The 52,886-nt window shown below is 48.3% G+C and overlaps 1 protein-coding gene and 1 non-coding gene across 2 annotated transcripts; one reads left to right on the top strand and one right to left on the bottom strand.

Annotated features, from left to right (window-relative positions):
- Window positions 1-265: 265 nt before the first annotated feature.
- LOC148140608 (U1 spliceosomal RNA) lies at window positions 266-429 on the top strand. Its single transcript, XR_015753197.1, has one exon. It is a non-coding gene; the product is annotated as a U1 spliceosomal RNA (small nuclear RNA).
- Window positions 430-19,248: 18,819 nt separating this feature from the next.
- LOC148140607 (zinc-binding protein A33-like) lies at window positions 19,249-27,315 on the bottom strand. The gene is made up of 6 exons (XM_087978965.1): window positions 26,879-27,315; window positions 24,292-24,387; window positions 23,931-24,164; window positions 22,468-22,490; window positions 22,248-22,357; window positions 19,249-19,574 (listed from the first exon to the last, which is right to left on the bottom strand). The coding sequence occupies exons 1-6, from the start codon at window positions 27,287-27,289 to the stop codon at window positions 19,249-19,251; spliced, it is 1,200 nt and encodes a 399-aa protein (XP_087835091.1). The 5' UTR covers window positions 27,290-27,315.
- Between the last annotated feature and the right edge of the window lie 25,571 nt (window positions 27,316-52,886).

Here is a 52,886-nt window from a genome sequence, read left to right as displayed (position 1 = left end):
TATGAATAAAGTATATTTTTGAAATAAAAAAAAATTCCGTTTCAGGAAGAAATGCAAATTAGCGCAGCTTCTCATGGCGCCCAGTGAGTGCAGTATTCAGTGAAACATGAGCCTTTCCGGGTGTTCTTTGATCCAGGTGAGAAATTGTGCTGTTGTGCAGACAGGGAACCTCAGGCAGGTGAATTTTCGATTTTGGAAAATGCAGTCAGTGTGAGTGTAAGAGCTATGGGCTGCTGTTGGGTTTGAGCGAGTGAGGGTATTAAGCATACTTACCTGGCAGGGGAGATACCATGATCACTAAGGTGGTTCTCTCAGGACGAGGCTATCCCATTGCACTTCGGGTGTGCTGACGGCTGCGATGTCCCCAAATGCGGGATACTCAACTGCAAAATTTGTGGTAGTGGGGGACTGCGTTCGCGCTCTCCCCTGGTTTACAAACAAAAAGCAGATCATTCAACAGAGGGCGCTCACTCTCTGCTTCATACAGCTTCCTATATACCGAGCATCTACCTTCAATTCAGTTTCACCTCAGTCCACAGATAATGCTGCACCTCTTACACCATCCTCTCTTATGTTCAGCTCTGTGCACTTATTCTTCTAATTATACAAGTTTACAGTGTTGGAGGCAGGCTGTTCGGCCCAAACAATTTATCGGAGAGATTATAAAAATTGCCGGCATCAATGTGCGTAGCATCAAATCGGCTACGCCGAGATATATCGGAGGATGGTGGGTTAGGCCGGGGGGGGAGGTAGCTGGGAAGGCAATAGGTGGATGCAGGTTGGGGGAGATGGTGATAAGTCAGACGGGAGAGTGCAGCGGATAGATGGGAAGGAAGATGGACAGGTCGGACAGTTCAAGAGGGCGGTGCTGAGTAAAGGGTACAGTCTGGGTTTAAGAGTCTGAATGACAAATGTGTTGATAGTTATTCACATTTTCCCTCAATTGCACAGCTTCCAAAGATTGGCTAACTGAGAAGTGGTACTTCATTGGGATATAAAAGCTTTGTTTCTCGGTTAGAATTTGCAATTTGGCGTAACTATCAGTCTGCAGTGCCCCCTCCTGGACAATGGTGACTTATTGTCGATGACAGAGACTTTCTGTCTGCCAACAACTATCTGATTGGCTCTCAGACAGCTGAATGGCTGATGGGTGGGAATGATTGGGCAGAAGTTACCAGACCTTGGGTAAGGAAAGAGCAGTATAATAAAACCACCAGCCTGAGGAAAACCAGTTTACTAATCCTCATCAGTTGCTGGAAACTGTGCACTTAAACAATAAGGCAGAGACTTTAAGTCGTAGGGTGGCTTGATGGTTAGCGCTACTGTTTCACAGCACCAGGGACACGGGTTTCATTCCAGCCTCGGGCGACTGCCTGTGTAGAGATGCCACATTCTCCCTGTGTCTGTGTGGGTTTCCCCCGGGTGCTCCGGTTTCCTCTCTCAGCCCAAAGATGTGCAGGTTAGGGTGAATTGGCCGTGCTAAATTGCTGGAAAAGCACAGCAGATCAGGCAGCTTCCTCGGATGCTTGCCTGACCTGCTGTGCTTTTCCAGCACCACACTCTCGACTCTGATCACCAGCATCTGCAGTCCTCACTTTTTCCATGCTAAATTGCTCCATAGTGTCCAGGGATGTGCAGGCTGGGTGGGTCAGCCATGGGACATGCAGGGTTACAGGGATAGGGGTTTTATCTCGTTCAGTTATACATTGGTGGGGCATAATTGTAAGTCTATAGTTAGAATTTAGTTATTTTAATTAGATAGTAACTCTTGTTAAGCACAGACACTAGGTCATGTTTCCTATCGATCTGGTTCTAAAAAACACAGATAATTTGGGGAATTTTACCTGCTTTTATAAAATCTATGACGAGCCGGGGAATAACCGCCCTAATTTCCAGCATGCTACCTCAAAAGACGTCATAATTCCTAAAGGTTGAGCACTTGGCATCGGCTATTTCAGTTAATACAACACTTTTCCAGAAAAGAATTTAAGGTACAGTAGACCTCATGGAGGCAGAGATTCACTGAGCAACTTGTGGGTTTCTGTGTTCGGTTGCACATGTGTAGTGGCCACAGATCACCACTGGCTTTACAAAAGTAATGACATCGAACGCTGACACTTCCTCTGTGGTAACAACACCAGGAAAGCAGCTCTTCAAAATCATAGGGGTGGTGGTACGGTGGCTCAGTGGTTAGCACTACTGCCTCACAGTGCCTGGGACCCAGGTTCGATTCCAGCCTTGGGCAACCGTCTGTGTGGAGTTTGCATGTTCTCCATGTGTCTGTGTGGGTTTCCTCTGGGTGCTCCAGTTTCCTCCCCCAGTCCAAATATGTGCAGGTTTGGTGGCGTGGCCATGCTAAATTGCTCATAGTGTTCAGGGATGTGTAGCTTAGGTGCATTAGTCAGGGGTAAATGTAGAGCAATGGGGAAATGGAATTGAGTGGGATAGTCTTCAGCGGGTCGATGTGGACTTGTTGGGCCAAATGGTCTGCTTCCACACTGCAGAGATTCGATGATTCTTCAATGTGGATGGGAAGCCCGGGAAGAAATTGTGGGGCCATTAGCTGGGATATTTGTATCGTCTACAGCCACGGGTGAGGTACTGGAGGGTGGCTAATGTTGTGCCTTTATTTAAGAAACGCCGCAAGGAGAATCCTGGGAACTATAGATCCGTGAGTTTGCCATCAGTGGTGGGTAAGTTGTTGGAGGGAATTCTGAGGGATAGGATTTATGTGCATTTGGAAAGGCAAGGATTGATTCGGGATAGTCAGCATGGCTTTGCACATCAGAAATTGTGACTCATAAACGTGATTGAGATTTTTGAGAATGTGATCAAGAATATAGATGAGGGCAGAGCAGTCGAGTCTACGTCGACATTAGCAAGGCCTCTGACAAGGGTTCCGTATGGTGGACTAATTAGTAAAGTTCGATCACATGGGATTCAGGGAGAGCTTATCAATTGGATGCCAAATTGGCTTGGGAGTAGGAGACAGGGTGGTGTTGGAAGGTTGTTTTTCAGACTGGAGGCCTGTGACCAGTGGTGCTCTGCAGGGCTCGATGGAGGGACAACTCTTGTTTGTCCTTTATAGAAACCATTTGGATGAGAATTTAGGACACATGGCTAGTAAGTTTGCGGATGACACCAGGAGTGGCAGATGGAGTCTCATTTGGATAAAGGTGAGGTGTTGTATTTCGGTAAAACAAACAAGGACTGATGATGCAGTTAATGGTGGAGCCCTGGGTAGTGTTGTTGAACAGAGTGACCTAGGGGTTCAGGTACATAGTTCTTTGAAAGTTATGTCACAAAAAGCTAAGGTGGTTGAGAAGGAATTCAGCGTGTTTGCCTTCAATGCTCAGGCCACTGAGGAAAGGAGTGATGTCATGTTACAGTTGTACAGGATGTTGGTGAGGCCACTTTTGGAATACTGTGTCTGATTCTGGCACCTTATATCGGAAGCTTGTTATTAAATTGGACAGGGTTTAGAAAATATTTACAAGGATGTTACTGAGACTGGCCGGTTTGAGTTATAAGGAGAGGCTCGATCAGCTGGGACTTTCTTCACTGGAGTGTACGGGTTAAGGGTGACCTTACAGAGATTTATAAAAGCATGAAGGGTATAAATAAGGTGAATAGCGAAGGTCTTTTCCCTCGGGTGGGGGAGTTCAAAACTAGGGGGCATATTTTTAAGGTGAGAGGAGAAAGATTTAAAAGAGAGTTGAGGGGTAACTTTTTAACACTGAGGATGGTTGGTGTGTGGAGTGAACTACCAGAGGCAGCGGTACAATTACAAACTTTCAAAGACATTTGGACAGACACATGAATAGGGAAGGTTTAAAGGGATATGGGCCAAAGACTGACAAATGGGACTAGTGCAGTGTGGAGAAACTTGGTCAGCATGGACGAGTTGGGCCGAAGGGTCTGTTTCTATCTGACTCTATGAAGTAGGTTGAAAGTAAAAGGGGGTGTGAGAGACAACGGTGTTAAGTGCCTGGAATGTGCTGCTAAAGGAAATGGAAGAGACTGACACTGTTGCAATATTTAAGAGGCATCTTGATGGATATACAATCAGGCAGGGAATACAGGGTTATGGACCACCTTGAGGCAAAGATGGTTCGTTTAGAAATGTGTCCTGTGTCGCCTGAACTTGGTGGGGCTGAGGGCCTGTTCCTGTACTGTTCTTTGTTGAGCATAGTATTTATTGCAGGGTGGAACAAAATAAAAGGTGGACTAAGCATCCATGGAGTGGGGGGTAGAATTTAAGCGACGCACAGAGAGCAGCTGCTGGTCATGAAATGCAGTCATATGCACGTTGTGATAACAGGCACCACCTGCTGGATATGTGCAAATACAATCTGTTATTAGTTTGTAAACCAGGGGAGAGCGCGAACGCAGTCCCCCATTATCACAAATTTCACAGGCAAGTATCTCACATTCTGAGACATCTGAGTAGGAATCCGTACACCTGAGGTGCAATGGGATAGCCTCATCCTGGGAGAACCACTGTTTTTTAAATTGTAAAAAATATACTTTATTCACAAAAATTACCCGAATCTACATAAACAGGTACTAAAGCAGTTCTGTACAGGCTTTGCATATCAAATCTTCAATCTGACATTCCCTGCGGTTGTAAGGCCGAAGGTATTTCTTACCTACGCAGGAGACTATTTACACACATTTGCCGCAAAAGTGAACAGATCCCATTTGTACTTCAGTAGGAAGACCCCAGACGGTGGTCTTTCCCCACCGCAGCTGCCCCAAGCTTCAGTGTGTCCCTCAGCACGTAGGCCTGGACCTTGGGATGTGCCAGTCTGCAACACTCGGTCAGGGTCAACTCCTTGCCCTGGAAGACCGACAAGTTTCGGGCAGAACAAAGAGCGTTTTTCACCGAGGTGACGGTCCTCCAGGCACAGGCGACGTTTGTCTCGGTGTGTGTCCCGGGGAACAGCCCGGAGAGCATGGAGTCACGGAGCTGCTCGGGACAAACCTCGACATAAACCACTGCATCTCCCTCCAGACTCCCTTTACAAAGGCACACTCCACAGGGAGATGTGTGACAGCCATATCAGCACATCCTCAAACGGATTCACGTGGACAGCAGCTTCCAAACCCATACCCTCTGCCATCTCGAAGGACAAGAGCAGCAGATACATGGGAACACCACCACCTTCAAGTTCCCTTCCAAGCCACTCAACCATCCCGACTTGGAAAAATACCGCTGTCCATCAAGTGTCACCATGCCCCGCCCTAACCGCACAAAAGGATCCTGGGTAATCCAAGATGGAGGATGGGAAAAATTTGTGGCTGTAAGACCTGCTCCTTTTTTTGAGGCATTTTAGGTGTTGGAGGTGATTTCCTCGAATTCCATGAGCAGTAATTACTGTTTTATAAACTGTTACATTGTTTTGGAACTTTGGGGAGAAAAGATCAAAACAACGGCACTTTTAAAAGGAGGAAGACAGACAAAGGCAGTGACCATGTGTTCAGTGAGGGAGAGAGAGAAAGAAACCTACACTGCTGCCTGACCCAGCAGTGAATCTGCACAGTTACTGTCTTTGCTGGCTGAATTCATGTATCTCTGGACATCAGAGTGCATCTAGGAATAATTAACGTACAGTGAGATTCACAGTTGATCTTGGAGGAACCGGTGTTGGAGAGGTCACAGCACAGGAACAGATAAGTGTGTGGTTTTTACATGTAACCTTGCTGTAGATCTAGAGTAATGACCAGAGTGGGTTATTTCTTGATTCTATGTTTTACTGAGTTCTGTCTCTTAATTACATTTTAAAAATATCAACCATAAGTAAAAAATTAGCCTGGAGATGTATTTTTAAGAGCAATAAGACGGTGTTACTTTCGGTGTCTGTGGATTCTGAAGGAGCAAAGATGGACAAAAGTAGAGTGACGTGCTCTTCCTGTTGGATGTGGGAGTTTCGGGGGAGTTTCCATGTTACTGATGATTATGTCTGCAGGAAGTGTCTTTAGTTGCGAATCCTATCAGATTGCATGGATCAGTTAGAGTTTAGTGGGAGGCAATGAGGAATTTACAAGACCAAGAGGGTGTGATGGATGGCAGTTATAGGAAGGGAGGAAAGCTGCAGATGTAGTTATATATGTGCAAGATAGGGGACTCTGCGACCCCCCATCAGGCACTCTGCTTCCCTTCCCAAGAACAAAGACACGGAGGAGTTCGTCCAAAACTATTTATTCAATTCTGCAGAACCGGGTGTTACCTCGATGGCTTCCCACGAGGCACACACACAGATTGTAATCCCCGCACGTTATATACATGTAGGAGTGGGCTGGGCCTTCTACTGTCTCAGCCAATGAGTGTTAAAGTTCCCCACTGTCCTCCTGATGGATGAGATTATTTGGTTATTCACCCAGCCAATCAGTGTTCGAGTTCCCCGCTTCTCCCTTATATGGATGATGACGTACAGCCGTGGTTGTGGGCGGTCCCTCAGCCACGAGGAAAGCTGTTTCCATTGTTCCATTCATGAAAATCTGGGGGAGTGTCTGCTCGTGCTTACTACAAGGTAGAGAAGACTAAAACGGTGGCTTTGTACTTACTTTGTGCTTACTACAACAGTTAATGATTTAAAAATTACACCACCCCCTACAAATCCCCCGTGTCTTTTCTTACAGTTTGTAATTTTTAAACTGGGAGTTTCTTCTCCAGGGCGTCCAATAGCTCCCGAGCTTGTTTATCAAGCTGCCCGTCTCTAATGCTACCCCCGCCCAAGAGGGATTCAGACTGTTCTATCTCGAGGTTCATCCTTTCGACCTGCCCATAAGGAACATCCCTCTTAGTAAGGGCGGTTTCGATCAGTCGCTGAGTTAACCCCCTGGCGCAGGGAATGATACAACACCCGAGGGCAGTTAGTACCCCTGCCACCACTATACATGAGACGAGAAAGGAAACAACCACCCCCTTCCATTTACCGAACCAAGCTTCCAACCAACCCGTGAGGCCAGAATCAATGCCCGAGTTTTTGGCGAGTTCATCCACCAATGTGGTGAGCCCATCCAGGGCGCGGGTGATGGACCCATCAGGGGCTGTGTTGTTGGGGATGAAAGTGCAGCACTGAGTGCCTATCATGACACAAACACCCCCCTTCTCTGCTAACACCATGTCCAGGGCCAACCTATTTTCCCACGCCATTCTGCTAGTGGCGTCTAGTTGTTCTGTTATTCCCTTCACTGCATCCCGAGTATAATTAATGAACCTCTGCTGATTGTAGTAAATATAATTAATCCAATCCACGTTCTTATTGATGGTCACCCACCAGAACAGTGACGACTCAAAACCTACCGCTATCTGGTTCCTAGCCTTGTATTCATCAGGAACACCCCTGGGGACCCCTATGGCATCTAAATATATGTTATCATCAAAAGAGGTCTCCAAAGCCCTTAGTTCTTCTACTGGAACGGGGTTGCTCTTGTTTTTCGAATGCCACGGTGAATGGGATGGCCAATTGAACGATTGCACAAGTGCCCGCCCATTTTTGGGGCAGGGTCGGTCGCAGAATCCTCCCACCACAGTACCACCAGAGGTCTGCCCTAGGCACATGAATGTGGGAGTAATTCCTGCCCCCGGTAGTTTCGTTGACCCGCCGAATTGATCCGCTGCACTTGTCAAATGTCCCCACATCATTGTCCCATTGCGGTCCCGTCCGAGAGACGCAGGCTTGGTGCGTACCCGTTACCCCTGTGAATGACGGAGGGCGGGGCGCCCCTTTAGACCTGACGGGAGGAAACTTCAAACTTAAGGGTCGACAAGTGGGGTCGTTCCAGGCCTCTCGGTCCTGGTACAGCCTTACCATGCAGTCCAAGGCTTGTGGATGTTTCTCCCATCCCAGCGGGAATGGGACCACCTGAGGGTTAGGACGGGCACCCGTGCACGCGTAGCAATCACTCTTTTTCATGCTCCTTACCGTATATTTGACCCATTCCATCCAGGCATTCGCCTCCCCGTATCCCGTTTCTATTTCAAAGGTCCTTTCCAAGTCCATCACCTCAATTATCCTAACCTTTTCCTGCTCATCGGGGGTGGATGAGGCCCCAGACCCAGCTTCAATGACCGTGATGGTTGTGCAGCACAGCTGCAACCCCTTCTGTCCTGCCTGGCCCCCAACCCTAATACCCAGGATCGTTCCATTTAGGCTCGTCCCGTTGTTCCTCAAGGTCTTTATGGTCAGATAGAGTGGATTGCACTGATTCTGCTCACAATTCCGCCCAGGGGTGATGGGATCACGGACAATTGACACCATAGCCTGGACCCCGGGGGCCGGAGGCCTATTGATGCCTTCTTTGCCATGCAACTGTAATACTAACGTCTGACCTTGGAATCCCCTTTCTCTCTCTAGGTTACGCTTAGTCTGATTCAGTTCACTTTTAGTCGCACAGGGCACCAACCCACATAGGTCTAAACTAAGTGTCTGTGTTGGCTTGTTGGCGGGAACGGAGATGGAGAGCCACCGACGGTCCTCTGCCTGTTTTTTTCCCAGAGGCCGAATTGGGTAACACGCACACTATGACCCAGCCGAAGGATAATGGCAAAGCAAGTTAACAATACGATTGACTGCATTTTGTTGCAACACTCGTGTCCGGCCGGAGGACACAGTCCTTTAAACTCGCCAAAGTCCAATTAGTCTGTTCTCAGGGTCTCTGTTCCTTAGATGCCTCGGTCAGAGAGGTTTGTTTGTCCTCCGTCGGTTGTGGCACCGGTCCCTTGATCCGAGTATAATGTGTCCAGCCCTTTTCGGCCGTGCGGACAGCCGTTTCGGTAGTCAAAAGTACTAGGAAGGGACCATCCCAAGTTGGTTCGAGGGTGCGTTGCTTCCAGCTTTTAATCAGGACCCACTGACCCGGCTTGACGGTGTGCACCGCAAACTCGAGGGGCGGCGTCTGTGCCAAAAGTCCCTGTTGGCGTAAACGAGATAGAGCAGACCCCAGAGCCACCACATATTTTTGCACAAACATGTCCCGAGACTCGAATAAGGGAGGTTCTCCCTTCGGCCCATGGAACGGGAGGCCAAACAGCATTTCGTAAGGGGAGACGCCCAAATCCCGTCTTGGCTGGGTGCGAATTTGCAACAGGGCGAGGGGTAGGCATTTGGTAACTGTCTTCAGGCCCTGCCTCCCTTCCCAAGAGATGGGGTATTGGTGCACTCTGACGTCGGGGCTCTGGGGCTTTAATTTTACCTCCACAGGTCGAATTGCGAGCCCCCCCCCCCGGTTCCCTTTGGCGACCCAAACCCTAGGGTCTATCTCTGTCAATCGGGACTCACTAAGGTATGACATGGTAATGGCTAATTCTTCCTCTTCTCCCACTTCTATTCGTAGTCCGAAACGGACTATTAAATCCCGTCCCAACAACCCATAGGGAAGGTGCGGGAGGTGAAGGAGTTCCACTTGGAGCTCCTCCTCCTCCAGCCGCAAGGGTTGTGGTTCAAATATTCTTGCACTGAAAACCCCACCCTTTACTCCTGAAATGTTTAATGTTTTAGCCTGGAAGCCAACCCCCCTAGGATGGAGGGGGATTGAGGACCTGCCGGCGCCTGTGTCAACTAAGAAAGTAACATCTTGTCTAAATGGGCCCACCCGTAAATTTACCAGGGGTTCTTGATAGGCCCGTGTTCCGATCCTCCCCTGACTTCCCTAATCCATTTGTTCGCGCTCCATTTCATACATCCCTTCTCGCTCCCTTTTAAAATCGGGACAATCCCTCTTGAAGTGTCCCAGTTTCCCGCAATGGTAACATCCGGCCGCCTGAGGCCGTTCGATTCCATAAGATCCTCCTCTCCCACTTCTGCCCCGTCTCGCTCCTCTCCCTCTCCAACTTTCCCTCGACCTTCCTCTTTCCATCCCATAACCTTCTTCCCCCATTCCGGTGGATTTACAAGCTTCCCGTACGGCTGCCACCATCATTTTTGTCTTCTGTTTCTCCCTTATTACATCCCTCTGAACGTACACCTTCTGTGCTTCCCGTAATAATTCTGCAACATCTTTTTCAGCCCAATCCTCCACTTTCTGTAATTTCTTCTGAATGTCAGGCCATGACTTAGTCACAAAGTGCACCTTAAGCATGCCCTTGCCTATTTCCCCATCGGGGTCTAAACCTGAATACTTTCGCATGGACTCCCGCAAACGGTCTAAAAACTCACTCGGGGATTCATCCTTTTTCTGTCCAACTTCGAATGCTTTCGCTAAATTCCGCTGTTTAGGTACGCAGGTTTTGATTCCCCTGATTATAAGGTTTCTGAGGTCTGTCATATTAGCCCGTCCCCCCTCGTCATTATGATCCCACCGGGGGTCCTCTAAGGGGTACTTCTGCTCTCCACGCTGAGGGCCGTCCTGATGCTCCCTATCCCAAATGGCCATTGCACTATTCCGGATCATGACAATTTCATCATAATTAAATAGTATTCTCATCATGGCCTGCAATTCGGCCCATGTGTATATACTGGGCCCCAGAAATTGATCTAATTGTGTTCCCACACTGACGGGGTCGTCCAGTAGACGGGGTAGTTCATTACGGAGTTGTCGGATATCCCCAGAATTTAAAGGTTGTACAACGAATCCGGTCCGTTCGTTCCCAAACGGCACCTCTCGTAAAGGGTTCATCTGTTCAACATTGTTAACCCTCTCAGCACCCAATCTCTCTTCTTGATCTCTCCGCATCTCAATTCGGGCTGATCTCCTAATGCCTGGGGTGGGCTCTTCTTCCCTTCCTGTGTCCCCCCCAGCAGGCTCTCCCTCACTGAGCATGACCTGCCGGGAACCGGGATTATCCGACGCAGGAGGGAGGTCCGCGCTGGACGCCTGGCCGTGCGCGGGTTGTACATACGGGGGCGGGGCAGAAGGGGGCAAACCGTCGGTGAGGACGTCCCAAGACTTCTGGGGCTTTCTCGGGTCTGTTTGGGGAATCAGAGGTAGAGACTTGTGGGGTCCCCGCAGTCACTCGCCAACCAGGCGGCGGCGTATTTGCTCTCTTCTGGGTCAAACGGTTGTTTTCTGTTAACATAAATATTTAGGAGTTGACACACCCAGTCTTCATCAGACCCATACTCGGGCCAAACTACCGAGGGGGCGCGGATAGGTTCTTTGGTCCATATAAAACAACAATATTTTATCATAGTCTCTTTCTTGAAGTCCTTTGTCCTACTGCTTTCCGTCCATAAACTCAATTTCCGACCCAGTGGACTATCGGGGGGTATTTCTTTTCCATTTACAGTCCTCCCTGACTTGTCCTTAGTGGACCTAAAAGTCTGATTTCCCATGGTCTATCTTCGGTCCTGGTCTTAAACGCCTAAAGCATTTTCACAGATAACCGTCAAAACCACAATTTCCCATGGTCTATCTTCGGTCCTGGTCTTAAACGCCTAAAGCATTTTCACAGATAACCGTCAAAACCACAATTTCCCATGGTCTATCTTCGGTCCTGGTCTTAAACGCTTAAAGCGTTCTCACAGATGACCGTCAAAACCACGCGGCCAACAAGGAAGAACAAAAAGAAACTCTCTCACCTTGATTCGTGCACGAAGTTGTCTGGCCTTTTTAAATGTGTGTACCCCCGTGTATAGTCACTAACCGGTCGTCCCAGCACTCGTCCGTGTGTTCCTTTTCTCGGGATCCAAAATTATTTTAATGAGCCGGGTCACTCTCTTGGCCGACGGCTGACGGACCAAGCCGATCCAGTGAGCAGTACAAATATATACCAGACGCGTCTTTTTGTATCAGACTTGATCCACGAGCCGAAGAGAGCCCCGGCAATAATTATTGCATCCCGGAAGAGCCCCCAGTTGTGCAGGATAGGGGACTCTGCGACCCCCCCATCAGGCACTCTGCTTCCCTTCCCAAGAACAAAGACACGGAGGAGTTCGTCCAAAACTATTTATTCAATTCTGCAGAACCGGGTGTTACCTCAATGGCTTCCCACGAGGCACACACACAGATTGTAATCCCCGCACGTTATATACATGTAGGAGTGGGCTGGGCCTTCTACTGTCTCAGCCAATGAGTGTTAAAGTTCCCCACTGTCCTCCTGATGGATGAGATTATTTGGTTATTCACCCAGCCAATCAGTGTTCGAGTTCCCCGCTTCTCCCTTATATGGATGATGACGTACAGCCGTGGTTGTGGGCGGTCCCTCAGCCACGAGGAAAGCTGTTTCCATTGTTCCATTCATGAAAATCTAGGGGAGTGTCTGCTCGTGCTTACTACAAGGTAGAGAAGACTAAAATGGTGGCTTTGTACTTACTTTGTGCTTACTACAACAGTTAATGATTTAAAAATTACACCACCCCCTACATATAGATGGGTTAAAACCAGGAAAGGTAGGAGGGATAGGCAAGTAGTTCAGGACTCTCCTGTGACTATCCCCATCTCAAACAAGTATGGTGTTTTGGAAAATGTAGGGGGTGATGGACTCTCAAGGGAATGTAGCACGAACAGCCAAGTTTCTGGTACTGAGAACAGCTCGAATATAATGTGGGGTATGTCAGGTTCCAAGTGATCGATTGTGGTAGGGGACTCTCTCGCTAGAAACACAGACAGATGTTTGTGCTGCCAGCAGTGAAAACCAGAAGGGTATCTTGCCTCCCTGGTGCCAGGATCAAGGATGTCTCAGAGAGGATGCAGAATGATCTGAAAGGAGAGAGGGACCAGCAGGGGATCATTGCACATATTGGAACTGGTTAGCACTGCTCCCGCAAAGCACCAGGGTCCCAGGTTCGATTCCAGCCTCGGGCGACTGTCTGTGTGAAACTTGCACATTCTCCCCGTGTCTGCGTGGGTTTCCTCCGGGTGCTCCGGTTTCCTCCCACAGTCCAAAGATGTGCAGGTCGGTGAATTGGCCGTAGTGTGAGGTGCATTAGTCAGAGGGAAATGGGTTTGGGTGGGTTGCTCTTCGGAGGGTCAGTGTGGACTGGTTGGGTTGAAGGGCCTGTTTCCACACTGTAGGGAATCTCATCTAATCTAAAACTAACGACACAGGAAGGGAAAAGGATATGATTCTGAAGGGAGAATACAGACGGTTCGGCAGGAATTGAAAAAGTATGTCCTTGAGGATAGTAATATCTGGTTTACTCCCGGTGCTATGAGCTAGTGAGGGTAGGATTAGGAGGATAGAGCAGATGAATGATGGGCTGAGGAGCTGGTGCAGGGGTGAAGAGTTCACATTTTTGGATCGTTGCAATCTCTTCTGGGTTGACGTGAGCTGGACAAGAAGGACGGATTGCACCTAAATTGGAAGGGGACTAATATACTGACAGGGAGATTTGCGAGAGCTGCTCGGGGGGATTTAAACTAGTAAGGTGGGGGAGGGGGGGTGGTGAATGGAACCCAGGGAGATAGTGAGGAAAGAGATCAATCTGAGACTGGTACAGTTGAGAGAAGAAGCAAGTCAAACAGTAAGGGCAGGCAGGGATAAAGTCGAGAACAAGGTAGGACTGATAAACTAAACTGCATTCATTTCAGTGCAAGGGGCCTAACAGGGAAGGCAGATGAACTCAGGGTATGGTTAGGAACATGGGACTGGGATATCATAGCAATTACAGAAACATGGCTCAGGGATGGGACTGGCAGCTTAATGTTCTCGGATACAAATGCTACAGGAAGGACAGAAAGGGAGGGAAAAGAGGAGGGAGAGTGGTGTTTTTAATAAGGGATCCCATAACTACTGGACTAAGGGAGGATATTCCTGGGAATACATCAAAGGAAGTTATTTGGGTGGAACGGAGGAATAAGAAAGGGATGGTCACCTTATTGGGATTGCATTCTAGACCCCCCAATAGTCAGAGGGAAATTGCGAAACAAATTTGTAAGGAGTTCTCAGTTATCTATAAAAATAATAGGGTGGTTATCGTAGGAGATTTTAAATTTCCAAACATAGACTGGGACTGCCATAGTGTTAGGGGTTTAGATGGAGAGGAATTTTTAAAATAGTGATGGAAAAGGATAGACCACATCTAAAAGTTGAATTTCTAAATTGGAGGAAGGCCAATTTTGATGGAATTCGGCAAAAACTTTCAAACGTTGATTGGGAATAGATGTTCGCAAGTAAAAGGGACAGCTGGAAAATGGGAAGCCTTCAAAAATGAGGAAATGAAAGTCCAGAGAAAGTATACTGCATTCCTGTTCAGATGAAAGGGAAGGCTGATAGCTGTAGGGAATGCTGGATGATGAGAGAAATTGAGGTTTTAGTAAAGGGAAAAAAAAGGAAGCATATGCCAGGTATAGACAGCAGAGATCGAGTGAATCCTTGGAAAAGTATAAAGGCAGTAGGAGTATACTTGAGAGAGAAATCAGGAGGGCAAAAAGGGGACATGAGATAGTGTTAGCAAGTAAGGTTAAGAAGAATCCAAAGGGAGTTTATAAATACATTAATAACAAAGGGGTAACTAGGGAGAGAATAGGGCCCCTCAAAGATCAGCAAGACGGTCTATGTATGGAGCCGCAGGAGACTGGGGAGATACTGAACAAGTAGTTTGCATGATGTTTATCATGAAGGAAGACATGGAAGACACAGAAAGTAAGGAAATAGATGGTGACATTTTAAAAAATGTCCACATTACAGAGGAAGAGGTGTTGGATGTCTCGAAACACATAAAAGTGGATAAATCCCCAGGACCTTATCAGGTGTACCCTAGAACGTTGTGGCAAGCTAAGCAAGTGATTGCTGGGCCTTTTCCTGAGATATCTGTATCATCGATAGCCACAGGTGAGGTGCTGGAAGACTGGAGGTTGGCTACCGTGGTGCTACTGTTGAAGAATGGTGGTAAGGAGAAGCCAGGGGACTACAGACCAGTGAGCCTGATGTTGGTGGTGGGCAAGTTGTTGGAGGGAGTCCTGAGGGACAGGCTGTACCTGAATTTGGAAAGGCAAGGACTGATTAAGGACAGTCAGCGTGGCTTTGTGCGTGGGAAATCATGTCTCGTGACTTGATTGAGTTTTTTGAAGAAGTAACATTGATGAGGGATTGATGAGGGCAGAGCGGTGGACGTGATCTATGTGGACTTCAGTAAGGCGTTCGACAATGTTCCTCATGGGAGACCTGCTAGCAAGGTTAGATCTCATGCAATACAGGGAGAACTAGCCATTTGGATACAGAGCTGGCTCGAAGGTAGGAGATAGAAGGTGGTGGTGCAGGGTTGCTTTTCAGACTGGAGGCCTGTGACCAGTGGAGTGCCACAAGGATCGGTGCTGGGTCCACTGTTTTTAGTCATTTATATAAATGATTTGGATGTGAGCATAGGAGGTATTGTTAGTAAGTTTGTAGATAACATCAAAATTGGAGTAAACAGCGAAGATGAGAGGGGAAAGATTTAAAAGGGACCTAAGGGGCAACATTTTCACACAGAGGGTGGTACGTGGAGGGAAGGAGCTGCCAGAGGGAGCGGTTTGCTGCTGCCTAGTCTCCTGAACGGGGAGCGGACTTAACAGAAAACTCTGAGTCCCAGAGGAAAGGCATTGAATCAATTAACCGAATAATCAATTATCTGAACGAAATAGTGCCTGCCCCTCTGTGCTGTATATGAAATCCCAGCATCAAACAGAGCCTCGAACAGCATCTACAATCACGAGAGCATTTGTCGGTTTCCAAGAACACGAGAGAGAGAGACAGTTGCCTCGCCTCGGGCATGCGTTTATTTTCCCTGCCATTTTGTTCATGAACGGCCCGATAAAGTGATAGGAATAAAGCACTTGCATTTGCAAAGGGCTGTGTAACTAACCCTGACGTAAAATCTATCCAGTCACTGATGCTGGAGCTGCTTATGCTTCTCTGGTCTTGCCAGCATTTTCACACGTCCTTCAGTACAGGTAATCCGAATTCACTCACCTCTTGGATATAACGTTTCTGCAGGACCTTGAGATCTTCTTCGGATAATTCAAACTTCGGATAATTGATATCTGGATAATCGAAGTTCCTCTGTATTCTTTAAGGACTTTAAAAAGTTAAACATTACTTTCACAGAATAAGTTGAAAAGTAAAGGCTCGCAAGCATATACTCCATCTCTCACACACTCACACACACACACTCACACACTCACACGCACACACTCACACGCACACACTCACACGCACACACTCACACGCACACTCTCACACGCACACTCTCACGCACACACTCTCACACACACACTCACACACACACACTCACACACACACACACACTCACACACTCACATATATAAGTCTCTCTGAGGTGAAATTGCATTTGCAGAATTATATTTGCAGGTTCATTCTATTTTATTCAAAAAGAACACAATCAGCAGGCAGTTAATCCAGGAGACATTTTATAAATTCCTACTTTGAAAATAGAACAAGTCTGACTCAAGATGGGAATAGATACAGTTTCTAACCCCACATCTTTAATGCATTGTCTGAGCTGTCACCGTTTTTTATAAAACCTGAAGTTATCACAAGAATGTGACTTGAAAGAAGTTCTGGGATTTGCATATCAGTGAATCGAAACCTGAAACCCGTTCTAAAAGATGAATGACTTAACAGCAATCCAGACTTGTTCAATACATCGTTTCAGTTGTTTGACACTATGATTTTTTGCGATAACTTCTGTGTCACATGATCCTGCTCCACAGGTACCAGATGAAGGGGCAGTGGCCGAAAGCTGGCACGACCAAATAAACCTGATGGACTATAACCTGGTGTTGTGGGATTTTTTTTAATTTTGAAAAATAAAGAAATGAGGTAATGATTAAAATTAAAGCCCTTCGGAAAACAAAGGCATTCAGTTAAAGGTTCAGCAGTCTTTGATGAGACCCCCGCTTACCTCGCTCTGGTCGAGACCTCAGCTGCCTGTTATCGATCCCACTGCTGCAGTTACCGGGGACCTCCCTCATCGCTCGCTCTCCATCGTTGTTGGTAATGCTGAAGCTGCCACCTCTGTGATCTCCTTCTGGTCCCTCTGGGACATGGCCCAGCAGGACCCACTCACACACCGAGACACTGCCACACTGGGCTGAGGGACCAGGCCGAGACACTGCCACACTGGGCTGAGGGAGCAGGCCGAGACACTGCCACACTGGGCTGAGGGAGCAGGCCGAGACACTGCCACACTGGGCTGAGGGACCAGGCCGAGACACTGCCACACTGGGCTGAGGGACCAGGCCGAGACACTGCCACACTGGGCTGAGGGAGCAGGCCGAGGCACTGCCAAACTGGGCTGAGAGAGCAGGCCGAGGCACTACCACACTGGGATGAGGGAGCAGGCCGAGACACTGACACACTGGGCTGAGGGAGCAGCCCGAGGCACTTCCAAACTGGGCTGAGAGAGCAGGCCGAGGCACTACCACACTGGGCTGAGGGACCAGGCCGAGACACTGCCACACTGGGCTGAGGGACCAGGCCGAGACACTGCCACACTGGGCTGAGGGACCAGGCCGAGACACTGCCACACTGGGCTGAGGGACCAGGCCGAGACACTGCCACACTGGGCTGAGGGAGCAGGCCGAGGCACTGCCAAACTGGGATGAGGGAGCAGGCCGAGACACTGCCACACTGGGCTGAGAGAGCAGGCCGAGGCACTGCCACACTGGGCTGAGAGAGCAGGCCGAGACACTGCCACACTGGGCTGAGGGAGCAGGCCGAGACACTGCCACACTGGGCTGAGGGACCAGGCCGAGACACTGCCACACTGGGCTGAGGGACCAGGCCGAGACACTGCCACACTGGGCTGAGGGAGCAGGCCGAGGCACTGCCAAACTGGGCTGAGAGAGCAGGCCGAGGCACTACCACACTGGGATGAGGGAGCAGGCCGAGACACTGACACACTGGGCTGAGGGAGCAGCCCGAGGCACTTCCAAACTGGGCTGAGAGAGCAGGCCGAGGCACTACCACACTGGGATGAGGGAGCAGGCCGAGACACTGCCACACTGGGCTGAGAGAGCAGGCCGAGGCACTGCCACACTGGGCTGAGAGAGCAGGCCGAGACACTGCCACACTGGGCTGAGGGAGCAGGCCGAGACACTGCCACACTGGGCTGAGGGACCAGGCCGAGACACTGTCACACTGGGCTGAGGGAGCAGGCCGAGACACTGCCACACTGGGCTGAGGGAGCAGGCCGAGACACTGTCACACTGGGCTGAGGGAGCAGGCCGAGACACTGCCACACTGGGCTGAGGGACCAGGCCGAGACACTACCACACTGGGCTGAGGGATCAGGCTGAGACACTGCCACACTGGGCTGAGGGAGCAGGCTGAGACACTGCCACACTGGGCTGAGGGACCAGGCCGAGATACTGCCACACTGGGCTGAGGGACCAGGCCGAGATACTGCCACACTGGGCTGAGGGACCAGGCCGAGACACTGCCACACTGGGCCGGGGGAGCAGGCCGAGACACTGCCACACTGGGCCGGGGGAGCAGGCCGAGACACTGCCACACTGGGCCGGGGGAGCAGGCCGAGACACTGCCACACTGGGCTGAGGTACCAGGCTGAGACACTGCCACACTGGGCTGAGGGACCAGGCCGAGACACTGCCACACTGGGCCGGGGGAGCAGGCTGAGACACTGCCACACTGGGCTGAGGTACCAGGCTGAGACACTGCCACACTGGGCTGAGGGACCAGGCCGAGATGCTGCCACACTGGGCTGAGGGAGCAGGCCGAGATACTGCCACACTGGGCTGAGTAACCAGGCCACGACACTGCCACACTGGGCTGAGGGACCAGGCCGAGATACTGCCACACTGGGCTGAGTAACCAGGCCGAGACACTGCCACACTGGGCTGAGGGACCAGGCTGAGACACTGCCATACTGGGCTGAGGGACCAGGCCGAGACACTGCCACACTGGGCTGAGGGACCAGGCCGAGGCACTGCCACACTGGGCTGAGGGACCAGGCCGATGCACTGCCACACTGGGCTGAGGGACCAGGCCGGAACACTGCCACACTGGGCTGAGGGATCAGGCCGAGACACTGCCACACTGGGCTGAGGGAGCAGGCCGAGACACTGCCACACTGGGCTGAGGGACCAGGCAGAGACACTGCCACACTGGGCTGAGGGATCAGGCTGAGACACTGCCACACTGGGCTGAGGGACCAGGCCGAGACACTGCCACACTGGGCTGAGGGACCAGGCCGAGAGAAGTAAAAGGTGATGTTCTGTGCTGTCCTGATTGGAACTACATCACTGTCTCTGGGTCGAAATCCGGGAATTCCTTTCCCAAACCGTACAGCTCAGGGACCGCACCGGGTCAAGAGGGCAGCTCATCCCCCGCCTCCTAAATTAGGGGCAATTAGGGAAAGACAATAAATGCTGGGCCCATCCAGGAACGCAGGAGTCCTCGGGGGTCCGTCTGATTCTCCCCTTCCTCTTGCAGGACCTCTTCGCCACTCCCAGGTCCCACTCGGTCTTATCCCCCACCTCCACCTCCCAGTAGTGCCTCCCCGATGTGAATCCCTCCGACCCCAGCACACAGGCGCACCGGTCGAACCTCTGGGGCAGGTCCGGGAGCTCCTGCCTTCGGTCTCCCATCCTCACGGCCGACTGGTCCTCACTCAGGACCAGCCAGGGGTTGGCGGTTTTCGGATTCAGGGTCAGAGCGGCCGGCACTGAGCGGGGGAAGAAAAACAACACAGAAAGAAAAGGCAGAGGGTGAATGAGTTAAATCGAACCCGGGTCCCTGGCGCTGTGAGGCAGCAACACCAACCACTGAGACACCGTGCCACCCCCATTAGCCTGTTATCATCAGGGAACGTGCTCGGGTCCACGGGAAAAGGTATAATGGGAGAGTACTCAGAAAACAGTGATAACATTGGGCAGAGTCAGCATGGATTTCCGAAAGGGAAATCGTGCTCGTCAAAGTGATTGGATGTAACTCGTGAAGTTGCTCAGGGGGAGCCGCTGGATGTGGTTTACTTGGACTTTCAGGAGGCCTTTACTGAGGTCCCGGGTAAGAGATCAACGTGTAAACTGAAAGTGCATGGAATTGCGAGGGCAGGGTGGTACGGGGTATTGACATGGACTGAGGTGGCTGACAGGCAGAAAACAATGAATAGAATAATATAGAACATTACAGCACAGTACAGGCCCTTCGGCCCTCGATGTTGCACTGACCTGCACCAATCTGAAGCCCATCTAACCTACACTATTACATTTTTGTCCATATGTTTATCCAATGACCATTTAAATGCCCTTAAAGTTGGTGCGTCTATGACTGTTGCAGGCAGTACATTCCACACCTGTACTACTCTGAGTAAAGAAACTACGTCAGATATCTGCCCTATAACTATCACCCCTCAATGTAACTCTATGTTCCCTCGAACTAGCTATCACCATCTGAGGAAAAAGGCTCTCACTCTCCACCCTATCTAACCCCCTGATTATCTTATATGTCTCAATTAAGTCACCTCTCAACCTACTTCTCTCTTACAAAAACAGCTTCAAGTCCCTCAGCCTTTCCTCATCAGACCTTCCCTCCATACCAGGCAACATCCTCGTAAATCTCCTCTGAACCCTTTCCAATGTTTCCACATCCTTCCGATAATGTGGTGACCAGAACTGTATGCAATACACCAAGTGAGGCCGCATCAGAATTTTGTACAGCTGCAGCCTGACCTCAATCCCTCCACCAATAAAACCTAACACACCGTATGCCTTCTTAACAACCCTATCAATCTGGGTGGCAACTTTCAGGGATCTAAGCATATGGACACTGAGATCTCTCTGCTCATCTACACGACCAAGAATCTTACTGTTAACCCAGTACTCTGCATTCCTGTTACTCTTTCCAAAGTGAATCACCTCACATTTTTCTGTATTAAACTCCATTTGCCACCTCTCTGCCCAGCTCTGCAGCTTATCTATAACCTGCAACCACCTTTGGCGTTATCCATAACTCTACCAACCTTAGTGTCATCCGCAAATTTACTAACCCATCCTTCTACGCCTCATCCAGGTCATTTATAAAAATGACAAACAGCAGTGGCCCCAAAACAGAGCCTTGTGGTATACCACAAGTAACAAAACTCTGGGATGAACATTTCCCATCAACCACCATGCTCTGTCTTCTTTCAGCGAGCTAATTTCTAATCCAAACCGCTAAACCACCCTCAATCCCATGCCTCCGTATTTTGTGCAATAGCCTACCTTGGGGAACCTTATCAAACACCTTACTGAAACCCCTATACACCACATCGACCGCTTTACCCTCATCCACCTGTTTGGTCACCTTCTCAAAGAACTCAGTAAGGTTTGTGAGACACGACCTACCCTTCACAAAACCTTGTTGAATATCCTTAATCAATTTATTTCTTTATTATAAATCTTATTATAAATCCTGTCTCTTATAACCTCGTCCAACACTTTACCCTCAACCGAAGTAAGGCCCACTGCTCTATAATTCCCAGGGTTGGGTCAGGATAAACAGGTCACTTTCTCAATGGCAGCCCCTGTCCAGCGTCCCCTGTAATTTTCTGACTGCGCGGGCTTCCAACTCGGATACGCGGCAGTGACTTTGGGAACGGTGTACAGTTCTGGTCACCACATTACCAAAAGGATGTGGATGCTTTGGAGAGGGTGCAGAGAAGGTTTACGAGGATGTTGCCTGGGATGGAAGGTGCTAGCTATGAAGAGAGATTGAGTAGGTTCGGTTTCCTTTCATTAGAGAAATGGAGATTGAGGGGGCACCTGATTGAGTTTTACAAAATCATGAAAGGGATAGACAGGGTGGATAGAGATAAGCTTTTTCCCAGGGTGAAGGATTCAATAACGAGAGGTCACACTTTCAAGGTGAGAGGTGAAACGTTTAAGGGGGATACATGCGGCAAGTACTTTACCGCATGTGGGTGGTGGGTATCTGGAACGCGTTGCCAGCAGAGGTGGCAGAGGCAGGCACAGTGGATTCATTTAAGATGCGTCTGGACAGATGTATGAGTAGGTGGGGAGCAGAGGGATCCAGATGCTTAGGAACTGGGCGACAGGTTTAGACAGTAGATTTGGATCGGCTCAGGCTTGGAGGGCCGAAGGGCCTGTTCTTTGTTCTAACCAGGAACCAACACCAGTTGAGCGAGTGGGAAAATATTTGGCAGATGGAGTATAATGTGGATCAATGGGAGGTGAACCTTCCAACAGGTGGCTATTGGCAAGAGTGGGAGAGGTGCTCAAGTTGTGTTTAATTCCCTCCCCCCAACACCGCCTCATATTTTCTTTTCCATTTTCCTCCGCCACGTTCTTTGAAATCACTGCTCTACTAACTGGGACTGAGAACACAGACATCTCTTTACCTGGGCTGATAGTGTCCAGCATTTCTCTCCAGGCAATATACTGCAAGGGACCTCTGAATATCCCCAGAGGATGATCCAGGCCCACCAGTTCCATCGCATTGTGACTAATCCTGCAAGTTCAATGTTCAAAGGTTGAAAAACATATTTCCTTTCTTTTTGCATTAAAAGATTAAGCTGTGTTTGTTAACAATTTGTGTTTGTAAATAAAGGAAAGTCATACTTGGCATTCCAGGAATCTTTCTCCTGAAACAAAACAGAAACACAAGTCAACTTTTGACAGACAGATCAAAACCTGAATACGATGACACGGGACAAGGTCAAAAGTCACATGACACCAGGTTATAGTTGGACAAGTTTATTTGAAAACACTAGCTTTAGGAGCGCTGCTCCTGCATCAAGTGCGAGTGAGAGAGGGAGACCGTAGACGCAGAGTTTATAGGGAAAAGATCAAAGGGTCATACAACACGTGTGAATGGATTGAACACGCTCCCTCGGAACACGGGTCAGGCCATTTCGGACTGAGATAAGGAGGGATTTCTTTGAACCGGAGAGTGGTGATCCTGGTCAATTCTCTGCCCCAGAGGAGTGCAGAGTCTCACTCATTGAGTCATAGTCGCAGAGTCATAAAGCTCAGAAACAGACCCTTCAGTCCAACCAGTCCCGGCTGATCCTAATCCCAAACGAAACCAGTCCCACCTCCCTGGAGAAAGTGAGGACTGCAGATGCTGGAGATCAAAGTCGAAGAGTGCGGTGCTGGAAAAGCACAGCCAGTCAGGCAGCATTCCAGATGAAGAGCTTTTATTCGAAACGTTGACTCTTCTGCTCCTTGGATGCTGCCTGACCGGCTGTGCTTTTCCAGCACCACACTCTTCGACACTAGTCCAACCTACCTGCTCATCCCCAAATCCCTCCAAACCTGTCCTATTCACGGACTTATCCAAATGTCTTTGAAACATTGTAATTGTGCCCACATCCACCACTTCCTCAGGAAGTTCACTTCACACACAAACCACCTTCTGTGGAAAGCATTTGCCCTGTGTCCTTTAAAATCTCTCTCCTCTCACTTTAAACATATACCCCCTCCTCTTGAAATCCCTCATCCCAGGTGCCATTCACCTGATCTATGGCCCTCATGATTATATGAACCTCTATAAGGTCACCCCTCAATCGCCTACGCTCCAATGAGGAAGGCCCCAGCCTCTCCTTCTAACTCAAACCTTTCTATACCCAGGAACATCCTGGGAAATCCCTTGAGATTTCCAGTATCTGACATTAACCCGTCACGATTTTATAAACCTCTCTAAGGTCACGATCCAGTGAGGAGGGTCCCACCCTATCCAGCCTTTCAGGACAACACAGACCTTCCATTCCCAGAAACATCCTGGTAAATCCCTGGAGATTTCCAGATATCAGGGGATACAGAGATATTGCAGGAAAATGGTCTTGGGATAAAAGATGGGCCATGATCTGGTTGCACTGTTTTAAAGCACGTTTGCTGGGCTGAATGGCCCCCGCCTGGTCCTCATTCCCAGTCACCCCTTCACTTCCAATGATAGGGATACAGAACACTGAACCCCCCCTCCCCAGTGGGTACGTAGGGGGCAGCGTTTACTCCCCACTCCAGGTGATTCTTGGCAATACCAAGATGCCGATTACCGAAGACTGCTACGTTTCTCTCCTTACCTTGAGGATGGTCAATACGTCCGGCCGATCGAGCCGCGACTGAAACTCGGTCAGAACCCGCTCGGCGGAGTCCAGGGCACCCTGAATCTCCCTCAGGTTCCCTCGCATAGCCTCCAGGATCATCCCCTCCCGTGCACGGAGATCTCCGTCCAGGCGCCGCTCCATCTCACTCAGAGTCCGGTGCATCTTGGCGAGTTCATACTTGATGTGGACTTGCAGATTGCGTGACTGCTCCTGAACCCATTGGAACACAGGCACACGATCAAAATGTTTCAAACCGGGGAGTTGGGGGTGGTGGGGTGGGGGGGGGGGAGAGGGAAAGAAACTGGGGTTTGGAGAAGTGACCAAACGGGCGTCTCACCTTGACTTGGGAGATCTTCTGCTCCTGGTTGAATTTAGCCTTGAGCAGCTGGGCCTTCCTTTTGGCGGCCAAATCCAAGGACGATTTCAGCTGATCCTGTAAACGAGAGCAGAAATTCCTGAACGGGGGCCTTCAGACGTTCCCAGAAAAGTGGATTGGGCAGGATGAAGTGTTGTGGAATCCACCCCCCTCCAATCTCTCTGCACAACGGGACAGACGTGGTCCCATTCAGCCCCATTGTATGTCTGCTGCCATCTTCCTGGATTCAATTCCCTCTTGGGTGCACACCCCACCCCCAACCCCACTCCCGCCCTCTTGGACCTGCCTCTGTCATGCACCCAGACAGAGCATCCCAAACCCCAAAATCCCACAGGACGGAGAAAGCCTTTCCCTTCCTATCTCCTCGGCTTCTCCGACCAGTACTGTCCCTCATATCTGTACACGCCCTGGTTCTCAATCCTCTAACCAACCAGGACATATTTCTCCCACTCCACTCTGCCCAGACCCATCGTGATTTTCAACACTTGCCCAGCAGTAATTCACCAAGGTGACAAAGATTGGAGAGTTCGAGTCATGAGGAGAGGCTAGGACTGTTTCTCTGGAGCCGAGGAGGCTGCGGGGTGACATTAGAGAGGTTTGGAAAATTATGACAGGCAAAGATACAGTGAATAGCCAAAGTATTTTCCCCTGGGAAGGGTAGTCCAAAACTAGTGGACATAGGTTTAAGGTGAGAGGGGAGAGACTTGAAAGAGATCTGAGGGACAAGTCTTTCACACAGAGGCTGGTGCGTACACGGAACGAGCTGCCAGAGGAAGTAGTGGAACATTTAAGACTTTCAGACAGATACATGGATAGGAAGGGTTTAGAGAGAGATATGGGCCAAATGCAGGCAAGTGGGACGAGTTCAGTATAAGATACTGCGTCGGCATGGACGGGTTGGGCCGAAGGGCCTGTTTTCTTGCTGTGTGACTCTTATCAAATCTAACCTTGGCTTTCTCTTGTCCCAGAAAAGACTGTCACCAGTCTATGTGACTGAAGCTCCTCAGCCCGAGGTCAGTCCTCATCAATCTACACTGAGAGTTCTCTCTCTCTCTCTCTAATTCATACACACGTACGAGCTTACGGGGAAAGGTGTAGGATGAGACTGCTGTGGGATGTTTCTCCTGAAGGTACAGAGGACACCAGTTAGACCAAAGCTGGAATACTGTGAAGACGCCAGTGGAGGCAGCCCAGAAAAGGTTTGTTTGGCTGGTCCTGGATCTGGAGGGATTTTGTTTTGAGGTTCATTAAGAGGTTTGAAGATTCGGAGGTGACTTTATGAAAATGTACATGATCCTTCAGAGATTTGACAGGGTAGCTGTGGAAATGTTGTTTCCACTTGTGGGAGAGTCTGGGACCAAAGGGCATCATCCAAGAATAAGGGGGTGTCTATTTAAGACAGAGATGAGGAGGAATTTCATCTCTTTTAGAGGGGAGTGAATCTGTGCAATTCTCTACCACTGAGAGCTAGAGAGGTTGTGCTGTTAAGGACATCCAAGGCGGACCAGACAGGTTTTTAATGAGTGAGGGAATCAAAGGTTATGGGGAAAAGATCGGAAACTGGAGTCAGGGATTATCAGATCAGCCAGGATCACATTGATGAGAGGAGCTGACTCGATGGGCTGAATGGCCTATTTCTGATCCTCACCCTCCATCAGGGCTTTTGCCCAAAATGTTGACTCTCCTGCTCCTCAGATGCTGCCTGACCTGCTGTGCTTTTCCAACACCACCCAGTTCAACTCTGATTCTCCAGCATCTGCAGTCCTCACTTTCTCCTACTTCAGCTCCTCCCTGTTAGCCTCATACCTCTACAGAGGCTGGAAAATGGTCACCAACTCCCCCTTTGTTTCCACATCAACAGTTCTTGACTGCAGTACTGCCTCGTTCAGATTCAGGTACCAGAGTGTCAATAATTTTTAAATATTCATTCACGGGATGTGGGCATCGCTGGCCAGGCCAGCATTTATTACCCATCCCTAATTGCCCAGAGGGCAGTTAAGTGTCAAACCCCTTTGCTGTGGGTCTGGAGTGACACGTAGGCCAGACCAGGTAAGGATGGCAGTAACAATAATCACCAATGGATTCCTGGTCAGCGTTAGATCCTTAAATCTAGATTTTATTTTAGATTGAATTTAATTTCCACCATCTGTGCAGAGGCGGGATTTGAACCCGGGTCCCCAGAACATTACCTGGGTGCTCCCCTTACACCCCCAGCCCAAGTCCTGAAGAAGGGTTACACCTGAAACATTGACCTCTCCACCTCCTGATGCTGCCTGGCTTGCTGTGCTCTCCCAGCCTCCTGCTTGTCCAACTCTGGGTTAACACAACACCACTCAGTCCATCACCTCCTCATGGGGTATCCCTGAGGGTCACCTCCTGGTGTCAGCCCCCACCCGGGGGAGCTCAGACTCTGTGGCTGACCTGGTTCCGATCCTCTACCCTCAGGGTCTCAGCGAATGTCCCTAAAACTGGAGCTTCCCAGAATTGAGGGACAGAGTCCTGCACCGGTTGAACGCGTGGTCTGCTCCCTCCGGTTGGCCTTGTTCACCTTGTAAAGGCCCACAGCCTCATTGAGGGGGATGAAGGTGTGATATCTGTGCTCCCGGCTGTCCCGGCAGATGCTGCAGAGGAGCTCCTGGTCGGTTTCACACAGCAGCTTCACTCCTTCCTGGTGCAGCTCACAGTGGAGCTGCTGGCTCGCCATCCTCCGGGTCCTGCTCAGCTGCCTCGCCCTCCCGGCCAGGTTGGTGAGAGCCCGGTTCGACCTGAGGGTTAGCCCCGGGAACACCTGCAGACACTCGGGGCAGAAGTTGGTCTCCTGGGCTTGCCAGCAGCCTGTGATACAGGAGCGGCAGTAACTGTGACCACAGTCCAGGGTCACTGGATCCACAAACAGCCCGAGGCACACCGCACAAACCAACTCCTCTCTCCAGCTCCCAGCCCGCTGCCCGGAATCCATCCCGCCGGCAACTCCCAGCGTTTGGCGGTGTCCTGCTCTGAGATTCACTTCCTCGTGTTCTTACAGAGAGCAGTGCAGGCACGGTTCCTGGGTGGGAAGGGACGGAAGAGGTGTGTTTGAACCCGCAGCCAGCCTGCGAGTGTAATTTGATCCACTCACTGAGACCAGAGCCAACCCACTGACAATGCACTAACAGAGCAACCCGCCAGATCACTGAGGGAGAACGGTTCAGAATACCGTGCACACAGCACTGAGACACCTGACAGTTCAGAATATACACAGCACTGAGACACCTGACAGTTCAGAATACACACAGCACTGAGACACCTGACAGTACAGAATATACACAGCACTGAGACACCTGACAGTTCAGAATATACACAGCACTGAGACACCAGACAGTTCAGAATATACACAGCACTAAGACACCTGACAGTTCAGAATATACACAGCACTGAGACACCTGACAGTTCAGAATACACACAGCACTGAGACACCTGACAGTTCAGAATACACACAGCACTGAGACACCAGACAGTTCAGAATATACACAGCACTGAGACACCAGACAGTTCAGAATACACACAGCACTGAGACACCTGACAGTTCAGAATACACACAGCACTGAGACACCTGACAGTTCAGAATACACACAGCACTGAGACACCAGACAGTTCAGAATATACACAGCACTGAGACACCTGACAGTTAAGAATATACACAGCACTGAGACACCTGACAGTTCAGAATATACACAGCACTGAGACACCTGACAGTTCAGAATACACACAGCACTGAGACACCTGACAGTTCAGAATACACACAGCACTGAGACACCTGACAGTTCAGAATACACACAGCACTGAGACACCTGACAGTTCAGAATACACACAGCACTGAGACACCTGACAGTTCAGAATACACACAGCACTGAGACACCAGACAGTTCAGAATATACACAGCACTGAGACACCTGACAGTTAAGAATATACACAGCACTGAGACACCTGACAGTTCAGAATATACACAGCACTGAGACACCTGACAGTTCAGAATACACACAGCACTGAGACACCTGACAGTTCAGAATACACACAGCACTGAGACACCAGACAGTTCAGAATATACACAGCACTGAGACACCTGACAGTTCAGAATACACACAGCACTGAGACACCTGACAGTTCAGAATACACACAGCACTGAGACACCTGACAGTTCAGAATATACACAGCACTGAGACACCTGACAGTTCAGAATATACACAGCACTGAGACACCTGACAGTTCAGAATATACACAGCACTGAGATACCTGACAGTTCAGAATACACACAGCACTGAGACACCTGACAGTTCAGAATACACACAGCACTGAGACACCTGACAGTTCAGAATACACACAGCACTGAGACACCTGACAGTTCAGAATATACACAGCACTGAGACACCTGACAGTTCAGAACACACTTTATGTTTCAAAATAGATGTTATTCTTTAAAAAATTTTTTATATACATAGTCACAAACACAGCTCGCATCTGTACAGTAGTATATCAAGGAAACTAACAGACATTGGAATTTGACTCTATCCAAACGAACCAAAGACTAGACTTACTTGAACCAGATTACATTTATATGCATTTGCGGTACCTGGAGGGTCAGGTGACTGAACGGGTCTCCATTTAATTTCTGCCATCAGGCACCTTGCAGTTCAAAATACACACAGCACTGAGGCACCTCGAAGTTCAGAATATCTAGGCCCTACCTTTACTGCTCTCTCTTCTGCCTGCAACATCTTCCTTCACTGAACCTGTTGGGAAGAAATCAAATTGGAATTCCCTGTCTGGAAACAAACAAAAAATGCTGTCACTTAGAATCAAAATATTAATTTGCTCTCCAAAGATACTAGTTTCTTCCTCTCCCAGTTCCCCACCAATACCCTTCCACTGACAAACTTATTCGTTTGGCTGAACTGCCCCCTCAACCTCAACAATTTCTCCTTTGAATCCTCCCACTTCCTCCAGATGAAAGGCACAGCCATGGGCGCCCGCATGAGCCCCAGCTATGCCTGTCCCTATGTCGGCTACGTGAAACAGTCCATCTTCTGGAGTTACACTGGCACCATTCCCCATCTTTTCCTCCATTACATTGATGACTGCATCGGCTCCACCTCGTGCTCCCGCGAGGAGGTTGAATAGTTCATCAACTTCACCAACACATTCCACCCTGATCTTAAATTCACCTGGACCATCTCTGACACTTCCCTCCCCTTCCTGGACCTCTTCATCTCCATCAACGGTGACTGACTCAGCACTGACATTTTCTACAAACCTACCGACTCCCACAGCTACCTAGACTACACCTCCTCCCACCCTGCCTCCTGTAAAAATGCCGACCCATATTCCCAAACCCTCCACCTCTGCTCACAGGAGGACCAGTTCCACCACAGAACACACCAGATGGCCTCCTTCTTTAAAGACCGCAATTTCCCCTCATCCACATCCTGCACCTCTGTCCTCGAACCCCACCCCTCCAACCGCACATGGACAGAACGCCCCTCCCCCCGCCCGGACTTCCCCTTCCATCCCACCAACCACCACATACGTCACATCATCCTCCGCCATTTCCACCAACGACAAACAGACCCCACCACAAAAGATACATTTTCCTCCCTTTCCACTTTCCGTCCGGTCCCTCCGCAACTACCTGGTCAGGTCCACGCTTCCCCCCACAACAACCCATCCTCCCCTCCCCTCCTGACACCTTTCCTTGTCACCGCAGGAATTGCAAAACCTGCGCCCACACCTCGCCCCTCATCTCTGGCCAAGGCCCCAAAGAAGCCTTCCACATCCAAAGTTTCACCTGCACATCCATCAATGTCATTTATTGTATCCGTTGCTCTCCTCTACATTGGTGAGTCTGGACTCCTGCTCGCAGAGGGTTTTAGGGAACATCTCCAGGACAGCCGCACCAATCAACCCCACCACCCTGTGGCTGAACACATCAACTCCCCCCTCCCACTCTGCTGAGGACATACAGGTCCTGGGCCTCCTCCATCACCACTCCCTTACCACGATGCCTGGAGGAAGAACGCCTCTTCTTCCGCCCCGGAACACTTCAACCCCAGGGCATCAACGTAGACTTCACCAGTTTCCTCATTACCCCTCCCCCCGCCCACCTTACCCCAGTCCCAACCTTCCAGCTCAGCACCACCCTCATGACCTGTCCCATCTCTCCATCTTCCTTCCCACCTATCTACTCCACCCTCCTCTCCGAGTATCACCTTCACCCTCACCTCCACCCACCTATTGCACTCTCAGCGACCTTCTCCCCAGCCCCACCCCAGAGCTTCCCAACCTCATTCCTGATGAAGGGCTCTTGCCCGAAACGTCGGTTTTCCTGCTCCCCTAATGCTGTGCTTTTCCAGCACCACTCTCATCCTGACTCTAATCTCCAGCATCTACAGTTCTCACTTTCGCCTCTCCAAAGACGCTGCCTGACCCGCTTTAATTTCTAGCATTTTGTTTTTGTTTCCATTAGAGATTTGTGGTAACTTGGGCTCCAGCGCACATCACATTTCAAAATGCACCCAGTACTAACGTCCCCCTCAGTTCAGAATATCCAGGCTCTACCTCTCCTGCTCTCACTGCTGCCTGCAACACCTTCCCTCGATGAACCTGTGGGCAAGAAATTACATTTGAATTTCCCGCTGAAAACAAAAACAAAAGCTGTCACCTAGACATGAAACGTTAGTTTGCTCTCTCCCCAGGGATGCTGCCTGATCCCTTGTGATTTCCAGCATCTTTTTATTTGTTTTCAGTAGATTTCCAGGATCTGCAGCGATTAGCTCCCAGTTTGGATTTCCTTGGTATTGAATTAAAAATCCCACAACACCAGGATATAGTCCAACAGGTGAAACTGGAAGCACTGGTTTCACATCAGGTGGTTGTGGGTTGTCCTGATGGAGGAGCGGCGCTCCGAAAGCTAGTGCTTCCAATTCAACCTGTTGGACGAGAAGCTGAACAGCGGCTCCTCCAAATCATGTCTGGTCTTCAGAGTTAGTTCCGGGATTGAAAAACCGTCCAATTACAATTCAGATTCTCAACCAATCAATGGCATCAGCGATTGACCAATCGGCCGTGGTGATTTCTGCTCCAATCAGAAGCTTGTTCTTCCTGACCAATAGGGGAATGGCGGGCGCCAGCCGCCGGCGGCTCAGGACGGTATAAAAGGAGGGGCGCGGGCATCGCCCTCGCTGGTTCGGCGGGTGAGGTGCTTAAAGGACATTGTCCGGGATTTATACACCCACGTGCCCTTCCAGAGCTCGGCCCTCATTGTCCTGCAAGAGGCCAACGAGGCTTTATCTGCTGGTCCTCTTCGAGGACACCAACCTGTGCGCTGTCCAAGCCAAGAGGCTCACTATGATACCCAAGTACATCCACCTGGTCTGGCGCATCTGTGTGGAGCAGCCCTGACACTAACCTCTCCCCATCCCCGCCCCCCCACCCCACTCAGAATCGACTGGAAGGGCTTTCCACAGCCACCACTACATCAAGCAGATTACCATAGTGTGTTGTACAAGAGCCTTGCTTATTTGTACGCAGTTACAAATCACAAGCACCAGGATGTATTATGACAGGCTTATTTACAAGCACGAGTCTTCAAATTAAACCAGTTGGAGTATAACCTGATAATGTGAAAGTTGGAGAAACTGAGCACTGTCTGTCCCAGTCCAATACTGGCTTCCCCCACACCATTGTCTTATTTGGAGAATTGCACCTCTGGTCAGATTGAACCTTTAATGTGCATTGCCCTTAACTTATCCCAGGTGAAAACGAGGACTGCGGATACTGGAAACCTGAACTTCATCTTGCACCTCTGAACACTTCAATCCCAGGGCATCAATGTGGACTTCACCAGTTTCCTACCCAGTTCCAGCTAACACCGTTCCCATGACCTGTCCTACGTGCCTATCTTCCTTCCCACCTATCCACTCCACTCTCCTCTCTGATCTATTCCCTCCATCCCCACCCCCATTCACCTATTGTACTGTATCCTACTTTCTCCCCACCCCTCTGATTTATCTCTCCACCCAGCAGGCTTCCTGCCTCTATTCCTGATGAAGGGCTTTTGCCTGAAATGTTACTTTTTGCTCTTTGGATGCTGCCTGACCTGCTGTGCTTTTCCAGCACTACTCTAATTCAGACTTAACTTATCCTAACTTCTTGACCCCTTGAGTTGAGGCTGTTTTGCTTGATTATAGACATGGGAGCAATTTGTTTTGGGGTCATGTATATCAGGCTGTTGGATTATTTTGGGAGATATCTGTCCTGGCTGTTTTGAAGTTGTGCTTTGTTTTCTTCACAAATATTTATTTTGTGCTGCCGTGTTTTTCTTCTGAGCCCTTAATAGGAATTTTGGTATCTTGTATAAATTGACCTGTGTTCATTCTGGGCACCAACCCTGTGGAAATGTGTTTCAGGGGTTTTGTTTCATTCTTGCTTTCATAGGATGTAAAACAGTACAGCACAGAACAGGCCCTTCAGCCCACGATGTTGTGCCGACCATTGATCCTCATGTAAGGTAAACATAATGTACGAACCCTCAAAGTTCTGTGATCACATGCATGTCCAGCAGTCTCTTAAATATCCCCAATGACCTAGTTTCCACAATTGCTGCTGGCAATGCATTCCACGCTCTCTCAATTCTCTGCATAAAGAACCTGCCTCTGACATCCCCTCTATACTTTCCGCCAAACAGCTTAAAACTATGACCCCTCTTGTTAACAGTTTCTGCCCTGGGAAAAAGTCTCTGGCTATCAACTCGATCTATGCCCCTCATTATCTTGTACACCTCAATTAGGTCCCCTCTCTTCCTTCTTTTTTCCAATGAAAAAATCCCAAGCTCAGACAACCTCCCTTCGTAAAATAAGCCCTCCATTCCAGGCAGCATCCTGGTAAACCTCCTCTGAACCCTCTCCAAAGCATCCACATCTTTCCTATAATAGGGCGACCAGGAGTGGACACAGTATTCCAAGTGCGGTCTAACCAAAGTTTTATAGAGCTGCAACAAGATCTCACGGCTCTTAAACTCAATCCCCCTGTTAATGAAAGCCAAAACACCATCTGCTTTCTTAACAAGCCTGTCCACTTGGGTGGCAATTTTAAGGGATCTATGTACCTGCACACCAAGATCCCTCTGTTCCTCCACCCTGCCAAGAATCCTGTCTTTAATCCTGTACTCAACTTTCAAGTTCGACCTTCCAAAATGCATCACTTTGCATTTATCCAGGTTGAACTCCACCTGCCACCTCTCAGCCCATCTCTGCATCCTGTCAATGTCACGCTGCAGCCTACAACAGTCCTCTATACTGTCAACGACACCTCCAACCTTTGTGTCATCTGCAAACTTGCTGACCCATCCTTCAATCCCCTCATCCAAATCATTAATAAAACTGACAAAGAGTAGAGGCCCAAGAACAGAGTTTTGTGGAACACCACTCACCACTGACTTCCAGGCAGAATACTTTCCTTCCACTGCCACTCGCTGTCTTCTGTCGACCAGCCAAATCTCTATCCAGACAGCTAAATTTCCCTGTATCCCATTCCTCCTGACCTTCTGAACGAGCCTACCATGGGGAACCTTATCAAATGCCTTGCTGAAGTCCAAATACACCACATCCACCACTCGACCCTCAACAACTTGTCTAGTAACATCCTCAAAGAACTCAATAAGATGTGTGAGGCATGACCTGCCCCTCACAAAGCCGTGCTGACTGCATTTAATCAAGCCAGGCTCTTCCAGATGGTCATAAATCCTATCCCTCAGAATCCTTTCTAACACCTTGCAGATGACAGACGTGAGACTGACTGGTCTGTAATTGCTGGGGATTTCCCTATTTCTTTTCTTGAAGAGAGGAATTACATTTGCCTCCCTCCAGTCCTCAGGTACGACTCTGGTGGAGAGCGAGGATGCAAAGATCTTCGCAAGCGGCAAAGCAATCCCATTTCTCGCTTCCCAAAGCAGCCGAGGACAAATCTGGTCTGGCCCTGGCGACTTGTCAATCTTAATGTTTGTCAAAATTTTCAGCTCATCAGCTTCCTCAGTCTCTATCCGTTCCAGCATGCTTACCTTCTCCTTAATGGTTTCATTCACTACAAGGTCCTTTTCTTTAGTAAAGACAGAAGCAAAAAACTCATTTAGGGCTTCCCCTACCTCCTCAGACTCTATACACAAGTTCCCTATGCTATCCCTGATCAGCCCAACTCTTTCTTTGATCATTCTCTTATTCCTCACATTCGTGTAAAATGCCTTTGGATTCTCCCCAATCCTTCCTGCCAAGCCTTTTTCATGCCCCCTCCTGGCTCTCCTCAGACCATTTTTGAGCTCCTTCCTCGCCTGCCTGTAATCCTCTAGAGCTGAGCAAGACCCTTGCTTCCTCCACCTTACGTAAGCTGCCTTCTTTCTTTTGACGAGAATCTCCTCCGCTCTCGTCATCCAAGGTCCCTTTATCTTACCCCTTCCTGCCTGTCTCAGAGGAACACATTTATGCATCACTTGCAACAACTGTTCCTTAAACAGTCTCCACATGTCTATAGTGCCCTTTCCATGGAACAATTGCTCCCAGTCCATGCTTCCCAACTCACCTCTGATAGCATCATAGTTTCCTTTTCCCAATTAAATATCCTCCCATTGTGCCGGCTTCTCTCCTTCTCCATAGCTATGTAGAATGTGAGGCAGTTGTGGTCACTATCACCAAAATGCTCTCCCACCGCAAGATCTGACACCTGCCCCGGCTCATTTTTTTTTTATTTTTTGTTTTATTTCAAAATATACTTTATTCATAAAATAATTTGATGGTCTGTACAGTTGGTCATGCCATACATATGTAAACATGTACATACAGAGATCAAAACTTATCATTTTTATACAGGTCTGTACATTTTTCCATCATATGCCCATATATTTAGCTGAGGCGTCAGCAGAGCCCAAATGACTGCATGGGCCCCCTGTTCTTCATTAGGCAGGCAGACTTTACACAGTGGTCTTTCCCCACCGCGCCTTGGCGGCAGCTGCCCCAAGCTTCAGCGCGTCCCTCAACACGTAGTCCTGGACCATGGAATGTGCCAGTCTGCAGCACTCAGTCGGGGTCAACTCCTTCAGCTGGAAGATCAACAGGTTTCGGACCACCCAGAGAGCGTCCTTCACCTAGTTGATGATCCTCCAGGCGCAGTTGATGTTCGTCTCGGTGTGCGTCCCGGGGAACAGGCCGTAGAGAACGGAGTCCCGCGTCACGGCGCTGCTCGGGACGAACCTCGACAAACACCACTGCATTCCTCTCCAGACTTCCTCTGCATAGGCACATTCCAGAAGGAGGTGTGTGACAGTCTCGTCCCCCCCGCAGCCACTTTGACGGCAGCGTGCGGTGCGGCTGAGAGTCCGGGCGTGCATAAAGGATCTCACAGGCAGAGCCCTTCTCACCACCAGCCAAGCCATGTCTTGGTGCTTGTTGGAAAGTTCTGGTGATGAGGCATTCTGCCAAATGGCTTTGACAGTCTGCTCAGAGAACCGCTCGATAGGATCCGCCCGGCTCTTTGCCGAGTACCAAATCCAAAATGGCCTCTCCCCTCGTCGGCCTGTCAACGTACTGAGTTAGGAAACCCTCCTGAACACACCTTACAAAAACAGCTTCTTCCAAACCATCTGCTCAAAGGAGGTTCCAATCAATATTGGGAAAGTTAAAGTCACCCATTACAACATCCCTACTACATTCACACTTTTCCAAAATCTGCCGACCTATGCTTTCTTCAATCTCCCTGCTGCTATTGGGGGGCCTGGAGTAAACCGCTAATGAGGTGACTGCTCCCTTACTGTTCCTAATTTCCACCCATACTGACTCAGTAGGCAGACCCTCCTCGACAATGGTAACTTCTGTAGCTGTGATACCCTCTCTGATTAGCAGTGCTACACCCCCTCCTCTTATAATCCCCCTCCCTATTCTTTTTAAGTGTTCTAAACCCTGGAACATCCAGCAACCATTCCTGCCCCTGAGAAACCCAGGTCTCTGTTATGGCCACAACATCATAGCACCAGGTACTGATCCATGCTCTAAGCTCATCACATTTATTCCTGATACTCCTTGCATGAAAGCAAACACACTTTAACCGATCCCTTGGTTCTTTCCCAGGAAATTCCTTCCCAGTGACTGCGCTACCTCTTGCTATTGCCTCATCTCCATCAACACTCACCACCGGTATCTAGCTCAGGTTCCCACCCCCACCCCCATGAGGTTTCACCTCATAAAATACTTAAAACTCCGGCAGTTGAACCGAAGGGGACACCAAAAGCCTACCCCCAACTCCCAATGTGGTCAAATGCAATCACTTTGTTCTTGGGTGAAGCTGTTTTGAAAGTTCATGCTAATCCTGAATCACAGTCTCAATGGAGTAGTATTTTCTCCGTTGTTGTGGTTGTGTTCGCCGAGCTGGGAATTTCTGGTGCAGACGTTTCGTCCCCTGTCTAGGTGACATCCTCAGTGCTTGGGAGCCTCCTGTGAAGCGCTTCTGTGATCTTTCCTCCAATAGTGCTTTGCCCTTCAGTGAAATGACCTTGATGTTCGAATGTGATCTGCTCTGCTCATTTTTAAACTTGTCATGAGGCAATGTCGAAGATTTGTTTCTTTGTCCAACTCTACGGTTTGCCAGGCTAGTGTGTAAATGTGTCGCAGCCTCTTCCTAGCAGTGTGATAGGACGAGTGCACTTTGCTTGTGGTTCTTGTATGTACTCCCAGTTCTCAGCCCCTTGGCTCCCTCCACATTGACTTTCCTGTGAATCTCCCTGGTGTCACCTTTAAACCCTCGTTTCTCTGTTCACCTCCGTGAAAATTTGACAGTGGTGCAAACTTATCCTCCCAATCCAAATTGTTGGTGATCATCACACTCCCAGAAACCTGACCACTTCCACCTCAACACCACTGATGCAGACAGGGGCATGTCCCCCCAACTCCTCCTTGAAGCTGATTACCGGCTTCTTCGTTTTGCTGACATTGGAGAGATCATTGTCTATACACCATGCCACTAAGCACTCAATCTCTTGCCTGTCCTCCCCCCTCATGTGGGATCCAACCTGCAGTGGTGGTGGTGTCAGCAAACTTGCAAATGGAGTTGGAGAGGAACTGGGCCACAACCATGTCCAAGGAATATAGTAGGGGGCTGATATGCAGCCTTGTGGGGGCATGAGTGTTGAGGGTTATGGTGGAGAAGATGTCACCTATTCTTACTGAGTGCAGTCTATGGGTCAGGAAGTTGATGGTCTAGTTTTGGGGGTGGGGGAGCTAAGACCTAGCCCTTAGAGATTTGAGATGAGTTTGTTTAGAATTAGGGCTGAGCTATTGTCGAAGTAAGCATGATGTAGGATCCTTGTTATCCAGATGTTCCAGGGATGTATATGTCCAGGGAGATGGATGTCTGCTGTGGGCCTCTTGTGTCAGTAGGTGAATTGCAAAGGATGAAGGCAATTTGAGCCGTGACTAACCTCTTGAACAATTTTATAAAGGAGGTCAGATCCACAGGGCAGTAGTCATTGACACACATTGCATGATTTCTTTTTGACACCAGGATGAAGGGTAGTCTCTTTGAAACAGGTGTGGATCTCAGATCATAGTACGGAGAGGTTAAAGACGTCAGTGAATACTCCTCACCAGCTGGTCCATACACTGAGTGCTTAGCCACGGGGTCCATCCAGGCCAATTGCTTTCTGTGGGTTCCCTTTTTTGTTCCAACATGGAGGTGAATTCCTCTGTTAATGAAACCAAACACCCAGAGAAGCTCACCTCACCTTGTAATCTGTTAAAATGAGTGAGTGACAGAACTCCCAAATTCCAGTATTTAAAGAAAATAACATCAATTTATTAACTCTAAAAGTGACGATTAAACAACTATTCACAACCAAACAAAAGTGAGGACTGTAGATGCTGGAGATGAGTTGAGTGCGGTCCTGGAAAAGCACAGCAGGTCAGGCAGCATCCAAGGAGCAGGAAAGTCGACGTTTCGGGCAGGAGCAGACAGAAGATGGATCGACCTGAGGATCGAAAATCTGGCCTTAGGCTGTTGTCAGGGGCAACCATTTTAAGTGTGCTTTTATTTACCGAAAAATGGCTTCTTATGCAAAGTAACATAACAGAATGGCTTCAGGCTGCAAATTAACACTATGTTTAAAATGGCTTCTCACCCGGGCTAAAGGCTACATTCCTGCCTTGCTGAGCTAACCAGTCAAAGATGAAGCAGGACAATGGATCCCTGACTGTATGGAATTAACTAAGCTGGATAGGACATTACTAACCATCCCAGCTAACCTTGAAATGTAGGTGGGAAGAGAATGTGTGGGGAAACAACTTTTGTCTCCCATGAAATATCATTGGGTTAGCCTGCTGCCATGATGTCATTTTATTACACTTTACTGGATTCACTCTGCAATTAAGGCTGTACTATTTCTTAAGAAACATATAAAATCTGTCTCTGTTCCAAGTGAAATTGCAGTTTCTCCAAGGAACACCGAAGCTGTTAACTAGGAAGTAGTAAATGCAGGTACAGTTGCAACATTTAAGAGATATTTGGATAGGTACATGAATAGGAAAGGTTTAGAGCGATATGGCAAATGTAGGCAGGTGGGACTGGTTTAATTTGGGAAATCTGGTCAACATGGATGAGTTGGACCGAAGGGTCTGCTTCTGTGCTGTATGACTCTAAATTTAGTGGCCCTGGTCAGTGCAACATTGAGGGCCGAAGGGCCTGTTCTGTGCTGTATTGTTCTATGTTCTGTGTTGTTGGACAAACTTGCGCCTGGCGTCATAATGAACTGTGAAATCTTGCTAAAGCAGACCGTATTCCTGTTGATTGTTTGACTGATCGCGGAACTGAGACCCCCCTCCCGGGGGTGTTGAGATCTTCATATGGAACCGTGATTCGATATGGACAGATTGTGGACAGTGGTGTAAGAGTCTTGAGTCCTCCACTAGTGAGGGTTGAGGAATTGGCCAGCCAGACGAGATTATTTCAGATCCGATTGGTTTTCTCTCATTCAAGTAGTGGCTGACCTGATCCCTTGTTGTCTATTGTCCTAGTCCAGCCTGAAAAGGATCTGTCTTGGCAAGGACAGGGTCAGGGGGACTTATAAATAAAAAGGGAAGATGTGAGAGAAAAGGTGAAGGACTTCTACGGAGTCGAGGACTCCACTGAAAAGAGAAGAGAAAAAGTCGAGGGCTCCACCTCAGATCAGGGATCTGAGGACACGGTTGAGAACCAGATCCGAAAAAAGAGGGTCGAGGACCTTCTCAGTTGAGAAACTCTGATTCGGTTAGATTGGTGCTATCTAAATTAATACCTAAATAGCTCTGAAATGAAAAAGTATCACGATACTTTACACAGAGTCGAGAAGGACATGCGGAAGTCAGAACATTGTTGTGTTGACAGGCTGTTGAAGAATAAAGGTTTTGAGTCAGGACTATAAAAGGAAGTTTGTTTAAAGATGGGTAATCACGTGGACAAGATGGAAAATCCGCCTTCACCGTTAGTGAAGGTATGTGAGACGTTTCTGGAAAAATCCGAAGGTTTTTGGAAACTTTCTGGCGCCTTAAATAAAACATTGGGTGATGAGCAGTGGCCACTAGGTGACTCTCAAAGTATTCAGTTGGTGAAATCGGCCCAGCAATTGGCTCCAAAACGAAGGAACTGATTAGACTGTGGCAGCAATTTTGTGATCCAAGTCATAAAGAATCAGTGTTGTGTTCATGGCAGGATACTGCCACTAAATTGGGAACTGGATTAACTGCTGATGGTACCATGAACTCTATTGACATCCTCAAAAAAGAATGTGCTCGAGTTAGACACCAACAGAAATAAAGGAAACTTCACCACTGGCTGGTTAGCAAACAGCGCGGGATACAATGACAATTCGGATTTGGGTGAATAGTGTTCCTACCTACGCCCTCCACTGCTGCCTCCTCCTCTAACTCTGCCTAACTTGCAAGTGCATCCTAACGCACCCCTGATTACTCCAGTTTGTCAGCTCTGCAAGTTGAGCGCTCCAAGCGCCCCCTGCCCTAACCCCTCCACTACAGACTGTTCAGCATCCTGCATATCAAACTGTTGTTCTACCTAATTCTCAAATTCCCATTGTTTTCCCTACAGCCTACCCCTGTGTTCTCCCCTCCCAGTTCTAACCTTGTAAATGTTGCCCCTTCTCCCCATTCCCCAGGTTACTGTTAGCTCAGCAGCTGCAGCTCGACCTAAGATGTATGTTGCTGCCGTAGCCACCCCTGTTTCCCCCACCCTCCTCCCCAGTTTACTGATCCTGTTGCGTATAACATTCCTAGTCAACAGAAATTCAAACAGCACCAGTCCTCTAAGGAGCAACTTGTTCAGCGATTAGAAACCCCTTTAAGTTCCTCTTCTGAGGACTCAGGAGATGAAGCACCCACATTAGGCATGTTCCCGATGAGAACCCACAGGCTGGCACTCCTGGTCAAAACGCCACCATCCGTATTTACTGTCCTGGAAATCTCATGAAATTATGGCCATCCTCAGTAATGCACCGGACCGCCACAAGACCCCTCAGCAGTTTGTTGGGTTTTTTTTAAAAACACCAGAATTGAAGTTTCTGATAGCAATGCCCAGGAGCTTTGGGGCCCTTCAAGTCCTCACCTACACTGAATACGCCTGCTTTACTGAACGGATTGGTCACAATAGTTTTACTGCCCTCTCTAATGCTGTAGCCCAAGATCAGCAACGACAAGATGGTATCTGCCCTACTAGCAAAACTTATTGACTTGCAGTCGGGAGTCTGCTGAAGACTTCCTTGAATGTTTTTAGAGAATGTCATGAGTCCTGTTCCATCGATTGGGCTTGGAATTTAAATGCTATTAATGCTCAGTACAATTCTATGCTGTTAAACTGCCTGCCGCTCTCTGTAGTCGCAGCTGTCAAAACAAACAACCTGGAATGGGTTGAAGCCACCCCTCATCAACTCCATCGTTCTATTAAGGCTTTATGGAAACAGCAGAGTGAAGACAGAGCACCAATCTGTGTAAAATCAGAATTTGTAGTCCAAGAAAAGACACCTCAACAACTACCCGTGCGGCATAGCAGTGGGCCTGCACCCATTTGAGTCGTGGGTCATGGGTATGGCAGAGGGACTCCCCCTAGGCGTCCATCCCTGGCCTGTTTTAATTGTAACAGCCTATATCACTGGGCTCGTGACTGCCCGACTCGAAACTGCCTTATTTGCGACAGTCCCCTCCACTGGGCCTCTAATTTCTCGAGAGGGGCCACATTGGGGAACCAAGGATGTTTTCATGAGAATTACCCTCAGAACCCTCCTGTGGCAATTGAGGGAAACCTTCTGATAAGTCATCCTCCACCACAACCAAGAGGCAGAGGGCAAATCGCCAGTTTTTCACAAAATAATCCCTTTTCCCAATGACTGTGGACATTGGTAACCGTACTGCTGATGTGGCTGCAAATCAATCCTCTCGCAACTGCCTTATGATTGTGTCTAAAATGATGAATCAGTCTGAAAGCTCTGACAAGAGTCAGTCCACCTCAGATAAACTAATGCCAACCATTCACGATGTGGTTGCCTTACAGAGGGACACCTCTGATTCTGAAAGGCAGATGTGGTCTAAAGCCGGCTGTTATTGTAATCCTGTTACTGAACTATGGCCCACTCCAGTTGGACAGATTTGTATGTCTGATGGCCTTGCTTTATGGGTAGCTGATTGTATTCATAATGCTACTCACTGTGGTGCTCGCTCAACGTCTGACTGACTTCTAACCAAGTGGTGGCTCCACACCACCAGCAGATGGCGCAGTGTGTCAGTGATAGATGCCTTACCTGCCAAGGACATAACCCGGGTAAGAGTGTTCCTTGCCCCGTGGGACAGACGCCCAGCCCTGAAGGGCCCTTCCAAACCCTTCAACTGGACTTCATTGAGTTACAAAAGTGTCAAAAATGTAAATATGTTTTAGTTATTGGTGATCTTTTTTCTAAATGTGTTGAAGCTTATCCTGCTTCTCATGCTACTGCCAAAATTGTTGTGAGTATCCTACTGAAGGAGATTATTCCCCGCTTTGGTATTCCCCTTTGCCTGTCTTCTGACAATGATCCTTATTTTATTGGTGACATAAATGAGGAATTATGCTCCCAGTTCGGCATCTGCTGCCCACTCCATTGTGCTTATCGCCCACAGGCTGCAGGGCTTGTGGAGTGTTATAACCAGACTCTGAAAACTAAACGCGCCAAATTGACTTCGCAGACAGGCCTATCCTGGGTTAAGCCATTGCCTCTGGTACTGTTTCACCTACACTGCATTCCTGCTAGTAAAGCTCGGTTATCCCCTGCCAAAATAGTCTATGGTCGAGCCTTTCGCATGCGTTGGAATGACGCCACCGCCCCTATTCACTTTCACCACATGACATGTCCTCCGACACCCTCTCTTTAACTAAAATTCTGCTAGGGCTTCACTCCCGAGTTCATGCTGCTCACAAAATACTTCCCTCCCTTGGCGTTGTTCCCATGTTGATCCAGGCTCCTTTTGTCCCCATCAAGAATTGGACACGTCGCGGCCTCCAACCTCATTGGGAAGGACCCTTCCAGGTTCTCCTCACCACCCCAACTGCTGCTAAAGTCTCTGGGTGTTCCACCTGGGTCTACCTCCATCATTGTAAGGTCATCACACAAACCCCTCCAAAGGGGAAGATGGAGATGATGGGAGTGAAAGGGAACTGAGAGAGAGCAACCAGAAACAGATGAAGATAAAGCTGTCTCTTTTGAATAGTAATTCTCCTTCTGTTTTAGATATCCTAATCCTTGATTCAGAAATGACCACTACAGTCAAGATCAAGCTTACCCTGCGATATGGGCTTGCCATCGCCAGCAATGCTGCACAAGAAGGGACTGTCTACCCATGCGACCCTGAGCAACCAGAGACTGTGTACCATCTATGCCAAGATGTCCTTGTGTGCCAAGAGACTGATTCCTTCGATGCGTGGGACGTTCCCAAGAATGACTGCTGCAGTGGTCATCTACATCAAGATCAGATAATCATTTACAGAACAAGTCTCAATGGTCTTTACTCTGTGAAGGTGTTGTGTGCCAGTTTGATTTCAGTTGTGCTGTGGGTGACCCTGGTGAGCCTTGTCCCCCATCAAATAGGTCACGCTGCAAAAGGGGAAAAACCGGAAATGTTATCATTCACAAACAGTTTGCTTTTTCAAAGTCACAACAGAATATTTGGTAGGGCTGAAGTGGTTTGTTATGCTCTAACTTCAGCAAAAGACACCTTGACCCATTTCCCCCTCCCGAATCTCAACGGAGGAGTATGGTACGCTTCTAAAGTGTTTACTGGACATAATATTTCTTTTGAATATTACTTATCTCCACCTGCCAGTTGCTTATGGACTTCCCCCAATAAATCCTGAGTAGCCTATCCGAATTGCTACAATGGTAAGGGATGGGGGTGCACTTACATAACTGTGACTAAGACTATCCCCTGTGCAATGATCAAATGTACCAGACACCTCTGCTCCCCTGAAGGACCTCGCATCTCATACGTTTGCCTTGAGGTGGAGTGTGTCTCTGTTATCACTGGGATTCAGGCCCTTTGTGGAATGGGTAATAGCATCCACCTTTATTATGAGACCCCTAGTGGCAGCCCCATCTTCCCAATTGTGAGATGGAAGGAACCATTCTGGGACATTAACCGCATCTCTTACTGAAAGACCCACCTCTTTCTATTGAACAGCTTTCACCCCAAGTGCTCAGGACAGCCGTACTTTGTAGCTGTGGACTACCCATATGTTCCAGGAAGTGACAAAGACAGGCCTGCTTCTTACTGGGAAGTTCCTTCCATTATCGATACTAAACCCACTTATTGTTTTCTCAGTCACATTTCGGCAACTAGCTTCCTTGGCCTTAATGAAATCGGTCCTCCCCATGCTGGAGCTGTCGGGACACGTTTTCCGACTACAGTTCCCTGTCCAATTACTTGGGAATGGGATCGGGATTTCCCTGTTAAATGTTCAGTCTCACCTGAGTTGTGCGCACATTGGAGGAATGCTCAGACTTTGAGCTCCACTGAGACTGACTCTCTAGGGTGTGCATTCCTTAGTACCTTTACCTGAGGGGGGGTCTGCAGGCATCATCAGCCATCAAAATCGAAATTATCTCATTTGCGGTCTCACCCTCTTGGGTAACGAGACAGCCGCTGCCCTGGCAGGAATTAGGCACATGCTTTCAGAATTGCGCCTATTTTCCCAACAAAACCGGTACCGCCCTCGATTACACACTGGCAAAGGAAGGTGGAGTTTCTGCCGTAGTCAAAGGCAAATGCATTATGGGGGGTCACTGACCTCATCGAAAATATTACCAACCATGTAGATAACATCCGCACTTTGTCAGCCAAATGACTGAAGGTGCGGGATGGGGAGATTGGGGTTTCGGCTCATGGTACAACTGGCTGATCAATATGGCTATGTATGTTGTTATTGGTTTAGTTGGTCTTTTTGTTGGTATTGCTATTGTCAATTGTATTCTTGCTAAAATGCTTCTGCTCCATTCATGGGGAACATGAGGAGGTGTCATTGCCTGCCCCTATTTCCTCCCTGGAGGAGGAGGAAATATGGCAGTCTTTGGCTTCTGTTCAATTGGACTAATCTAACCCATGCCCTCACATCCTATGATGTGGTCATGGAATGACCAAAGTGGGGAGATGAGGATCTAAAAGCTGGATTTAGGCTGTTGTCAGGAGTAACCATCTTATGTGTGCTTTTGTTAACCACAAAATGGCTTCTCAATGCAAAGTAACATAACAAAATGGTTTCAGGCTGCAAATTAACACTATGTTTAAAATGGCTTCCGGCTAAAGGCTGCATTCCTGCCTTGTTGAGCGAACTGAATCAAAGATTAAGCAGAAAAATGGATACTTCACAGTATGGAATTAACTAAGCTAGATAGGACATTACTAACCATCCCAGCTAACCTTGAAATGCAGGTGGGAAGAGAATGTGTGGTAAACAACTTTATTTCCCAGGAAATATCATTGGGTTACCCTGCTGTCTGTTATGTCATTTTATTACACTCGATTGGATTCACTCTGCGATTAAGGCTGTACTATTTCTTAAGAACATGCAAAACTTGCCTTTGTTCCAAGTGAAATTGCGCAGGTTCTCCAAGGAACACAGAAGCTTTTAACCTCTGTATTGCTGCACAAACCTGTGCCTGGCGTCGTCATAAACTGTGAAATCTTGCTGAAGCAGACCGTATTCCTGTCGATTATTTGACCGATCGCAGAACCGAGAGACCCCTCCTGGCACGGGGGGGGGGGGTTGAGATCTTCAGGCCGGGGTAGTCAGGCTTGAGGATCTTGGGTACGAGGTCGAACCAGGCAGTATGGCGTTCCTTAACAGCTTCCAATCTCATAGTTTGGGAATGTCGCACCCACCTGTTCTACCCCCTACCCAAGATATACAAGCCTGACTACACCGGCTGACCCGTTGTCTCAGCCTGCTCCTGTCCCTCGGATGCTGCCTGACATGCTGTGTTTTTCCAGCTGCATTCTTTGCTCCTGAGACAGTTAGCTCACTAACCTATCCCACTCCTCTAGGACTTCCTCATTATTTAATCTAGTTTGAGCCACATCAAGCTCTATGACATCTGGATTTGGTTCCTCACTCTGCGGGGCAGTAACTAATATCTGTTTCTCCAGTTCCCAATCACTATTTTAGTCAGGTTTCAATATATTCATGTGACATACCTGATACAGCTTTTTTCTATGCAGATGGTTTACTTGACTCCACTTTGCCTCAGTTTGATAGTGACCACTAAACCTGGCTTTGAAGGGATTCCTACCACTGGTAACAATAGTAATTAGTCATCCCCACAGGAATATGTCCGAATAGTAGAGTTTTTATCTGCTGGTTTGAAAAATGTAGCGGGTGGTGGATTCTCAGGGGAATGTAGCACAAACAGTCAAGTTTCTGGTATTGAAAATGGCTCTAATGCAATAAGGGGTACGTTGGGTTCCAAGAGATCAATTGTATTAGGGGACTCCATAGTCTGAGGTACAGACAGATGTTTCTGTGGCCAGCAGTGAAAATCCCAATGGTGTATTGCTTCCCTGTTGCCAGGATCAAGGATGTCTCAGAGAGGGTGCAGAGTGTTCTCAAGAGGGATTGGGACCACAGGTGGTCATTGTACACATTGGAACCAATGACATAGGAAGGTGTCCCTGTTTAAGAAAGGAGGTAAAGATAAGCCAGGGAACTAAAGAGCAGTGAGCCTGACGTCAGTGATGGGCAAGTTGTTGGAGGGAATCCTGATTGACAGGATATCCATTAGGGATAGTCAACATGGCTTTGTGTGTGGGAAATCATATCTCACAGACTTGACTGAGTTTTTTGAAGCTGTAAGAAAGAGGATTGATGTGATCAGTAAGGCGTTTGACAAGTTCCCCATGGGAGACTGGTTACATCTCAAAGAATACAGGGAGAACTAGCCATTTGGATACAGAACTGGCTCAAAGGTAGAAGACAGAGGGTGGTGATGGTGGGTGTTATTCAGATTGGAGGATTGTGACCAGTGGAGTGCCACAAGGACCGGTGCTGGGCCCACTACTTTTCATCATTTATATAAATGATTTGGATGTGAGCAAAAGAGGTATAATTAGTAAGTTTGCAGATGACACCAAAATTGGAGATGTAGTGGGCAGCGAAGAAGGTTACCGCGGATTATAATGGGATCTTGATCAGATAGGCCAATAGGCTAAGTGGCAGATGGAGTAATTGTACCAGCCTCCACCACTTCCTCTGGCAGCTTATTCCATACACATACCACCCTCTGCATGAAAGAGATGCCTCTTAGGTCTGAGGGGTGTGGTCGTGGATGTGACATTGTTGAGGAACAGAGACGGTTGGGGGGTTGTCTGTGATAGATTATAGCGAGGCTGGAACCACCCTCCAAACGTGTCTATCCTGCATCCCGCTGATTGCCACCAGAGGGGGGTGTTGTCCCCATAAGTGGAGGGGGCCCCTATCAGATTCAGGAAGGTCGGAGAGATGTGAAAGGTCGTGACAGCAGCAGAACGACGTTGATGCAACCACCATTCAGCAGCGTCCGAGTCATTAAAAGGTACGGCCCTCAAGGGAATCCCACCTTTAGAATGGAAAGGAACGTGAGCACAAACCCAGCAGCCAGAGTGGCTGACCTACTGTGTGGAAAGATATGTCAAATAAAGAAAGGCATTAAAATGCAATTCTATCTTAGTCGAGGCCACCAGGTTATACCGAGTACCCCAGTCAGATAAGAGCGACATCAGAAAAACAAGCAAAACCAATATAATAACTGCAAAAACAATCAGTTGGGGACACCTGCGGCAGTGGGTTTTCCAGGTAATGCAGCAGGAATCAGGAGATGTTCTCCTTGGGGTGGTCCTCCCTTGCACTGCGTCCCCTGTGTCCATACGGCCTCCCCTTGACCTTGACTGCTGAACGGGTGACCAGCAGGACTAGGAACGGGCCTTTCCACCCAGGCTCCAATTTGCCCCGGGCCTAATTCCCAGGCCTGGTGTACCTGTGAATGGAAACTTTGAAGAGTTTTGGTTAACTGATGCAAATATTTCCCACTTGTCCAACACTGTAGTGGCAGCTGAATCAGTCATTGGGATAGTTTTGATTTATCTCCTAAATACATCCACTGTTATTAGACAATATTCAGAACAATGTGCACAAGGTGATTCTAGAAAAGCAAGTTGTAGACAAGGAAAAAGGCCCACCAGGCAAGGAAGGGGTTAACAACCACAGGGCATCCCTCTTACAGCGTGCGTCTCGTTGGTTTACAAATTAAACAACGCGTCAGCTCTTTTCCTGGCTGCTCTCTGGAAATCTGGGTGCTCCCGTGTTTGTAATAGAGTATTAACCATTCCCTCCTTGCCCAAGTGTGTACAAATATGCACATAATCAACTACAATAGGCAGCAGCAAAGAAGGAACACAAACTTGTCCAGCAGGAGTCGCCCACATTTTGGTTTGAGTATCGAGGGAGTACTCTATTTGAGTCCACAGTTTGTGCTGTCCAGCAGGGGCCTTCCCCTGTGATTCCTGTACCTTACCCAGGTCTGGCATACCTGTCCCTATATTGTCTCTGTCTGGGTGTTGCTGGGGACCCAATGGGACCAGAGGTTTGGGGTGTAAGGCTGCATGCTGGGCTGCAGCATCTATCTGCTCATTGCTTTGGAAACTGTATCAGTTGCCTCAGTGTGAATCGAACATCTTAATAACAGCCAGACTGATTGGACAAAACAGCATTACTATAACGCCATCCCGTGGGTGTTAACAATCCTTTATGTTCCCACAAGACTCTGTAATCATGGGTCACCCCAAAAGCACAATGAGGAGTCAGTATATATTCACAGATTTTCCTTTTGCCAGGATGCAAGCATGTCAATCCCTGCATTTGCTCCAAGTAACATTAAGGACACATCATTCCCTCGTGGCCATATTTCCACAGTTAAAGCAAGGGCCTGCCATTTGTCCCTGGGGGATTTCACTGTCTTGTTCCCAGCCTCAAAGGTGTAGCACTGGGGCCTGTCTATCCCCATTTGCAGGGTCCCCTTGGGAAAGGGTTGTTCAGCTGTGGTCACTGGGTGGGCATCTGAGGTAGATGCAACTCCCAGTGAGTATCCTGAACCCAATTAACCCTGTCAGGGCTGGGCACACAGCATTTGGGATCGCGAGGTTGCTGGATATAATCGGTTTTACCTGTAACTTGCATCGTGGTTCAGTCTGGTTCTGGCCATCCCAATAGAAAACCACCATTTGTCTCATTGGCGACTGGAAAATCCTGGACTAGTTCATATTGTGTGTCCGGATCATGTCAGTGACATCAGGAGGAAAACATTGTGAAAGCATAGGGTTAAACAAAGGTGCATCAGCTCCTTGATTATTTTTTCAATTGTGGGCTTTATACCACTTCCATCAGACAGATGGCCACTTATTTCAGTCCTATAACACAAGCCATTCGTATTCAGGCTGCTCCCAGAATCTCACTGTGTTTATATCTGTATCACCCTTGGACATAGTGAGCAAAGTGGGCTGGTTTGTTCTTGTGGTCAGGGGCATGCCTCATTAACATTACTCTGATTCCCAGGAAGGCCCCTGGTTTAGGATGGTACAGGCCACTCATCCCCATGATATCGGTGATGAAGGCAGGACGCTTCATTTTCAAAAGAAGGAAAGGTTTGTAATAAGGCGGGGGGTGGGAGGTGGTGGGATCTATCAGATGTTAGGGGCTCAGTAGGTATCCAGGAATAAAATCCCCATCCTCATCCCTATCAGTGTCATCCCCATCCTTAAATAGGGTCTGTATGCCAGACATAGGCTGGGGATTCCGAGTAGAATCTAAGTTCTTTATTTCACAGCGTTGTTGCTTTAACCCTGTTTGTATATTCCTCAGCCTTAGTCGCCTTACACTGTTTCACATGGCCCTTTTATTTGTTCATCTACCCATTCACAGTCAGCTATGACCACCTCCCACCTTTTGGAAGTCCCATCTACTATACATACCTCTATTCCTCAATCACAAGCAGAATTCCTTCCACTGGCCAGTAAGGGATCTTTCCATTCTTTAGTTCGCAACGAGTCAATGCGGCCATGTTTCAAATTACCCATGAGGCAATGAGGCAGGTCACTGACAATGTGTAAAGGAATAAAACCAAGTGATCCTGTCAATTCATTCTGATTTTGCGATTCAGGGCTAATACAATTATCAACTGGAAATTCATTTATTCAGTATTCAATATTTAAAATGAAAAATGTACACAGTTTCCAACTCTGAAATCCATTATCATCACCTGGTTCTAGTCCCTTAATTTAAATCCCAGATTAGGTTCTGTAAGCAGTCCTGACCAGTCATTGCTCATTGACAATGCTGTAGGCCGTGAAATGTCTACAGCTGCCTTAAAGGGTCTTGTCTACTCACATGGTAACAAAAAACATCTAATGCACAAATAATAGCCGAATCCAAAGACACAGGCATTAACAATAGGACGTTAATTTTGTTACATGATTTATCACAACCTAATGTTGAACTGAAACTTCAATTGTCAGTGAGGGAGAGGAAATTGATATGGAATAAAGCTATGGCTGGCACACCACAATGACCAATGAGACACAGCAGTCTTAAAATTAAATGGAAACAAACAAGTCTGAAATAAAAATTAATTAAATATGCTGGCATCATTTTCTGAAAACATTGCTGTCAGTTTGAGATATTTTGTATCTATCTTTATACTTCCAGTTTTCTAAAATTGAACTAAATTAAATAAGGTTCATACAATTCCTCCACTCAATGAGCAAATGTGAAAGTCTGAGGTGATTTTCCTCAAGGCCAGGTTTAGATTATAACTAAAACTGTGCAGAAATGTGCTGTCATCCTGGTACAGAATGATTCTGCACCTGAGGCCCAGGTTTAGTGCTACTGCTTTATTTCCTTTAGTCAATTCTATGACAATGTTCTGTGTTGAATCTGCACATATCTCTGTGCAGATCTAGACTTGGATCTCTGCTCCAAGTTATACAGCATTGAAACAGACCCTTTAGTCTAACTCGTCCATGCCGACCAGAGATATCTGAAATTAATCTAGTCTCATTTGCCAGTACTTGCCCATACCCCACCAAACCCCTCTTATTCATACCCATCCCAGATGCCTTTTAAATGTTGCAGTTGTACCAACCTCCACCACTTCCTCTGGCAGCTCATTCCATACACACACCACCCTCTGCGTGAAAAAGTTGCCAGTATTTGGTGTTGGAGAGACTGTTGGGTCTGAAGATTGATAAGTCTCCGGGGCCTGATGGTCTACATCCCAGGGTACTGAAGGAGGTGGCTCGGAAAATCGTGGATGCGTTGGTGATTATTTTCCAGAGTTCGATAGATTCGGGGTCGGTTCCTGAGGATTGGAGGGTGGCTAATGTTATACCACTTTTTAAGAAAGGTGGGCGAGAGAAAGCAGGAAATTATAGACCAGTTAGTCTGACCTCAGTGGTGGGAAAGATGCTGGAGTCTATTGTAAAGGATGAAATTACTGCACATCTGGATAGTAGTAACAGGATAGGACAGAGTCAGCATGGCTTTATGAAGGGGAAATCATGCTTGACTAATCTTCTTGAATTTTTTGAGGATGTAACTATGAAGAAATCCAGTAGATGTAGTGTACCTGGACTTTCAGAAAGCTTTTGATAAAGTCCCACACAGGAGGTTAGTGAGTAAAATTAGGGTGCATTATATTGGGGGCAAAGTACTAGATTGGATTGAAAATTGGTTGGCTAATAGGAAACAAAGGGTAGTGATAAACGGCTCCATTTCGGAATGGCAGGCAGTGACCAGTGGGGTACCGCAGGGATCCGTGCTGGGACCGCAGCTTTTTACAATATATGTTAATGATATAGAAGATGGTATCAGCAATAACATTCGCAAATTTGCTGATGATACAAAGCTGGGTGGCAGGGTGTAAAGTGATGAGGATGTTAGGAGATTACAGGGTGACCTGGACAAGTTAGGTGAGTGGGCAGATGCATGGCAGATGCAGTTTAATGTGGATAAATGTATGGTTATCCACTTTAGTAGCAAGAACAGGAAGGCAGACTACTCCCTCAATGGAATCAATTTATGTAAAGGGGCAGTACAGAGAGATCTGGGTGTTCTTGTACACCAGTCAATGAAGGCAAGCATGCAGGTACAGCAGGTAGTGAAGAAGGCTAATAGCATGCTGGCCTTCATAACAAGAGGAATTGAGTATAGAAGCAAAGAGGTGCTTCTGCAGCTGTACAGGGCCCTGGTGAGACCACACCTGGAGTACTGTGTGCAGTTCTGGTCTCCAAATTTGAGAAAAGACATTCTGGCTATTGAGGGAGTGCAGTGTAGGTTCACGAGGTCAATTCCTGGAATGGCGGGACTACCTTACACTGAAAGACTGAAGCGACTGGGCTTGTGTACCCTTGAGTTTCGAAGATTGAGAGGGGATCTGATTGAGACGTATAAGATTATGAAAGGATTGGACACTCTGGCAGTAGGAAACATATTTCCACTGATGGGTGAGTACCGAACCAGAGGACACAGCTTAAAAATACGGGGTAGACCATTTAGGACAGAGCTCAGGAGAAACTTCTTCACCCAGAGAGTGGTGGCTGTGTGGAATGCTCTGCCCCAGAGGGCAGTGGAGGCCCACTCTCTGGATTCATTTTAGAAGGAGTTGGATAGAGCTCTCAAAGTTAGTGGAATCAAGGGTTATGGAGATAAGGCAGGAACAGGATACTGATTAGGAATGATCAGCCATGATTATATTGAATGGCGGTGCAGGCTCAAAGGGCTGAATGGCCTACTCCTGCACTTATTGTCTATTGTCTTTAGATCCCTCGAGTCTTTCCCCTCTCACCTTAAACCTATGCTCTCTTGTTTTGGACTCCCCTATCCTGGGAAGAGACATTGCCTCCTCACCTTATCCATGCCTCTCGTGATTTTATAACCTCCATAAGGTCACCCCCTCAGCC

This window comes from Chiloscyllium plagiosum, unplaced genomic scaffold, assembly GCF_037043375.1.
Source record: "Chiloscyllium plagiosum isolate Xiang-an unplaced genomic scaffold, Cpla_swu_hap1 HiC_scaffold_35, whole genome shotgun sequence".
NCBI classification, from domain to species: domain Eukaryota; kingdom Metazoa; phylum Chordata; class Chondrichthyes; order Orectolobiformes; family Hemiscylliidae; genus Chiloscyllium; species Chiloscyllium plagiosum.
The sequence above is the reverse complement of the archived record's forward strand: the minus strand, read 5'-3'. Positions and strand labels throughout refer to the sequence as shown.

Coding starts and splice junctions, on each gene's coding strand:
- LOC148140607 (XM_087978965.1), bottom strand. CDS start 27,289: ATGGATTCCGGGCAGCGGGCTGGGAGCTGGAGAGAGGAGTTGGTTTGT. Junction 22,491..23,930: donor ACGTATTGACCATCCTCAAG/GTAAGGAGAGAA, acceptor GTTTTGTTTCAG/GAGAAAGATTCCTGGAATGC. Junction 19,575..22,247: donor GCTGGACACTATCAGCCCAG/GTAAAGAGATGT, acceptor TCCCCCGCTCAG/TGCCGGCCGCTCTGACCCTG.